Raw genomic sequence first — 72089 nt, 5'->3', positions numbered from 1 at the left:
GATTTTAGAGGAAAACTTTTTAACCTTCCACCACTAAGTAAGATGTTTACTGTGGGCTTGTCTACGTGGCCTTTATTACGTTGAGGTATTTTCCTTCTATACCAATTTGTTGAGAATTTTTATCATGAAAGGATGTTGAATTTTTTTTTTTTAAGATTTTATTTATTTATTTGACAGAGATAGAGACAGCCAGCGAGAGAGGGAACACAAGCAGGGGGAGTGGGAGAGGAAGAAGCAGGCTCATAGCAGAAGAGCCTGATGTGGGGCTTGATCCCATAACGCCGGGATCACGCCCTGAGCCGAAGGCAGACGCTTAACCGCTGTGCCACCCAGGCGCCCCAGGATGTTGACTTTTATCAAATGCTTTTTCTATGTCGGTTGAGATGATTGTGACTTTTATCTTTCAGTGTATTAATACGGAATATCACATTGATTGATTTGTAGATAGATGTTGAATCATCCTTGCATCCCAGAGATAAATCCCACTTGACCCTGATGTATGATCCTTTTAATGTGCTGTTGAATTCTGTTTGTTATTATTTTGTTGAGAATTTTTGCATTGGTATTCACCAGAGATATTGGCCTGTAGTTTTCTTTTCTTGCAGTGGCTTTGTCTGGCTTTGGTGTCAGCGCAATACTGGCCTTGCAAAGTAAGTTTGGGAACGCTTCCTTCTCTTCTATTTTTGGGAAGAGTTTGGGAAGGATTAGTGTTAATTTTTAAATGTTTGGTGGAATTCACCAATGAAACCACCTGGTCCTGGGTTTTCTTTTTTTTTTTTTTTTTGGATGGTTTTTTTTTTTTTTTAAAGATTTTTTATTTATTTATTCGACAGAGATAGAGACAGCCAGCGAGAGAGGGAACACAAGCAGGGGGAGTGGGAGAGGAAGAAGCAGGCTCATAGTGGAGGAGCCTGATGTGGGGCTCGATCCCATAACGCCAGGATCACGCCCTGAGCCGAAGGCAGACGCTTAACCGCTGTGCCACCCAGGCGCCCCATGGATGGTTTTTGATTATGAATTCAATCTCCTTGTTATTGGTCTGTTCAGATTTAGTGTTTCTTCATGATTCGGTCTTGGCGGGTTGTATATTTCTGGGAATTTATTCATTTCTTCAAGGTTATCCAATTTGTTGGTGTGCGATTTTTCATAGTAATCTCCTATGATCCTTTGTATTTCTGAGGTATCATTTTTTATGTTGCCTCTTTCATTTCTGATGTTACTTGAGTCCTCTCTCTTCTTAGTCTTTCAAGTTTTGCCAGTTTTGTTTATATTTTTAAATGACCAGCTCTTACTTTCTTTTCCATTGTTTTCCTCAATGTAGGCATTTGTCACTTATATATAAATTTCCCTCTTGGAGTCGCCTTTGCTGCATCCCATAAGTTTTGGTGTGTTGTATTTCCATTTTCATTTCTTTGAAGATATTTTCAATTTCTCTTTTTATTACTTCTTTGATCAGGAGTTTGTTGTTTAATTTTCATATATTCGTGAATTTTCCAGTTTTCCTCCCATTATTGATTTCTAGTTTCATACCATTGTGGTAAGAAAAGATACTTAGTGTAATTTCAGTCTTCTTAAATCTGTTAAGATTTGTTTGGACATAACATATGGTCTATCCTCAAGAATGTTCTGTGTGCACTCAAGAAGAATGTGTGTTGTGCTGTTGGTGGAAGAATATTCTGTATGTCTGTTACGTCCATTGGCCTAAAGTCTAGTTCAAACCCACCATTTCTTTAATAGTTTTCTGTCTGGATGATCTTTCCATTGTGAAAGTAGGGTCTTGAAGTCCCCTACTAATAATGTTGTCTATTTCTTCTTTTATATGTATTTGCTTAATATATTTAGATGCTCCAATGTTAGTTACGTATGTATTTGCAGTTGTTATATCTTCCTGATGAATTGCCTTTTTATCATTATATAATGATATAGTATATATATATATATGTGATATAGTATATATATATGACTCTCTTTATATATATATATATAATTCATATATACTATATATATTTAGTAATCTCTGTGCCCAACATGGGGCTTGAGCTTGTGACCCCAAGATCAAAAGTCACATGCTCTACTGACTGAGCCAGCCAGGCACCACTTCCTTGTCTCTTATTACAGCTTTTGAGTTAAAAATCTATTTGCCCAGGGGCGCCTGGGTGGCACAGCGGTTAAGCGTCTGCCTTCAGCTCAGGGCGTGATCCCGGTGTTATGGGATCGAGCCCCACATCAGGCTCCTCCGCTATGAGCCTGCTTCTTCCTCTCCCACTCCCCCTGCTTGTGTTCCCTCTCTCTCTGGCTGTCTCTATCTCTGTCGAATAAATAAATAAAATCTTTAAAAAAAAATCTATTTGCCTGGAAAAACTATAGCTATCCCTGTTCTCTTCGGTTTCCACTTGCATAGAATATTTTTTTCTAAACCCTTACTGTCGCCTATGTGTATCCTCAAAGCTGACATGAGTCTTTTGTAGGCATCATATAGTTGAGTCTTTGTTTTTTTAATTTATTCATTCACTTATGCTTTTTTGATGGGAGAATATAATATACTTATATTTAGAGTAACTATCGATAGGTAAGGACTTACTAATGCTTTCTTCTTAATTATTTTCTGGATGTTTCATAGTTCTTCCATTTGTTGTCTCACTATCTTCCTTTATAAAGGAATTGACGATTCTGTAAATTGATGATTTTCCATAGCGGTATACTTTGATTGCACTCTCTTTATCTTTTAAGTATCTACTATAGGTGTTTGCTTTGTCGTTACCATGAGGCTCATATAAAACATGTTATGACAGTCTATTTTATGCTGATAACTCAACTTTGATCACACACAAAAACTGTATTCTTTTACTCCACCCCCCATATTTTATGTTTTTGACATGACAATTGACTCCTTTTATATTGTGTATTCATTAACAAATTATCGTAGCTATAGTTATTTTTAATGCTTTTGTCTTTTAACTTTTCTCCTGGAGTTAAGTGGTTAACACACCATCATGTTACAGTATTAAATTACTCTGAATTTGACCTTATACCTACCTTTACCAGTGTGTGTGTGGTGTATTTTTATATGTTTTCATATTACTAATTTGCATCCTTTCACTTCTGCTTGAAGAATCCTTTCTTGTAGGGCAAGTCTAGTGGTAATGAACTCCCTCAGCTTGTTCTCTAGAAATGTCTTTTTCTCTCTTTCATTTCTGAAAGACAAATTTGCTGGATAAAGTATTCTTGGTTGGCAAGGTTTCTTTCTTTCAGCCCTATTATCTCACTTTCTTTTGGCCTCTAAGATTTCTGCTGAGAAATCCACTGATAACCTTGTGGGGAGGTTTTTTATAAGTGACAAGATTTTGTTTCTCTTACTGCTTTTAAGATGTTCTCTTTGTTTCGATTTTTGAAAGTTCTATTATAATGTGTCTCAGGATCTTTTTGAATTGAATTATTTGGAGACCCGTGAACATCTAGAACTGGGATAGCCAAGACTGCTCCTACATTTGGAATGTTTTCAGTCTAAATTTCTTTAGATAAGCTTGCTGCTCTCTTCTCTGTCTCTCTTCTTCTTCTGAGTCTTCAGTAATTCACAGATTGTGTCCCTTCATGGTATCCCATAGTTTACATAGGCTTTCTTCATTCTTTTTCATTTTTTTCCCCCTGACTGGATAATTTCAAAGGTCCTGTCTTCAACTTCACTGACTCTTTCTTCCACTTGCTCCATTGGGATATTGATCCTCACTATTGCATCTTTCGTTTCATTCATTGTATTCTTCAGCTCCAGAATTTGTTTGGTTGCTTTATAATTCCTATTTGTTTGTTAAACTTTTTATTTTGCATATTCTGGATTTCATTGAATTGTCTCTGTGTTTTCTTGCAGGTCATTGAGTGTCTTTAAAATAGCTATTTTGAATTCTTCAGTGGGTAAATCACAGATCTTATGTCTGGGTTGTGTACTGGAAAATTATTACGGTCCTTTGGTGGTGTCACATTACCTAGATTTGTCACGTTCCTTGAAGTCTTGCATTGCTGTCCTTGCATTTGAAATAGTAGTCACTCCTTCCAGTCTCCACTGACAGCCCTCACTACTATAATATTTCTTATGAAACTAAGAGACCCCTTATCCATCATCAAAGAATCCCACACAACATTGCTTCTGGTCAGAAAAAGCAATTTGCAGCATGAGAAGGGCAATGATGGAATTCACTGGTCTTACAATGTACCCTATTACCGAGAAGCATCTAGTCTGACAGAGCCATTGGAGAGCTTCCTAAAGATTCACTATGATGCAGTGAAAAGACAACATTCTATGAGTTGGGACATTATCATACAGAACATGCTTTGAGGCAGCACTCAATATATGATGCATTTCTCTAATTGCCATAATATATGGGTCTGGAAATAAAGAGGTAGATGTAAGATTAGCTCCTCTTATTATTAAACTTAATAACCCACTCCCAGGATTTTTGCTTCTATTTCTTATACATTTGGCTCTGGTTTAAAGGTTTCACTTCCCAAGGAAGGGATGCTTCCACCAGGAGACATAATAAAGAATACATTGGATAAGAAGTAGAAACTACTGTCTGGCCATTTCAGGATCTTCATGTCCCTGAACCAACAGCAACTAGTTGGGGAAATTGATTCTGATAACCATGCATGTGAAAAGTTGGTTTCTATTATAAAATGGCATCAGAGAATAATATATGGGAGTGAGAAGAATTTTCTGGGGCATCTCTGACTATTTCCCTCTCCATAAATAAAAGTTAACACAAAACTGCAACCCAGCAAAGACAAAACCATTAAGAACTCAGGCCCTTCAGTAATGAAACATCAGATTACTCTGTCAAACAAAAATTCCCAACTAGGTGGCTGAGGGCCCAGAAACCGTGGGGTTGGAAGTAGAAAAATGAAGTTACACATTATCGACTACAGCTTTGCAACCAGTAATAGAAATGAGGATTATAGCATATTTTTTTCTTGCTTGTTATGTATGAATTTGCATATTTTAAATATTTTTTCCATCATCCTTCTTTTCTGTATTACTTGGTATAAAGCATTTTCATGGTTGTTAACTTTACAATTTAGTCTTTTTGTGATAGAATATTCAGGTGGGGTTGTAAATTAGCTAGGAAAGCAATTAACAACACTTAGAGATGCACATGCAGCTGGTGGGATTTTATGTCTCTCTTTGGGATGTAAGTGGTGTCATAGTCTGCTCACACTGCTGTAACAAAATACCACAGACTGGGTGATTTAAACAGGAAATATTAATTTTCTCACAGTTCTGAAGGCCAGAAGTCCATGATCAAGGTGTCAGGAAATTCCGTTTATGGTTAATGCTCTCTTTCTGGTTTGTAGATGGCTGTCTTTCACTATGTCCTCACATGGCCTTTCCTTGGTACATGTACGGGGAGAGAGAATCTCTTTATCTTCTTAAAAGGTCGCCAGTCCTATGGATTAGGGCCCCACTCTTATGATTTTATTTAACCTTAATTACCTCCTAAAGATCCTATCACCAAATGTAGTTGCACTGGGAGATAGCATTTTAATATACAAATTTTGAGGAGACACAGTTCAATTCATAGCAAGTAAACATTTTCATTTGTACAAAGAGCATCTTATTGGGAAGAAGCATGAAATTGTTATAGAGAAGTTTAAATAAAACTGAAGCATGTTGCATAGTCAATATTTCTTATAAACTTACATGTAAAATTCTAAACAAAAAAATTAGTAAATCAAATTCAAGTTAAATGAAAATGATAATTCATCACAAACAATTGGGTTCATTCCAAGGATACAAGTTGTTTCAACATTTGAGAAGTAATGATTTCAATTTATTTCATTATTATAGTAAAGAAAAATACACATATGGTCTTGGGAAAAATAAAGAATAATGTATTTGATGAAATTCAACATCTAAGGTCAACGCTTTTTACAAACCGGTAATAAATGGGAACTTCCTTAATCTAATGAAGAATACCAAAAACTCTGTGGTAAACACCATACTTTGAGGCAAAACAAGATTTTCCTGTGAGATTAGGAACTTTATCTGGTTCTCTTATTACTCTTACTACTTAAATTCAACATAGTACCGTTGCCTAGCCAGCACAATAAGGCAATACATAGGCAAGCAAATAAATGAAATAAAGAAAAGTTATAATGATTACAATAAAAAATAGAAGTGTTACTTGCAGGTGACACAATTATGCAAGTTGAAAATCCAAAATAATACACAAACTATTAGCAACTTAAATTTAGCAAAATCATCAGGCACCCAAATGTATTCCTTCATACCTGCCACAATTAAAGATAAAGATATAATTTTAAATGATTTAATTCAAAATAGCATCAAATATATCAAACTTTTACTAATAAGTCAAATGAAAAATGTGCAAAACCATTTCATCAAATACTAAAGAAAAGTGAGTAAAACCTAGGAACCTATGTAAACGGGAGGGTGTAACATATTAAGGAGTTACAAACTTGAATTAATGGATTTAAGACTTACAGGTTTTTTTTAAATTTTATTTATTTATTTGACAGAGAGACAGGGAACACAGCAGGGGGGCTGGGGGGACGGAGAAGCAGGCTTCCCGCTGAGCAGGGAGCCTGATGTGGGGCTGGATCCCAGGACCCTAGGATCAGGACTGGAGCCAAAGGCAGACATTTAACAACTGAGCCACCCAGGCGCCCCAAAGCTTACAATTCTTATTAACAGATTAAAGTTAAGGAAGTCAAGTCTTCCCAAATTGATCTATAGATTCAATACAATCCCAATAAAAAATGTTACCAAGTTTCTTCTGTACAAGTTAATTCTAAATTTTATTTGGAAATGCAAAGGGCCAATAATATTGAAGAAGGTGTTAAAAAGGAAAAAAGACACAGGAGGAATTATTCTAGTGAATAACAAGATTTTTTATGAAGCTACAGGAATTAAGACAGCATGGTTTTTCTGCAAGGGTAGCCAAATATACCAGAGAAATAGAGCAGAGAATCTATAATCCATTGTACACATATATGGATGACTAATTTATGAGAAGATCACAGAGCTCAGCACTGTGAGGACAATGACCTGTTCAGTGAAAGGTGGTGGGACAATTGGATATCCAAATATACAAAATGAATCTTGACCCCTAAACATACCATACACATAAAAAATCAATTCCGGGTGAGTTGTAGATCTAAAAGTGAAAGGAAAATATAATATAAATTTATAATATGACATAGGGAAAGCCTTCTTCAACAAGACAATAAAACTCATACAGGAAAATTTGGGTAAATGGGGCTGCATTTAAATCAAGAACTTTTACTTATTGGAGTGTACTTCTGATGAGCACTGACTGTTGTACGGAACTGTTGAATCGCTAAATTCTACACCTGAAATTAACATTACACTGTATATTAACTAACTGGAATTTGAAGAAAAACTTGAAAAAAAGAAATGTTATTCATCGAAATATACCACTGTGAATTTTAAAACAGCCAGAAGGTAGGAATATATGTGTGTAACAATGGGCTTGATTTTAGAATATATACATCTTTTTTAAACTCCCACAAGTCAAAAAAAAAAAAAAAAAAAAGACAACCCAAAAGGAAAATGAGGAAGGGCATTTGTACGGGAACTCTATGACTAACCAAATGGCCAATATATACATGAAAATGTTGAATACCATTATTAAGATGGAAAATGCAAATTAAAACTACAATGTGCTGGGGCGCCTGGGCGGCACAGCGGTTAAGCGTCTGCCTTCGGCTCAGGGTGTGATCCCCGTGTTATGGGATCGAGCCCCACATCAGGCTCTTCCACTATGAGCCTGCTTCTTCCTCTCCCGCTCCCCCTGCTTGTGTTCCCTCTCTCTCTGGCTGTCTCTATCTCTGTCGAATAAATAAATAAAATCTTTAAAAAAAAAAACAAACTACAATGTGCTATATTTTATACTGTACATCAGAAGGGCTGATTTTTAAAACTTAGGAGAAAAAAACCAAAGTGTTAGCAAGAAGGTGAATTAGTAGGAACTCTCATTAACTACTAGAAGTAGTGTAAAAATGGTATAACCCTGGAAATCTGTTAGCAGTTTTTATTAAATTTTGAAGTTCACATTCACTGTGCCCTGCTAATTTACCATCAGGTATATACATACAGAAATATATACGTAGAAATGTAGAAATACATACAGAATATAAAAAAGAACATACATAGCAATATTATTTATAATAGTGTCAAATTGAAAACCTTATTGACATTAACAGAATGGATAAACTAATTTTGGTATATTCATATAATGATAAACTCAAACAGCAATAAAAATGAAAAAACTGTTATATTCAATAACATGGTTATCAGAAATGTTGCTTTGGGTAGAAAAAGCTATATACAAAAGAGTAGATGATATTTAACTATAGGGAACAAACGGAGGGTCCCTGGAAGGGGAGGTAGGTGGGGGATGGGGTGACTGGGTGATGGGCATTAAGGAGGGCACGTGATGGAATGAGCAGTGGGTGTTTATGCAACTGATGAATCACTAAATTGCACCTCTGAAACTAATAATACACTATGTGTTAGTTAAATTGAATTTAAATTTAAAAATTTAAAAAGAGTACATGATAGATAATAGATAGATTTAGATTGATTTAGATAGATTTCAAAAACATGCAAAAGTTATCTGTGATGTTAAAAGTCAGGATAGAGGTGATCTTTGGCTATACTCATGAGTTTACTCTGTCTCTATATCTCTGTGTCTCTCTCTCTTTATATATGTATATAAATTACATTGGCTTTTTGATATATATCTAAGGAAATAAAATACACACACACACATACACACACACACTACTGGGTCTGTTTCTGAACAGTTTTCAGAATTTGTTCTGGGCTTCTGAAATTGGTTCTCTTAATCTGATTGGATTTCAAGTCACTAATGACTATCTCTAGTAGTAAAGAGATCATTGATTGTCCAAGGCATGATGTTGCATTAGAGATATACAAGATATCCACATTGGATACTTCTGATCAAATACTTACAAGTGGTAAAGTTCTGGATGACCATGTATTTGATACCTTACAACATTTTTGTCAAACTAACAATTAATAATGAGATTGGCTGGTTGTTCCAGTTGCACTGGTCAAAATGGGGAAAGGAACTGATGTGGTCAGGGATTTGAATTCCCAGCTCAAGGGCCACCTATATGACCAGAAAGTCTCTGCCCTGAAAGAGTCCCTTATCTCCTGTCACTGCAGAGCTCAGGTTGCTGAAAATCAAATCCAGCATCTCATCCTTTGAGTAGCTGAATTATAACACAAATTGAATTCCCAAAGTTGCACGGTGTCTACTGCTAAAGTGAGGACATTGATAGGGAAGAAATGAAATCCTGAAAATTGGAAGGGGGACATATGGGATGATCTTGATGACGTTTGGGATATCAAAACCCCTAAATTCTGATGAGCCTTCTTAGAAAGGACTCTAACTGTTTGGTTGGTTGGTTTACTGAAACATGAACTGAAATGTGGTCTACTCTAAATGAAGTGGAAATGCCAGAACAATCTTGGTATATGGTAGTGGGAGAAATCCAAAGGCTTAGAAAGATTGGAATGTTAAAATAGTTCTATCACTTAAAACGTACTCATACTGGGAGGGTCCAGAAGATATATCTCGCCCCCCAACTGTAAGAAATAAATTTGTGAAGGGAGTCCCAGCATCCCTGAAGAGCTCTGTGATCACTATTCTCTCGAGGTCAGAATTATAGTGGCTTCTAGGTATATATCTGAAGAAAATGAAATAATCTCAAAGAGATATTTGGGTCCCATGTTCATTGCAGTGTTACTTACAATAGCCAACCTAAGTGTGCTTTAATGGATGAATAGATAAAGAAAATGTGTGTGTGTGTGTGTATACACACATACATATACATATAAATGTATACACACATATATTACATATATATTATATATAATGGAATGTTTATATTATATGTGATGTTTATATATAATACATATACTACATATAATGGAATATTTTTCAGCCATCAAAGAGAAGAAAATTCTGCCATTTGTGACAACATGGATGGACCTTGAGGGCATTAGGCTAAGTCGAGTAAGTCAGACAGAGAGACAAATACTGTATGATCTCATTCATATGGGGAAGAAAACAGATTGGCCTCCAGGGACTGGCGGTGGCAGAGGAGGGTGGCAAGGGTAGATGAAAAGAGTGAAGGTGGTCAAAGGATACAAACTTCCAGTTATAAGGTGAAAAAATTCTGGGATGTAATGTAACGTAACTATGGTTAACAATACTGTATTCTAAATGTTGAAAGATTTTAAATGTTGTCGCTGCCAAAACAAATTATTGTAACTGTGGGGTGATAGATGTGTTAACCAACCTTATTGTGGTGATCATTTCACATGTATACAGACACATATATCAAATCATTACATTACATTGTATATCTCAGACTTACACAACGTTAGATGTCAGTTACGTCTCAAAAAAACCAGGGGGAGAAAGAAGTTACAATGGGAACTGCTGCCGTGGAATTATGAAACCTTCATGCAGTGGAGATAATTGGATCCCAGGGTGGCAGGAGCCAAGTGGTGCCCTCAGCTGCCACAGGCAAGATGGACACGGATACCATGATGCACATCAGAGTCCGAGCAGAACCAGAATAATCTTATTCATTCCCAGAGACCTATGGCATCAGCTGGCCGGTTGTCGTATTCCTAGAAGTGAAATAGATGGGGAGTCTACTAAATTCTGATTTGATCTGTATCAGTGGAAGAGTTGTAGGTCAAGTAAACAAAAGTCTAACCTGAATCATAAAAACAGTCATGGCTTCCCAATAAATTCCAGACTTGAGCCAGTTTACAGATCCAGAACCCCTTGAATGAAGGAGTGTTGGCATCCCTATGAGGAAGACTCCCCTACACTGTTAATTTTACACTGTTAATCTTTCTCCCAGCCTTCCTCCCAAGGACATATCCTTTCACCAGGATCACTGCGTTGGCGGGGACAACAAAAAAGAAAAAAAAAGTAAAAGCTAATTTCTGTCATTCCCCATTTCATCAATGCCCATTTCTTTCTTTCTTTCTTTCTTTCTTTCTTTCTTTCTTTCTTTCTTTCTTTCTTTCTTTCCTTTTTCTTTTTCTTTCTTTCTTTCTTTCTTTCTTTCTTTCTTTCTTTCTTTCTTATTTTTTTGGTTTTTGTTTATTTATTTGAGAGAGAGAGCACGTGAAGGGGAGGAGGCAAAGGGAGAAGCAGACTCTCCACTGGGCAGGAAGCCCAGCCCAGGGGCTCCATCCCAGGACCCTGAGATCATGACCCCAACTAAATGCAGAGGCTTAATGGGCTGAGCCACCCGGGTGCCCCAATGCCCATTTCTATGATAAATATTTTTAACTGTTCTTTTTAGTTCATCTGATGATTTATCACTGTTATTTTTACTAGTATATTTATACTGCTATTTCTTGATTTACTGACTTTTAAACAGTGTCCTTTAGCTCCCATACTGAAACGTAAAGGAATGACTTACTTTTCATTTGCTCTGAGTCTCTCCTTCTTCTACTAAATTTTAGTACTGCTATTACTTTGTTGTTGTTTTTCTTCTTGTGGTTAGTTTTGTAACTATATAGAACCTATACATATACATATATATAGAGAGAGAGAGAGAGAGAACCTATTTTGATCCTCAGGGTTAAATAGTAATCCTGAACTTAATTGGGTTCATACCAGTGTTGCCTAGCCACTTGAAAAAGGACACCTCTAATTTGAGGAACATAAAACCAATATTCCTGGAAGCATTTCTTTGAAAAAATGTTTTGCAAAATGAGTACCATTTTGACAATGAAGTCTTAAGTGTATTTGCATGACTGTTTTATGCATAAAACTCATAGTCAAGAAGGAATGAAAAAATGGGTAATTCTAGTATCAAATAAATGATACAGCAGTTTACCTTTTTTACAGCTACTGGTTTCATACCCTGAGAAAATTTTAAGGCAACCTCAATAAATGAAGAAAACTCCTGAAGGTGAATTTGACACTGTTGCGTAAATATGAATTAGCATTTATTAGAGAAAGTGGTAATGACACCCAAATGACTGATGGAAAATCTTTGTGTGAAATACAGACTTGAAGCGGCCCATGCACCCCAATGTTTATAACAGCATTTTCAACAATAGCCAAACGATGGAGAGAGCATAAATGTCCATCAACTGATGAATGGATAAAGAGTAGGTATACACACAAACATACACATACACACACACACACACGTGTGTGTGTGTGTGTGTGTTTGTGTGAATATTACTCAGCCATAAAAAAGAATGAAATCTTGCCATTTGCAATGACATGGATGGAATTAGAGGGTATTATGCTAAGTGAAATAAGTCAGTCAAAGACAAATACCATATGATCTCACTCATATGTGGACGTTAAGAAAGAAAACAGGTGAACATATGGGAAGGGGAGAGAGGGAAACAAACCATAAGAGACTCTTAACAATAGAGAACAAACTGAGGGTTGATGGAGGGAGGTGGGTGGGGGGTGGGCTATGTGGATGGTGGGTATCAAGGGGGGCACTTGTGATAAGCACTGGGTGTTGTATGTAAGTGATGAATCACTGAAATTCTACTCCAAAAACCAATATGGCACTATATGTTCACTAACTAAAATTTAAATAAATAACATCCCATTCAATATAATGAAAATATGCCACATAAGTTCCTCCCCCCAAAAAAAGAAAGAAAATCTTTGTGTGAATGCTTCTGATCCTCAGACCTATGAACAGATTGCTGCAAAACTGGTGACTTCTCTCCGCCCAGGAAAAGAATGCCTCTGGCAGGTGCAGGTTGCCAGACAAAACTGACTTTTTCCCACTTTCTCCTTCTTCACAGATGTTAATACCCAAAACACGAAAGGAAAGGAAAGGAAAGGGAAAGGGAAAGGGAAAGGAAGAAAAGGAAGAAAAGAAAGAAAGAAACTGAATCCTGCTGAGAAGTCTGCTTCCCAAGAGACTCCATGCTAACCATTTTCAAACTTTACTCAAGCAATGGTTCTGAGGAACAAAAGCACTTAGAAAGAACCACACAATCTGTTTCTGTGGCTTCCTTTTTTTACATTTTTAATTTAAATTCAAATTAGTTAACATATAGTGTGTTATTAGTTTCAGGGGTAGAATATAACACCCAGTGATCTTCCCACCAAGTGCCCTCCTTAATACCCATCACCCAGTTACTCCGTCCCTCCACACACCTCCCGTCCTGCAACCCTCAGTTTGTTTCCTGTAGTTAAGAGTCTCTTATGGTTTGCCTCCCTGTTTCTGCGGCTTCCTAAAGGGGGAAAGGAGCTACAGCAGTGCTTCTCTGAATAAGATGCCAAGAGCAAGAGAAAATATTACCACCTGGCCTTCAGGTCTCCTCCAGTCTCTTTCTCACTCTATTTTATGAAATGCACCCATTCCTAGTATCTTAGTTTCCAATTTACTAGATTATTGGCCTTTTTTATTTTCCTTGTACATTCTAGTTCAAAAAATTCAGAAGTACAAATGCTTCCTAATAGTCAGTAGAACAGTGCAGAGATGAGAAAAGCCTGATAAGCTCCAGCTGACCATTTTCCCCACCTACCTCCCCTTGGGCACCCAATATTGATAGCCTGGGGTGTCTTCTTCCACACCTTTCTCTCTATAAGGGAAAGGCATTTTTAATAGAATGAGAATATTACTGGGCATCTTCTCTTTCTTATTTCAAAATCTGTGGTGGATATCAATCCAGGTCAACGAATATGGAGCTAAGTCATTTTAAAACTAACTGCATGTGTCAGTCACCAGCTGCTGCCTACTTGACACTATTCTCTCCTTCCCTGCAAACAGAACCTTGATTTTATTCAAGTATTAAGAGAGCAGCAATGTGCTTAGGTAAGGTCAGACTCCCAAGCCTCAAGGGACTGATTCAGAATTGGTCTGTAATGCAGGCTCTCTATCGGTCCTAGTAACTCATTCCCTTGTTTGCTTGTTGGTTTCTATACAGTTTTTATTGCGAGTATAATGTCAATACATAAAAGTATCCACACGTCAGTAATCACCTTTACCAAGCAACATACCCACATAAACGTTACCCAGATCAAGATACAGAACATTACCTGCAGCTCAGAAGCCTACTCATGGCCCATCTCATGCATTACCCTTCCCCAAAGCAATCAGCATTTGGTGTTTATAACTATAGATTAGATTTGCCACTTTTTGAATGTTATACAAACTGAACAGAAAGTATATATTCTTCTGTGCCTTGGTTTTGTTGTTCAACATTCAATCTGAGATTCACCCATGTACTTATTATATACCATTGTGTTCTCTCTTTCTCATCATCCTCTGTCTTGAGATCTTGAAGCTGTTTAGGGAACAGTTTACTACTGACTTCCCATATCATCCTCCCACATTTGGGAGCAAAGCCATATCCAAATTTCTGAGGCCCCAACTATGAAGCAGAAAGCTGACTCTATAGCCCCTCGCCCTTCCTGTATTGTTCACCGCCTCAGGCATAGGGCCATCTTCTCCCTTGGCCAAACCCCGATGCCCTGAGCCCTTGTTTATCTCTTCTGCCTTGTTTTACTTTCTCAATCCATATATTGAAATATCTTAGTGTGGTTATTTTTCTTTAGGTTTCTGAATGTCCTTCTATCTATTTTCCCCTGTCCTCCCCCTGCCAGGGAATACCTTTCAACTCCCTTCTACTCAAAGTCTACTCGAATACCTCTTTTTAGAAACAGACCTGTGGCAGACACAAGTTAGTATATGTTACCCTAGAATCCATTCTTCTTCCTCTTTTTCCAGTATGGCATACATTTGCCCATCCCCACACTACGTTTCTTTGTATTCTGTGCTGCTTGGGGGCTATGTGACTTTATTTTCATCAATGAAGTGTGAATGAACTATGTACACAAATTACACATCATCTCCCTAAAAGGAAATGACCTTCCCTCTACTATTATTTTCTTTTCAGTTTTTTGTTCTGACTATGTATATGGTACTATGGGCCAACTTTTACCATATAGATGAAGATAATATAGTACATTCTAGAACAGTTCTGTCCAATAGAAATATGTGAGCCATAAGCATAATTTTTTTAAAAAATTTCAAGGATTTTTTTTTTTTTTTTTAGAGAGAGAGAGAGAATGTGTGCACAAGCAGAGGGAGGGGGAGAGGAGAGGGAGAGAATCTCGAGCAGACTTGCTGTTGAGTGTGGAGCCCGACATGGGGCTGGACATAACAACCATGAGATCATGACCTGAGCCGAGACCAAGACTCAGATATTCAACTGACTGAGCCGCCCAGGCACCCCACAATTTAAAATTTTCTAAACAAAAAAGGAAAAAGGATGGATGAAATTACATTTAATAACATTTTCTTTAACTCAATACATCTGAAATGTTATTTCAACACCGTAGCAATGAAGTTATTAATGAGATACTTTGAGTTGTTGGGGTTTTTTTTCCATACAAAGTCTTTGAAAACTGGTATGGATTTTATACTTGCAGCATGTCTTAGTTTGGACTGGCCATGTTTCAAGGGCTCAATAGGAATGCCTGGGTAGTGGCTACCATATTGGACAGAGCAATTCTAGAGCATGGCAGAGCAACAAGGCAGAAGGAAGTTGGATCCCTGGTATAGACTCTCCCAGCCTCCATGGACTAACTGGCTATACCTATTATGTGAAAAGTAAATTTCTACCTTGTTGGAGCCAATATTTTTTTTCTCGTTTCTTTATTAAAGAAGCTTAGCCTGTGTCTTTACTAAGCCACTCATGCTTAAACACATAGTAATTCTAATGCAGCACCTCTCTGAAAACTTATGTTCAAGGCTGCAGGCTTTACACAATATCTAAAATTGAAAGAGTCCAAACAGAAGCAGCTCTGGCAATATCACCCTGAGGAAGTATCTGGAGGGCCAGATATTCTGTCGTAAACTATGCACCACTCTCATCTAGTTTTCATTTTTCAACCATCTATTGACCCCACACCTCCATCAGCTTCTCTTGAACATTTTTCTTTGGAAAATGTTTTGTAAGAACTGCTTAAGAAAGAATTAAAAGTAATCCATGTAAGATGGGGTAAGCTCCAAAGAACAAAAAGAGAAGGACAAATAAAGTTGAGGGATGGAAGCAGTCAGGCATATCAAAATAGGGTAAAATTAACTGGGAAAAGAGAAAATCATTGAAGCAGTTCATTGAACTTTCCAAGATATTTTACTTTTTTGCTGTATTCCAGATACTGGACTAGACCAACCCTGACTGGGGCACCAGAAGGACTTCCAGTGGAAGGACACAGGAACTGAGTCATGAAGCATGTGTAGAAGTAAGTCAGCTGACAGGAAGTAGAACTCTAGCAGAAGGAGAAGCATGCGCAAAGGCCCTAGAGGAGTCCCAGAAGGACACATTTTGGAGACCACAGGCATTTGTTATGACAAAAATACAGATTGTAACCGAGTGGCTGGAGATGAGGTCAGCAGGTTAAGTGAGAAGGATGGCTTTAAAAAGACTTTGGGGTCCATAGTGAGGGCTGTTGAGGCTTTAGAACCTCTAAGGATTTTCAGGGTGGCGTCACAGACCTGGCTGGTGGTGATGACAAGATCAGATCTGCCTGATAATGAATGCGACATTACAGATGTGGAACTGATAAGATATTGTCTGAAATGGTGGATTTAAGGATAGGGCTCAGGTTTCCGATACTGGTGATAAAATGGCCGCTGGTCCCCCGCGTTGAGAAGGACATAGAGGATTTCAAAAGCAGGATGACTGGTTCAGTTTTGGAAAAATGAAGCGTGTTAGAAAGTTGATAAGTGAATCCAACCGGGGAAGAGGAGCCTGAGACACTATCCTAGGGGATGTCAACATTTAAGGGATAGACTGAGAGGGAGATCAGAGAGACAGAGAGCTCATAAAAGCCAAGGGAAAGAACATTTCAGGGCATACGCTACTAGGCCTGAGGGCTGAAACATGTCCTCTGGCTCTAGCAGTAAGGCAGGTGATGATTTCAGGAGGGCGTCCGCTGGGGCGGCAGGGCTAGCAGCTGCCAGGGAGAAGCGAATGAAAGAGGGAATTGGAATAGGAAAGCGGATATGGTCATTACAGTCCATTCTTTCAAAGAGCCTCACTCTTAAGAAAGGAAATCACAATCGGGAGACAAGGAGGAGTTTTTTTTTTTTTTTTTAATAGATTATATAAATGTTTAATGCTGAGGAAATTCTCTAGTCAAATGGAAGAACATTATATCCTAGAGAAATGATGATCAACGGAGTGTCATCTAAAGCGAGAGGCTTCTCCTGAGACGGGAAAAGGAAAACAGTGCTATGGCCCCGGGTCTGTGGCCCAGGCAGAAAGCAGAGATGGGAGCGAGTTTTCTGTTTTCTTGACATTCAGGGAGGACCTCTGCCGAGTGAGTGCGGGTGGACGATGCTGGCTCTGCAAGGGGGTGTGGGGAGCTCTAATCTTTTCAGTTGTGCCATTTGCTCCTGGGTTTTTCAGCTGCCCGGGCTTCGTGAGGCAGAGATCAGGATAGGTGGGTAGGAGGAAAGTTAGGGCTTTGCCAGGTAGAAAAGGAGGAAAAGGTGAGCAACGGAAGTGAGGGTTTGGGGGGAAAACTAATTGAATGAAGTTTCTTTGGAGTTTACCGGAGGGGGATCTTACAAGCTTAGTTTTATTCACCTTCCTGCCTTCTACAAAGGGAGGGACTGAAGAACTAACCCAAAGTCACAACTCGCTGCTGGCGGAGTGGTGGCTAAAATTCAAAACGTCTGATCCTGTGTCTTTTGAGGGGTTTCGGTCCCAGCGGTGTTTTGCTCCATACTTGCCCTTGGGCACGAACTTTCTTGGTGGGTTATTAGGAAGCAGTCATCAAGCATGTGAGAGAAGGCAAGTTTGCTTTGCCTCTGATGTTGCTTTTGAGCATTGCTGAGTAACTAGTTGCTCCCTGCAGTCCTGGGCTGCTTGAATTTACCCATTAGCATTTGAAAACCTTTTCTATTTCTGCAGTTTTCCAGCAGACAGGAGGGAAGCACAGGGTAAGTACAATAGGAAAGGAAATTTTATAAGAGACAAAGCCAGCGATTGTAGTGTGTTCCATGATGGAGAACTTTTAAAATCTTTTCCTATTTCTCTCCAGTCTCCATGCGGTCTTTCCTCATGTCTGTTCCTTTCATCCCACTTTGAATATTTCCCCTTTGATTTTACTGTCTTCTTTGTTACAAGAAAAAAACTGTCATCATTGGGATTGCGATCTTTGTGAAATAGCAAGGGACTGACTCCTTGTGATATGTCACAGATCTTTCAATCGCCACCTTCTGGATAGATGACACACTGAAAATGTATTATCATACCTCTGATCCAATCATTTTCTGAATTGAATGTAGTCTCAGTCTCTGTCTCCCAGGGGTTATCAGGCTACTTCTAAAAACGAAAAGGGCCTGCTACCCATTAGAATTAATCTGAAATGTGGAGGATATATATTTCAAGGACTTTATTTAAACTTAAACACAATTATATAAATGATCTCAGATCAGTATTAAAATCATTTCCGTTCCCACAAATGAAGGATATCATTGAACTTTACAGATCCCCAGATAATATGAATTAGGAATACTATAAAATACAGACGTTTAGAAGAAGACCATGAGTATAAGACTTGGCCTGTCAGCAGTGTTTAAGCGCTTACGTTGGATTAACATTTTATTTTGTTGGATATCACCACCTAACTCAGGATGGGCATTAACCAAGTTCAGCAAATAAAAATACAGAATGCTCAGTTCAATTTGAATTTCAGATGAACAACAGATAATTTTTAGTATAATTATGCACACTTGCATACAAATGTATGCCTTGTTATCTGAAATTCAAATTTCATAGGCCTGTATTTTATCTGGCAACCCTACTCAGGATCCGCATAACGCTAGCATGATGTGAAAACTACCTTCATCGCCAGCTGGGTGGGTCCTCCGTGTACACGTCTCCCCATTCCCTGCCCTTGTATCCTTGGGCTTACACGCAATTATGGTTGGGCCTGTGTCTGTCTGCTACCCAGGCTGAAGACGGGGGAGGAGGTCCGCGGTGTCCACAGAATAAGTGCCTGGGGAGTGTGGCCGGGCAGCTGGGGGGCAGGAGGCAGAGACCTAAGAGCCAATTCATCTTCTACAGAACGTCCTCTACAAAACCGTTAAGATTTCACACCTGCATCCTTTTAGTTTTTAATTTTTTTGGAAGGCATAATCTTAGAATTGTTTTAATTCAAGTATAGTTGACGTATAATAGTAGTCTCAGGTGTACCTAGGGATTCAACAATTCCGTGCATTTTGAAGTGCTCACCAAGATAAGTGTATGTAAATGCGTCCTTTTAACACTGCCCAGATGGGACTCTCTCCTTTCAAGTCAGCGAATGAGGCTTTAATCCAAATGTATTCCCAACTAATATTAATGCCTGTGTATTAATGAAAGTTCCTCAGCCTGCTGCCAAGCCCTCCCATATCTTTATTTTACATTCCTGGACTGGAAGCCAACAACTTTAATTGTGAGGTTTTTCTTTGTTGTTCTTGTGAGTGGTAGTTGGTGGGAAGGGTTGGTCAGGATATTGGAAACAAGTTATCCAGTGGTTGAACGGAGGACCTAAGGTTTTCCTTAAACTTTAATGTTTTGGGTAGTACTGTGGGGGGCCTGGAGTGGGGAGTGGGGTGGTAGCTGTCTACTTGAGCCCTCCTTTACCCTCTGCCCCATCTTAAATAACACCCAAGGACCATTTGATTATTCATAGACCAGTGACCATTATGGAGCAATCCACCTAGAATTGCAGACCCTGTAAGTCTAGGAAAACATTTTATGAACCTCCCACCCCTCCCCCAGCCTTCTACCCCTTTTGTGATATGCACTGCCTGCGATAAGGTTATGATTGTACCAAGTCTCTACCAGGAAGATACTGATTCCCAAAATATTCGTAGAAGTGCGTGTATATGTATATTCATTCACACACCCATACATACATATCATACCTTGTTCAGAATAAATATAAGGTATATTCAATGCAGAGAAGTTAGCAAATACCAAAAAGGTATTCAAAAGGAAACAAATCACCCACAATCCAGAGATAACAACGACTAATATTTTGAAATGTGTTCTTTCAGTTTTTCTCACGCACATTTTTTTTTACATAGTTGAGATCATATTTTCTTATTTACTACCGAGTTCTTGTTTCCCAGCATCAGACCTTGTTTTGGAGGAGGATGGGTATGCCTTATGACTCTGTGTGACATATTGAGAAAACAGGTATTGACATTTTGTCATCTCTCAGACTTTCCCAAATGATCTTTACACGAAAGAAAACTGCTCTCAGTAGTGATGACCTGTGCCTCAGACTTGTAGCCTCAAACTCTTGTTAAGGAAGTCATTGTCATTTTTGGTTTGGTTTGGTTTGGTTTTATAAAGATTTTATTTATTCAGTTGAGAGAGAGCACAAGCGGGGGGAGGAGCAGAAGGAGAGGGAGAAACAGACTCTCCGCTGAGCAGGGAGCCTGATGTGGGGCTCCATCCCTGGCCTCAGGGATCATGACCTGAGCCGAAGGCAGACGCTTAACTGACTGAGCCACCCAGGCGCTCCCAGTCATTGTTATTTTTGGAAGAACATTTTTTATGGGAGTTCATAAAGCCCTGTTTGGTATTTTTTTAGGTTTTGTAACTTGTACTTGTAAATACTGCATAAAAGCAGCATTCTCGTAGAAGCGTCTCTACCAGTCTCCAGTCACTCGTGTATTTAACTCACCATGTGAATGTCTGAGGGGAAATTAAAGCCCAGTTGAAGGAGCCAAATGCTGATTTCATCATGACACTCTGCTCAAGAGGCAGTGAGTGCTGGCTGATGTATTTGCCCTAGAACCAGCCCAGTCCCACCTCTGCTTTGAACAAGGTGGGTAATCTTAGGCACATCTTTGCCTCTATGACCTCAGTGTCCTTATCTATAAAATAGAGGCATAGACTAGATGAGCTAAGCCTTCTTTCACCTTTGACATTCATGATTAAAATCAGAGTCCAAAACAAGAGCAAGATTCTTATGCCATTTTCCCAAGGGTGCCCAGGAGTCTGGGGCCAGCTGCCCAGCAGGCAGAAGTAACACTGTTGCCACTGATGTGAATGAAGGGGCCCTTTCCCCCTTCCTAACACCTGCCATCATGAAATAGCTCCACTGTAACAGGCGTTCCCAGTTTCCGGTCTATTTTGAATTACGTGGATTCCAGGTCTACCTGAAGCCTATCTTTCTCCACATCAACTGGAGACAGATTACAATTCAAGAATGCCTGTTGTAACTTTTGGTTGCTTCTCTACCGAGAAACTAACCAGACTCCAGGAAGCCAGACACACAATGAGGATTCAGTAAGTGTTTATTTAATAAATGAAGGAATGGTAACTAACTAGGTATATGTAGGGTCAAGCATCCTTTCAGAGTGAACCTGTGGTACTGGATTGAAATAATCTCTGTATTTTTCATAATTTTCTAAATGTAAGGTTTAAACTATTTGCATGTATAGAGTACTAAGTACTTTACTTCAGTGGGAGATTCCATATGCTTCAATCCAAATTCGTCTTTCTGATGCAGATGTTGGGCCAGATGAATATTGTATTTAGAGGATGTAAATTTATCTCAGCCTCATTTCCCCCTTTTTATTCCCTTGACCATCATCGTAGTGCGCTATAAATACAAGATGAGTAAGTAACCTTAATGCACACAGAGGATGGAATACGATCGTGTCGAAGGAAAGTTATTCACATGTGTAGATTACCTTCTCTTGCCGGGTACTGTGCATATTCTGATGTGATTATCATTAAAAACCTCGCAGCAATTCCATGAGGAGGTGAATTTTAATTCCTCTGTTTTGGAGAGATTTTTCATGGCTTAGGTCACACAAATGGTAACAGAATTGAGCTTCAAACACAGGGTGGATACAATTTTAAAGCTCATACTATTTTCATTGTCTGAAATAAAATCAATGTTAGATAAAAGGGCATCTTTATCAAATGGAATTGGTTAAAGGAGTGGAAGAAACCCAAGGGACCAGAGACATCAAATAAAAGATGAAAGTTCATGGCTTTTTAACAGAACCAAACAAAAGGTTACATGTGCTTGTCCATCCCAGCACTGAGATCCTTTTGTGAATTGTCAACTACCTTCTAGCCTTATTGTTTCATTTGGTTTCTTCAGGGGAGTATGGAGTGGGTAGGAGTGATAGGGGAGTCAGAAGATTCTAGCATCAGCAGGGCCACCTGTTACACGTTGCATCCTAGATGAGTCATTTAGCTTCCAAGTCTTGGTTTCTCCATTTCTAAAATATGAACTCCCCCAACCTGACAGTGTTTTATACATGGAGGGGACCCACGTGAAATATCCCTAAGAATGTAAATTTCACACCACTGTACAAAAAATCATAATGACTACCTCAACTAAAGTCTCCTGGGACTAATATTTGTTTTTCTAACACTAGCAAGTATGAGAGAAGGAAGGAATTGGGATGCATAAAGGATTCTAGAGATAATTTGGATTCTAGTTCAATCTGGCAGCTATGGTGACTATAACGATTTTGGATATACTTGATTATTGTCCTTTCTACTCTGTGGGGAAATAAATCATTTTATGAGTCTAGATTGCATTTAACACCTTGACAATAAAAATGAGGAATTTCACATGAAGCATTGATTTACTTGTGACTAGAGCCATAGCAATTCTGACCAAGTTACCGAATTTGACAGCAGAAGAAATATACGTGTCCGACAGTGGGTTGCTCCAAGTGAAAACAACCATGCTGCTTCCAGAAACATTTGGCAAGCAATTTGTGTGGGGAGAAAAGAATAGCAAAGGCAAAAATGAACAAATGACGACCCAGCCATCAATGGATGCCCTGTGGAGTCACCAGAGCTAAAACAGAGATTTCCTGTTGTGATTTCAGAGTCATAACTCCTTCTTGCGACTGCATGCAAATTAAGGAAGTGTTGGCTTGATGTGACCACATCAAGGAATTTATGAGTCAGCATAAATAAATAAAAATGCTGAGTAGAAGACTAAATAATTGCTTCCCTTTACGGTCTAACTGCCTACTCTTAAAGTTGTATCAAAATCATAAATAATGAAATCCGCACAGCATGAATGCATGCCGATTAGCTGCATTGGAAGTTTGAAATAGAATCCGAATTCTGCATGAAGACTTTCTGAAGTTGAGTTTTCAATATATTCTGTTCCACAGACCTTATGCTATATCGAAGATATCATAATCTCCCTCTTGTCAGCAAACAAAAACTGAAGAATTATTTCTGGTTTAAATCTCAGGTACTGAAATATTTTCAGCTTCCAGAGATGACCAGGATATCGTAAGGTACATTTGGAAATTTTTGTCTTGGGAGTAAGGGGCTTGTTTGGGGTCAGAAGAGAATGTATCTAGTCATTAATTTCAGATGTTTTGCGATTTGCTTCCTCTCATATATAGATAAAGTGCTTTCTCTTTGAAAAATATGAAACAAATTTTGACAGATTTTTTTAAAAAGAATGTTAAAAATCACCCTGCTATTGTACACGAAGTGAATCTGACAAAGAATCGTGTCTTGTATTAGCTGCTATTACTGTACTTATTACAGTCAAAATCATGATGACTATCTCTTCTAAACCTCGTACTTAATGGTGTATTTATTACTATATTCGGGACAACTTTATTCACAGAGGTAATCTGCTACATGGTTTGTTTGTTTGTTTGTTTCCAACAAGTGATCCCTTTGCCTCTGCTATTATCAGGAAATTTTACCCCTACCATCCTGAATTCCCCACCTCCCACCATGGCTAAATTATCTCCCGGAGAGCAGGATTCTGTCTGTCTTGTCCATGGCTATAGCCATGCAGAGCGTAGCAGGTGCTCAGTATGTATTCGAGAGGGTGTGGCATGACTGGATTGTTCAGTGTGCTCTGAAGGCAAAAGTGGAAGGGACCAGCAGAAGGAGAAATTCAGCAACGTAACAACTGTCACAAGAAAGCCTTGTCATCTCAGCCCAGCTTGGGAGACTCTCCTGCACACTGATCACATCTGTAACCTGAGACTCTGTCTCCTAACCTCCTAAAGAGCTTGCGGATGTAATCTGAACCCGCCCTTTTAAGTAGAGGCCAAGGAGAGACTGCAAGAGGCAGGTCACTCCAGGTGGGTAGGTGGAAGTTTTAATAAGCAAAGGAAACGTGTGGGGGGAGGGGGCTTGTCTTGGGCATGAATGGGTCCCTGTACCCATCTGCCACATGTTTAAAGTTTATAAAGAGGCCTTAACTGGGTTTGGTCACATTGTGCAGGTGTTTTCAACACCACACCCCTAGCTCGAGGCTGTGTCCTTGGAGCGGACTCTGGGAGCAGGAAAGGCAAGTGGAACCCACATTCTAAGGACAGGGTACGGGGCCGGGAGCTTTGGAGCACTGGCGTCCAGCTCATGGTTCAACAGGCAGTCACGTCTTTCAAGGTCCTCTCCCCGCATCCTACGAATGCTTGAGACAATCATGGCAGTTCAAAGTTCCCCGTTCCTGCAAGAGCAAAGGAAACGAAAAGGCGAGGAAATCAACATTTGAGTTAGGGCAGTTGGTGCAGCAGTTGAGAAATGCTGGAGCTGGGTGATCTGAGTTCAAATCCTTGGCCTGCCATTTGCTAGGTGTGTGATGTTGGGCAAACTGTTTAATTTTGATGTGTTCTTGTTTCATTGCTTATAAATGGGGCTTCCTACCTCACAGCATGTGGTGAGGGTAAATGAGTTAATACTTGGGAACTGACGTAGTCACTTCCATAGTTGGAAGCAGTCAGCAAGCAGGCCTGGAGAGTTAGGTGAGCAGAGACTGCCCAACTACTAACTGGCTATGGGTGCTGGTTGTAACATCTCGAGGTTTCTGTTGTCTCACCTGTAGAACGAGGGTGGAGGCTACGAGGAAGGGCTTCGGGATTTCAAATGCTGTAACGATGTATCCAGCCCTCCGTCTCTTCCCTTCTGAAATAGAAGGGTACAGGACATTTCAATGATCAAATTGAATAATGATTGCATGAGAAACATACAAATACAAAGCAAATGGAATGTCAGTTTTTAGTGTCAATATAGGCTCTACTCAGTACTGTATTCATTCACTCTGAAAACATTTTACTATTAATTTCCAAATTCGGTAAGTCCCAGTTGCTCTGAAGTTTAAGACTGAATGGTCATAAAAGAAAATAAGGCAACTACAAAATCATTTTAATGAAATGGTTTGTTCGCTGACCAGCAATTTCCTCTCCATCTTCTCTCTTTTCTTTGCCCATTTCTCCTCTCCAACTTTTCCTCCTGTTCTCATTCAAGGAATCCTGGATTCCTCAAACTAGAAGCATCTTTCTCATTCTTGATGTGTCCATAATTGGATACTTGGATACATTCCTACCTTTTTTTTTTAATTGGATTTTTAATTCTTTTCCTTTTATTCTAAAATATGCTTGGCCTGCTGATATATCTGCCTCACATGAGTCACTTTAGCCAAGGATGGGGATATTTAGTATATTGGTAAAATCAGGCATAAATCTAGATGTGAGTTCCATACAGAGCGCGTGGCCTGTGGGAGAAGTGTAACGTTAATCGGCTCCAGCCGAGAGATCGATCATGTGGGCTTCCCTGCTACTTATCACTTCAGTGAAATTATAGACCAAAAATGACAAGACTGGTATCTGTTTTAAAAATATATATACATATTTGCTTAAAAATAGTGGCCTCTGGGGCGCCTGGGTGGCACAGCGGTTAAAGCGTCTGCCTTCGGCTCAGGGCGTGATCCCGGCGTTCCGGGTTCGAGCCCCACGTCAGGCTCCTCCTCTATGAACCTGCTTCTTCCTCTCCCACTCCCCCTGCTTGTGTTCCCTCTCTCGCTGGCTGTCTCTATCTCTGTCAAATAAATAAATAAAAAATCTTAAAAAAAAATAGTGGCCTCTATAAAATATATGACCATAGCATTTTAGGACTGGAAAGGATCTTAGAGTGTATTTAGTCCAAATTTAGTAGTTTTAAAATAGTTGGATGATATGATGGCAAGGTCACTTCACCTCGGTGGTATTCGTTCCAAAATCCCACAACCACAGTGAAATCATGAGAAAAACACCAGAAAACCTAAATTGGGGGAACATTCTACAGGTTGCCTACTGGTGCTCCTTGCCAAACTTATGAGAAAGAAGGAAAGACTGAGACGCTGTCACAGACCAGAGGAGACCGGGAGGCACGTCGACTAGATACTTCATGGGCCTCTGGACTGGATCTTGGAGCAGAAGGAGGAGTTTAATGGAAAAAATGGTGAAATTCAAATAAACCTGAACTTTAATTAATAGTAATTCACCAATGCCAGTTTTTTTAGTTTGGAAAACTGTACTATGGTACAATAAAATGTTAACAATGGAGAAACTAGGTGGAGGGGTATACCAGAGTGGTCTGTACTGTTTTTGCAACTTTTCCGTAAGTCTAAAATTATTTCAAAATAAAAATGTATTAAAATACAGGTAGAAACTTCTAAAGTAGTTATGCTTTTTTGGTGGAACACTACTCTAGTGCTGGCTTACCATATATGGACTGGTTCAGAGGTTAGACAAACATATTGGTAAATCTATAACTCCTTTGAATGGGAAGTATGAGCATACCTAACTGCTCTATTTTTTTTAAAGAATTTATTACTTGCACATTTCCCTATGAATATTTGTTTAAATTATTCTAAGTAATATGTTGCAAATAGTGGTAGAATGAAATTATGTAAATAACTTTTTCAAATGAAATATAGACTGTTCCAAAAAGATCTGCTTAGAAAGATAAGCTGTTTCACTCTGAAACTGAAGACAGAATGAGAAGCCGATGAGGTAATTTGTCTGATCATTTCCTTTTCCAGTTACTCAAATGGTTTAAATATTAGCTCTGAAAAGATCTATGGGTCTTTATGAATTTCTTAGGACTTTGGTTGAATTGTTTCTTTTTTAACTGAAGATTGAGATCATAACTTTTATTAATATCAGATAAGAGCAGCATGCAAAAATATATTAGCTTGTTCGCTAACCATAAAGATAGTCATGCAATATTTAGGGTCATTTTTTATTTTTATTATTCCTCAGTTCGAATATATATAGTAGCAGCTAATAAATTAACTGACTTAAATTCACACTTGGCCTATTCATCCCAAAGAAAAAACTGGAATTTAGATCTAATAGGGTAGCTAGTTTTGCAGACAAATCTGCTTGATTTCCAAACAAATTATGAGGAGAAGAGGAACATTCCACTTATTCAGTTCGACCTCGTCTGTAGTCTCATTTGTAAAGCAGGGATGGTAGGATGGTAAGGAATGACCATCCTCTACACAGAGCTTTGGGCTGACCATGGAAAGATGGGGGAGTGTTATAAAGACACCATCTTGGATGGACTGAAGAATCTCCTGAGAGGTAATGTTTTTCTCCATTTAATGTCAATCCTATCCTGCAGAATATACGTCCGTCACCTTATTTCTGCCAGAATTTAAGCACTGGAGTCTGGAGAAGGAAGTCCATAGCTGACATGTACCAGGAACTGTGTTAATATCTTAAAAGAACCATCTTATGTAAATCCCTCATCACCCCGAATGTCCCTGAATGGTCCCCTCATCCTTTTTTGGTGTAAAGAAGTGTTTTTTTATTTTTTTTAAAAGATTTTAAATTTATTTGCGAGAGAGAGAGAGAGAGAGAGAGAGAGTCAAGCACGAGCTGGGGGGAGGAGCAGAGAGAGAGGGAGAAGCATACTCTCTGCTCAGCAGGGAGCCTGACACGGGGCTCTATCCCAAGACCCTGGGATCATGACCTGAGCCGAAGGCAGGTGACTAAAGGACTGAGCCACCCAGGCGCCCCTAAAGAAGTGGTGTTTAACCGTGGCTGAACCTTATCATCCCCTGGGGAGCCGTTGTAACTCTGGATCACTCAGGCCACACCCAAAGCAATTAATCAGAAACTCTGAGGGCGGGTCTCCACGCCCAGTATCTTTAAAGCCCCCCGGGTGATTACCATAAGCAGCCAAGGTTGACAAGGACTGTCCTCAGGGGTCTACTGGAATCCTGGCGGCAACCAGAGGCCATTGTGCGCATTAATTCTCTCAAGTGAGACTCCTCCTGTTTATACACGTGCCTGGAGTAGAGCAGGTGTCCTCCTTCCCTTTCCAAACCTTTCCCCCTTTCTTCTCTGTAAAAGCCTGTAGCTATGATTGTCAGGTCATCTGACCATCCAACCTACCCCCCCCCCTTGCTGCTGTCCCCTTCCACCTACCACCCCCTCCACACCACTGCCACTACCCCTTATTCTCTGAAGATTTTAGTTTTGGAGACTCTAAAGCCACGCTAGAATTTGTCTAGAAATATACCAAGTCGTTGTTAAATGAGAGTGTGTTGGGCATTTCATGTTCAACAAACATAACTCAAGCGTCTCAGCAGAAAACTGAAATAAAAGCTGTCGCGTTGTCATCTGTCCCTCCCAGACTGATGCAGAGTGGGGCCTGGGACATGTTTCTTCTCACGCCCCTTTCTCTGTTTCCGTCTCTGCTGTTTCTTCAACACAAAGGGCATACTTCCACCTCAGCTCCGTTGTGCTCCCTGGTCTTTTCTCCCTGGAAGGCTCTTTGCTCTGATCTTCACCTGCCCGGCCTCCCCACCTCCTTCAGGCCTTTGCGTTGATGCTGTATTCTCAGTGAGGTTTTCTTGATGACTTCATCAAAAATTGCTCACCCATATCTCCAGCCTTCCTCTGTCCCTCCCCTGCTGTACTCTTCTTTACAGCACTTATCCTTAGATGACATATTATACATTTCAATTATTTATTTGTTTCTTGTCTGCCTCCTGGGCAGGAATATTTGTGTTTTGTTTATGCTGTATCCACAGCGCCTACAATGCCTGGCACAAAGTGGGTACTCATAACTACTGAATTAATCCATTAACCCTAGGAGGTAGGTTCTATTTTTGTTCTGATCGCACAGATAAGGAAACTGACCCTGGAACCACAAAGTAACCTGCCTAGAAACATTGGCTGGTCCGTGGTAGCCGCAGGATCCAAGTTCAGTAGCAGAGACTGAGCAATCTCCCACCAATTACACTGCTTTTCTTTCATGTGTTAAGTGCAAGATTCGCCTGTTAACTTTGTAAATGAAGGCTGAGTTTCGAAGTAGGTAAGAAAATAAAGACTATTATATTGTAACGGTTGGTCAAACAGCTTGGTCTGTTTCGATGACCATTTGACCAACTATTACAATTTGATTTAGACGATGAGAATCTGAAAGAGATTTGAACAATTCAGCCTGAAGACTTCAGAGGTACACAAGGTACTGAAAGGGGAACATGCCAGATGTGCTTAAGGAACAGCAAAAACATAGTAGGGTAGGGCAGAAACGATACAGAGAAGCGATATATCTTCTGCACAAATCCAAGAGAACAGAGGACGGCTAGAGAAATTTTTATTTCAATTTTTACTGAGTTATTTATCATACTGAGAGTGAAGTCTTTATGATTCAGAAATAATATTGCTTTCTGATTGTACAAAAGAGGAAACTATAATTTTAGCTCACTAAAACTAAGAATAAATGCTTTGTAGGGTTTTTCTTTCTTTCTTTCTTTTTTTTTGAAAGAGCTTTAATAACATTTGGCATCATGATGGTAATTTTGGTAAATTAAAATATTAAATTCTAACCCAAACTGATGAGTTGATTCTATGTGTGATATATACACTAAACAGTTTACAAAACATCAGAAATAATGTAACAGAGAGTTTACAGACTTTACATAAAATAATGTCAATATGATAAATCACCAGTTTCCATATAGTAGCAGGAAAATGATCCTAAGTAGTTTGGGTCAGAGAAACAGGAATTGCACATGAGTAGAATTTGGTAGATATTTGTATTTAGTACTAATTATAGGAGATTTAACTCGAAATCCATTTGCAAATTAGAAAACTGTCATCCTTTTGAAGTGGAATGGTACAGGCTGGTGTGTCTTGTGTCCAGACACTGTCATGGAGTAGGAGAGGGATAATTGACAAGCATCAGCCCGTATGATAGAGGCAGATCTGTTCCATACATTGAAAGTGTTCACATTTTTATAAAAGCCCAGAGGAAGCCACTTTTGGCTTCAGTAACATGGTAGCTCAAAGAGAATGGAATATTTTGAATATTAATATAAGAATATGTGTTTCACTCTCGAGGATGAAATAGTCTTTAAGGACAAAAGTCAAATCTTCAAGTGCATCCTCCAGAAATAAAGAAAACTCTGGAGGGTAGATCAATGCTCTGGGGTAAATCAAGTTGCTGAGCTGTGAAACTGATACAAGATAGAAGAAGCAAGAAAGGAAACTAAAATTATTCTGAGGTTTTAGGAATGTAGGATTATAAGAAGATAGCAATATTCTTTGGTAATCGGGGAAAGCTACGGAAAGGAAGAGGAGTCTTGCTGGTGGTTTACTAAACCGAAAAGGATACAATACAAGCTCACAGAGATGTTGTAGCCAAACAAAAAATCACAGAATTTGAAAAAGGGCCAGTATTGGTGTCGAAGCATATAAAAAAGACTCAGGAAATAAATGACAAAAAGCAGCTCCTTGATAGCCAGATGTGACAGGACCGTCCTGGGTTGAATCCTGAACCAGTTAAAAAAAAAAAAAAAAAAAAAGCTATGCAATATAATGGGCATTATTGGGACAATTGGTGAAATTTGAATATGGACTGTAGATTATAGTATTGTAACAATTTATCATTGTACTGTGGTTATATAAGAGATCGTCCTTATTTTTAGGAACACACACTGAAATATTTAGGGAAAGGGGGCATGATATTCATAACTTACCCTTTAAAAATGGTTCAGGAAAAAAATGTGTGTTGTGTGTGTTGTGTACGTGTGTAGATAATGAAGAAGAGAGAGAAAGACAGCAAATGACTAAGCCAATAGGGCAAAATGTTAATAAATAGTAAATCTGGATAAAGGTAAAGTGCATATAGGAATTCTTTATTACTGTATTCTCTCAAAATAAGAAGTTACCAAAAAAAGAAAACTCAAAAAAAAATCTCATATCAAAAATAAAATAATATGGTTACATCACACTTGGATTATTAAATAACACTAGTTAAAAAAGGAAATAGTAAAGAAATCTAAGAAATATGTAGAACTGAACATAAGTAAAATTACATGGAAAACCACATTGAAAAGGAAAACCAGTCCTTGGGAGGAAACATAGCTATTTAAGGTAAGTGTATCGGAAACAAGCAAGCTTCTCACCAAACCAGCAGTGAGTTTACCATTTTTTTCCTTCTGGTCCTCTTACCACTTGGTTCTAGATGCAGATTCATTCATGCATGTGCCCCAAATTTCTGACCAAAGAATAGGAAAAGGGGACTCCAGGAAGGCAGAAAGTACCAAAAAGAACATAAAGAGGAAGGAGTCCAGAAAGCAACCCCATAAAATTGTTTACAAATCATAGGCTCACCTTGGAGCTGCACATGGCATGGATCTGATCCTAATCAGCAGATAAAAAACTTTGAGAACTGAACTATCTGATCATAGCCCACATCCTAGACTGGCCAATGCCTGGAAAACACTTGAGACAGGTCCAGATGGCACTCCAAATATACCCAACCACAGCCTGCAGAAAATGTGTTATAACTGGTGACCAGAACCTAACCTGATTGATTGTTTGTTAAAATTATCAACATTTTCCATAGGATTTAACAAAGTCCAGAGTCTTATAACATTTCAAATGCCCAATACACAATCCATAATTATCCAGTATACAAAGACCCTGGAAATCTCAACTCATTTGTGAAAAGACAATCAAAAGAAGACAACATTGTGTTCACAATTAATGTTGGGATTAAGCAACCAAAACTTAGAGACAGATTTTATTAAAATTCTCCGACAAGTAACTATAAATACTCTTAAAACAAATTAAAAAAATAGAAAGTCTCAGCAAAAAAAGTAAGAGATATAAAGAAAAACAAAATGGAAAATTTAGAACTGAAAAAATACGCCTCACATGAAAACACTTACCAGATGGACTAAGTAGCAGAATGGAGATGACAAAAGAACAAGTCAGTGAACTTGAAAATAAATCAATAGAAATTATTCAATCTGAATAACAGAGGAAAAAGATTTTTAAAAACAAAGTCTCATGATCCTATGAGAACTGAAAAAGAACACCAACATTCATGTCACTGGAATCTCAGAAGAGGAGAAAGAATGTGAAGCTGGAAAAAATGTGAAGATTAATGGCTGAAAACTACCTCCCAATTTTTTAGGTTTCTTTTTAATTCCGGTTAGTTAACATAGTGTTATATTAGTTGCAGGTGTACAATATAGTGTTTCAACACTTTCATACATCACCCAGTGCTCACCACAACAAGTGCACTCCTTAGTCCCCATCACCCATCCCCCCACCTCCCATCTGGTAACCATCAGTTTGTTCTCTATAATTAAAAGTCTGTTTGCCTCTCTCTCTTTTTTTTCACTCTGCTTATTTGTTTTGTTTCTTAATTTTGTTTCTTAAATTCCACATATGAGTAGAATCATGTGGTATTTGTCTTTCTCTGACTAACTTCTTTCACTTAGCATAATACCCTCTAGTTCCAGCCATGTTGTTGCAAATGGCAAGATTTTATTCTTTTTCTATGACTGAATGATATTCCATTATGTATGTACACCGCATCTTCTTTATCCATTCATCAGTTGATGGACAATTGGGCTGTTTCCATATGTTGGCTATTGTAAATAATACTGCTATGAACATAGGGGTGCATGTATCCCTTTCAATTAGTGTTTTTGTATTCTTTCGGTATATATGCAGTAGTGTGATTCTTGGATTGTAGGGTAGTTCTATTTTTAACTTTTGGAGGAACCTCCATTCTATTTTCCAGAACGGCTGCACCAGTTTGCATTCCCACCAAGAGGGCAAAAGTGTTCCTTTTCCTCCACATCCTTGACAACACTTGTTGTGTCTTGTGTTTTTGATTTTAGCCATTCTGACGGGTATGAGGCGATATCTCACTGTAGTTTTAATTTGCATTTCTCTGATAATAAGTGGTAATGAACATGTTTTCATGTGTCTGTTGACCATCTGGATGTCTTCTTTGGAGAAATGTCTGTTTATGTCTTCAGCCCATTTTTTAACTGGATTATCCATTTTTTGGATTTTGAGTTTTTAAGTTCTTTATACATTTTGGATACCAACCGTTTATCAGATATGTCATATGCAAATGTCTTCTCCCATTCTGTAGCTTGCCTTTTAGTTTTGTTGATTGTTTCCTTTGCTGTGCAGAAGCTTTTTGTTTTGATGTAGTCCCGGTAGTTTATTTTTACTTTAGTTTCCCTCGCCCCAGGAGACATATCTAGAAAAAAGTTGCTACTGCCGATGTCAAAGAGGTTACTGCCCCTTTGTGTTCTCTTCTAGGATTTTTATGGTTTCTGGTTTCACATTTAGATCTTTTATCCATTTTGAATTTATTTTTGTGTATGATGTAAGAAAGTGGTCTAGTTTCTTTCTTTTGCATGTTGCTGTCCAGTTTTCCGAACACAATTTGTTGAAGAGACTTCTCTATTCCCATTGGATATTCTTTCCTGCTTTATAGAAGATTAATTGACTAAATAGTTGTGGGTTTACTTCTGGGTTTTCTATTCAGTTCCACTGATCTGTGGATCTATTTTTGTATCAGTACCACATTGTTCTGATAACTACAGCTTTGTAATATAACTTGAAGTGTGGAACTGTGATGCCTCTAGCTTTGCTTTTCTTTTTCAAGATTGCCTTGACTATTCAGGGTCTTTGTGTTTCTGTACAAATTTTAGGATTGTTTGTTCTAGCTCTGTGAAAAATGTTGGTATTTTGATATGGATTGCATTAAATGTGTAGATTGCTTTGGGTCATTTAGACATTTTAACAATATTTGTTCTTCTAATTCATGGGCATGGCATGTCTTTCCATTTCTTCGTGTCACCTTCAATTTCTTTCATCAGTGTTTTATGGTGTTCAGAGTACAGATCTTTCACCTCTTTATGTTTTTTCTTTGGTATCTTATTATTTTTAGTGCAACTGTAAATGGGATTGTTTTCTTAATTCTCTTTCTCCTGCTTCATTCATTTGGTGTATAGAAATCAACAGATTTTTTATATTAATTTTGTATCCTGCAACTTCGCTGAATTCATTTATCAGTTCTAGCAGAAAACTACCCAAATTTGGAGAAAGATGAACCCACAGATCCAAGAAGCTCAACGAATGCCAAGTAGGATAAACTTAGTGAACTCCATACCCAGATATATCATAATCAAAACACTAAGAACTAAAACAAAGAAAAAAATCTTGAAAGGAGCCAGAGAAAACTAATTACCTATGCAGAGAAACTGTTTTGAAATAATATTTATAGAGAGTTGCCAAGATAGTACAGAGTGTTCCCATAAAGAGTTCACCCAGCTCCTTCTGATGTTAACCCAAGAAGATCATGAAGGAATCCTCTGGATGACCAGATTCCAGAGAAAGGAGGAGCAACAGGCCATCTTGGCATGGGGATCCAGGGTCTGGTGCTCAGGGCAGACCACACACCCCATGAGGTTCAATCCCACACAGGAAGGATCCCTGCATTTAGCCAACTCCATCCTTATGCAGGAATTCCTCCACAAGTATAAGACACACTTGTCCTGATGCTCCTTGCCCTGGTAGATGTTCAGGGCTTTCTCTTGATTTCGCTCCCCCATATCAAAGAGTTGCTGCTGACCCAGACTCTTCCTTCAGAGGTCAGATGTGACAGAAAAGTCCTAGGGGGCAGTTTCTGAGAAGAGAATACCCTGTTCTTTACTTCTTCTAGAAAGAGAGAACAAACCTCTCCTGACATTCACTCCACCAAGGGACTTCCCTGGTCTAGTACATTGAAAATTGGCAATAAGAAATGTCTACAGCAAGTGCTAGATTCAATCTTCTGTCCACAAAACCAGAAAATGGAAGTGAATCACATTCTAAGCCAACCCCACCTTTCAAAAAGCAGACTTCTGAAGATATAGAACTAAAACAAGGTGCTTTCCCCCCTTTCTACTAAAGTACCTTTGGTTTTTTTGCCTCCTGTTTTTTTTTTTTTTTTTTTTGCTATTAATTAAGAGACTAGTCAATGGCTTAAATGGAAGTTTGATATGATTATACTTCTTAGAATAATGTTCTATAATCATAGATTATTTGAATGTGATTCTTATAAATTAATTGCTTCCATTTTATTCTATTTGTAGGTAATGTAATTACAGTATTTTTATTCTTAGCAAGACCACTAAAATAATCCGGAAACACAGCAATAATATTTTTTTCCTTTCTTCTAAAATAAGTGAGCTTTTCCTTTTTTGTTCTACTGCTATTATTCAAGTGACTAGAGAATAGTTCCAATGAAACTTCATGGGAATATAATTCTTAGGATGTTTTACAAATGTGTATTCTATAAATGTGAATCTTATTAGCAATTTGTTCTCTTTTTATTTGGTTTTCAGATAGTGCATAGTATTTTCATTGTTAATTAGAAATTTTTTCCTACTGACCCAGAAACAGTACTCATACAGCAGCTCAAATGGAAGTTTGACTAGAATTATACTACTCATGATAGTGTTTAATAAATGTATTTTATTTAAAGTAAATTTCATGAGTAAATTGTTAACTTTTCTTCTATTTCTATATAGTAAGGACAGTATTTCACCTGATGGTGTCTAAAACATTCCCCCAACCTGAACTGTGACAAGAGTTTTACTTGAGTGGTCTCACCATTGGAGGTATTTGAAATTCAAAGTCCCTATCTGCGTTCCAACGGCTGAATTTATTCTCGTTGTGAGACTAATAGAATTACCTACGTAAATGTTAGTTTAAAAGAAAAACCCTCTGATGGCTGTCACTGTGCTTAGCATCAGAGCCAAAGCCCTCACCGCAGCTCCAAGGCCCTGAAGGTGCTGGGCCCTGCTGTTCCTGCCTCCCCTCGCCCTGCTCACGGGGCTCCAGTCACTCTGTCCTGCTGCAGAGCCTCAAGCCCACCAAGTTCCTTCCACCTTTTCGTTCATACTGTTCTCCCTGTGCCTGAAATGCTATCTCGCCTCTTTTCCTATCTCTCCCTCATCCTTCATATCTTAAATGTATGTCTTTGGAGACACTTGCATCGATTTCTCAATCAAAATTAGTTCCTCTTTTCCATCACATCTTATATTTCTTAACTTTGTATTAAAATGTATTACAATGTGCACTAGTATAATGATTCCTGTGATTATTTGTTGCCTGTGTGTGTTCACACCTCTGTGTTTTTAGGGATTGGATGTATTTCTTGTTCATTTAACGTATCCAATGTTTTCAGAGCAGTGAGGGGAGGTGGCTTATTGGCCTTTGGTGGGACATTTTTCCTTATGCGGCCTATCAGGTCTTGCTGTGATAACAAACCACAAAACACAACTTCCCGGGGATTTATAAAAGCAAGCATTTATTTCTCACTTGCAGACCTGTGGATGAGCTGTTGCTCGTCTAAGCTAGCCTGGGCTCAGGTTTTGGGTCAGCTTCATTCTCTCAGACCTGCTTGTCATCGAAGAGTCAGCAGCAATGTGGGTATGGTCCTCTCAGTGTGGACCACACAAGCACGGGAGGGAGAGCAGCACACAGGCTGCTTCTCCAAGACTCTACTCCAAGCCTCTACTCCAAACTTGCCCATCCTCTTGTCTGCCCACATTCCATGGGTCAAAACCAGTCAGAGAGCCTAGTCAGTGTGATAAAGAAATCAACCCCACCCATCTATGAGAACCCCAAGTGACTTATTTCCAAATGTGGCTGGGAGCTGCTCCATAACCACCCTGAGCCCTGGTGCTCCAGATTCCATACCACAGACCCCATACATCAGGCCTCACAGTCCTCGGAAGCAGGTTCTACTCAGGAGGCATCTGTAGACATCCCAGGTGAGAAATTAGGTGCTCCCAGCAGAGTAACTGGACAGAGAAATCCAGAGTGACAGCATTCCTAGTAGGAAAGAGAGAAGATTTCCTTCAAGAGCCTCAGGTCTGTGCATACCAGGAAGGCTCTGACCCCCAGCCCCCCAGTTAATCCCACAATGTGGCCATATAACTCTCCTTGGTATCAAGTTCTAGGTTGTCACTTATCTGTCATCAGTATTTACCGAGGACCTAATGGGTACTGCCCAGTGCTGAGTTAAGGCTGGTGACCAGGCAAAGTCTGGGTCAGGCCCTTCCTGTATGGTTTCCCATCTCCTCCCTCCTCCTTCCCACGGAGAGCTGCCCCTTTAATTTAGACTCATCCCCATGATCCTTAAAAAACACATGAGGAAAGAAGGTTAGTTGACGCAAAAGCCAAGATGTCAGGAATGGGTCATTTGGGAAATGCAATCTAGTGTTTGAGAACTCTTCTGAACTATTTTAACTTCATCAGATTAGTCAAATCTTGGCAAGAGTTTACCCAGCCATATGTAAAAAGACTCTCTTCACATAGCAGGTAGATAATAAATATAGGTAGAATGAGTGTATAAACCTATGCAATTATGCGGTATGGAAGAAGGGGGAACAGCACCAGACAATGAACCATAAACTAAGTGCTAGCCCTGTCCACACACAGATAAATGCAGTGACAGCTTTACTGCTTGATAGCATAACCCTCTGATATAGTACTATTATTATCCCCTTTAAATACAAAACAGGATTGAAATGTAATCTTAAAAGCTGTGTAAACAAGAATCAACAAGCCCAGCCACGGCCTTAGAGGGAATGAGGCTACATAGGTATCAAGTATGAGCATGAACTTTGGCCATTCCAGTCCTGCCCCTGCCACTTAAACCCACCATCTATGGAGAGTGGGCAGGTCATTTAACATCACAGAGCTAATATTTGAGCTAAGCACTTACCCTAGCATTATTTCATTTAATCTGCACAACTGCTCTATTAGGTGCTTCCAGTTTCTCCATTTTAGAGTATAAGAAGCTGAGGTTTAGAGAAGCAAAACAATGTATCTATTATTTCAACTGACGTCTGACCCTAGAACTGGTCTATTCTGTTTCATTCAGTAGACCTACTAAACGGCATGCTTTTGTGAACATCAAAAAGGATGTGTATACAAGTACCATTCAAAACACTGAAACTAATGTCAAAATTAATATTATACAATCAACCATACAGAATTTTTTTAGAATACAGCCCATAATATCATTTCTTAAATCTTTACTATGTACTCATCACACAAGCCCAAGAGAAAAGTCCTACTCTAATTTTTACATTAAATTACGCGTGTTTTCGTGAAACGCTGTTAAAGCAGCATAAGGAACTTTAAGGAGATGCAGTAGTGCCCTCCATCCATGTTTAGTTGGTCCCCCTGCCTGCCACAAGCCCAGCCACGCCATCACAGGGAACGCGACATGCTTTGAACACCCACGGAACCATTACTTTTGCTGAACAGGAATGTAGGAACAGTGCCGTTATCAGAGTTCTTCGAGGGAGAGCTACAAATGAAATCATGTCCAATCTCACTACTGCCACAGATGAGCTAGGGTAGGGCCTCCAGTCTCCGTGACTTTCCCTTGAGAGTGTCCAAGTAAATGCACGGGCGCAGGTTTGGCTAGATCCAGAGCTTTAGGGGGTGTTCCCTTTCTTCTGGGTGAGTGGGGTCACCCCACATTCCAAATGAAACAAGTCACTTTTTTCATTTGCTCTGCAAACGTTTATTGACGGCCTACCATTCTCCCAATATACATAATACAGCAGCACCACCAGCCAAGACCCAACGCCCGCTACGTGTGTCCCAGGGGCTGCCCGTGTGCGCGAAGGGCGAGGGTGCCTGGAACCCCCTCCCCGTAGCCGTGGGCGAGCCCCGCTGCCGCAGCGCCCGGCTTGCGCGCGCCCGAGGGCGGCACTGCCCCACGAACATGCACACGCATGAGAGCGCCGCGCTCCCGCGCCCCGGCGCTGCGCCGGCGGCGGGCGCGGGCGGGAGCCCAGGAGTCTGAGCGGAAGGCGGGAGCATCAGACAGGGCGGGTGCCCGCGAGCGGCGCTCGTGCTTACGCTCCTCTACTCACGAAGCCCCGCCCCCGCCCCGCCCACCTCTTCTCCCGCGCGCGGGCTCCGCGCGCCCCAAGCCGCGCGCGTGCGCGCGCGTGCGCAGGCCAGAGCCCTCCGGGGGCGGCCCCGTAGACTCCATAGAAAGCGTCGCAAGGTCCCGGATTAACCCTTTCCTCGCTCGCCCATTTAGAGGCCCGGTCAGGTTCCGTGCCTGCGCAAGCCGGCGGCGCGCCTTCCCCCCAGCCCGCACCGCGCATGCACGGGAAGGGGGGGTGCCGGTGGGGGTGTTCACGGCCGGCTAGACATTCTGTGCTCGTGCAGGAGGAGGGCTGCTACCATCAGGGACGTGCACGATTCCCTCCCACCCCGCCCCCTCCCCAAACTCCAAAAAAAAAAAAAAATTCCAAAATACACTGCCACCCACCGTGCCCCCGCGCCCCGCGTCCAACCCGTCCCCGGCCTGCTTGCAGTGAGCGCGGGGAGCCCACGGCGAGTGTCTGTGGCTGTGCCAGGCTGCAGGTAAGCGCGGGCCGGGGGTGCGGAAGGGGCCCGGGCCATCCGCGAGGCGGGCGCGGGGGCGCGGGGGCGGCCGGCCGCCGGCGCGGCGGGGCGGCCCGGAAGAAGCGCGTTCTCGCCGAGCTCTGGGGCACCAGCCAGTTCCAGGATGGGCGGGCAACCGGCCGCGGTGCGGTGCGAACGGGGCCGGGCATGGGCCGGGGCCGGGCGTGGGGACGGGGTGCCCTGGGGGCCGCGCAGGCCGGCGAGCGGGCTCCGGCAGCGGCCGGGCAGCGGCGGCGGCCCCGCGCGCGCGCTCACCGAGCCTCGGCGGCGGAGTTCATGGCCGCCCCCGCTCGCACCGCCGCAGTGCACCGCGGTGGGAATGGTGGGGAGCGCGCCCGGCTCCGAGCCCGGGCGCCACGCGCCGCCCAGCCCGCCCGAGGAGGGGCCGGGACCCCGCGCTCGACACTCCCGGGTGCGCCCGCGGAGCTCGGAAGCCCGCGCGCCGCCCCGCCCCGGCCGCGGGAGGCAGGGGGCCGCTTTGAACCGGCCGGGGAGTGCGCGGGGCGCGAGCTCCGGGCTCGCGGGGCGCGGCGCGGGGCTGCGGAGCCCGGTCGCATGCCCGCTCCCGCTCGCCGCCGTCGCCGCCGCGGGCCATCCCGCTTGGGTTCGGAGCCGCGGCCCCCAGCCTGCGCTGGACTCCGTTTATGAAAGGGAAGGTGGCCCTTTCACCTCCCGGCTCCGAGGCTGGGAGCTTTTGTTTAGGAAGGGATGCAAACGGCCTCATCCGTCCCCCCACCTCCCGGGCCGAAAGAAATGAGAGCGAGGCGTGAGAGGCTTTCAAGTTCTCTTGGGTCTTGCGCTTCGTTCCCTGCTTCCTCCCCATCCCGAAGTTGCGAGCTTTCAACCGGGAAGTCGTGCCGCCGCCATTGTCGCGGCTGCTCCGGGGTAGGGGAGGCGGCTGCCGCTGCTTATGTAAGTTTGACTTTGCCGGAGCCCCCGCTCCCTGCTCTGTAACAGCGGCCCAGCGCGCCCGCGGTTTGGAGAACCACAATAAAGGGGCAGCTTTGTCATGGAGGTGTAGTTGGGGCTACATCTTTTCCTCCGCCTACACAGATACTGGCAAGGGCTATAGCTTCCAGTTTAACTCACTTGAACTTAATAACTGGAACATCTCAGTAGAAAGAAATGGTCCTCGGCGATCTTGAGAGTGGGGGCCAAGTATCACACTGGTCCAAAAAATAAAACAACACAGCCAAAAACCACAGAGTGGTATGTTGTCATGGGTACTGCAGAGCCACTCCTCTCCCTAGTCCCATGCACTTTTATCCCACAAGCCCTAGGGAGAGTTACAATAGGGGGCAGTGATTAGGTAGGAAGGTTTTGCGTGGCTCCCGTCCCTTGGAGATGACTGCAGGCCGAGGCGCATCTAGGGGACAGGTAGAGAGTCCTTAGAAGTAGTGTTGTCCAGCTCTCCCACTGTGCAGATGAGAAACCCCTGCTACCGTAGGCGTCTTATTGGTGTGTGTCTTTCCGTAGAGGGAACTTCTGAGAATTTTCACACTGTTGGTCTCGGAGTTCAGGTCTTGCACCACAGTTTTTGTGTAAGAATATTGCAGCTCAGTCTCCTGGTCCCACCACACCAAAGTTTGTGTGGTCACTGTTCAGTGGAGGAAACATGTTTTTTCAGGATATTGGTCTGCAGGATGGAGTCCCTCTGGTGAGAGTTGAAAGTCCCCACAAAGCGAGAATTTTTTGAGCCTCCCTGTGGGGATGGAGGTGAAAACACCTGGATTTCTCAGATAAAACCATAAAGACTAGTGTAGCCTATGTGATATGTGCTATGCACACAGAAGCACAAAAAGAAGAAGGTGGCTACTGTTCCTTCTCCAGTGTTAACTGTTGGGGATGTACACTTGTATAACTTGATTTAAAAATGTACACGCTATATGTTTATATGAGCCTAGAGAGAAATGTGGAGGGCTGCATACCCAGCGGGAGATGGTGGGGGTAGGGGAGACTTACTGGCTTTTCCTGTATCTCTGTAGCTATCAATATTTGTGCAAATATGGGCATGGCCTTTGTCAGTGAGAACGTCCTTAGTGGTTCTCCAACCCATCCCTCCAGTCCTGGTGTACAGCCCCTGCGTGCCCCAGGTGCCACAGCCTTTATCTGTTCTCATTCATATCTGTTCAGAGCTGGACCTGATGCTGCCAGTCACCCTCCTCTCTGTTCCCAACCTGAAAATGGGTACATGTGCCAGTGGCAGGACAAGAAAGGAAAGTTTTATTTTTTAAAATCAATTCTTGAAAACATTCTTGTTTAGACTTTGGGACAGAGGAAGATTCTACCTTATTCTTGTTTGTCCTTTTCTCTTGTAGGACTGGCGTGCCCCTGATCAGAGTTATTCTGATCTGAAGAATTTGGTGTTTAAAGCATTAAGATAATAGCCTGAGTTGTTCATGGTAACTATAACTTTGGGTATTAAATCTTGTAAATATATATATATATATGCCTTAGCACTTCTGTTTCTCTGGTGGCAATGCTTTGTAAAATAAAAGGAAAACAATGTTTCAAAAAGAAAATACACAGAATAAATTATTTTGAGAAGGTAATTCTTAAACACAGTCTTTTGTGCCAGAAGTCTTTCGTGCCAGTTCAGAATTTCTTTTGCTTATAAAATACTCACAGCACTTGTCAAGTACATCCGGTCTTGATGACACTTTCATCTGGATGGCAGATAGATTAGCATCCAGATGGAATGAAGACACTTATCGCTGTCTTCCTAAATGCCATCCTAGGGTCATAATAAACCTTAACCTGCATTCAGAAGTGGCCCAAAGCTGGTGAGGAAAAAAGCAGAAGACAACTCTAAGTGGAATATTTTGGCAGTGATCTCCTTTTTTGGTTCTGCAACAGTGATTTGTCTCTTCTGTCAAGGAAGTAGAACACTGAGCACTATTATTAGTTATTTCACTGAAACTCCTCTTCTGTACGTGGAATTAAAGTAGACACGACAGGAGCAGCGCCTCCTTGCCTTGGACCTCTTTCTTAAGCCTTGAAGTTATTTGTTGTTATTACCTCTAGTTGTCAGGAAACACAGGTTTTAGAGGTAGGTTGCCTGGATTTGAGTCCCGGCTCTCCAGTAAATGACTAGACTATTGGGCAGGTTCCTAAACTCGTCTAAAAAGGGGGGCTAGGAATGCCTATTTTAAGGTTGTTTGATCAGGACATTTGTGAAGACACGCAGAGTACATGGAACAGTGCCTGGCATGTATTATGTGCCCAGTAAAAGTCGCTGTTATTGCGATAAGCCAGTACTTTTAAAACTGGAGATAAGTAGATACAACAACATGGAAGTCCCTAAGCTGGGATCAGTGTTCTATACTCCTCTTCTAAAACCACCTGTAACATAGATTTTCTGAAATTGTTAGGTACTAAAAATTGATCAGGAAATGAAAGTCCGGCTGTGTTTTGTGTATTGGAAAAGTACTGTTCATAATTATCAAACTCTCTTTTTGAAAATTTTCTTGTAGGAGTTTTTCATCAGTATGTCTGAAACCATTAAATATAATGACGATGATCATAAAACTCTGTTTCTGAAAACACTAAATGAACAACGCCTGGAAGGAGAATTCTGTGATATTGCCATTGTGGTTGAAGATGTGAAATTCAGAGCACACAGGTGTGTTCTTGCCGCCTGCAGCACTTACTTTAAAAAGCTTTTCAAGAAGCTTGAGGTTGATAGCTCTTCAGTAATAGAAATAGATTTTCTTCGTTCTGATATATTTGAAGAGGTCCTGAACTACATGTACACAGCAAAGATTTCTGTGAAAAAAGAAGATGTTAACTTAATGATGTCATCAGGTCAGATTCTCGGTATCCGATTTTTAGATAAACTCTGTTCTCAGAAGCGTGATGTATCTAGTCCCGACGAAAATAACGGCCAATCGAAAAGTAAGTATTGCCTCAAGATAAATCGCCCCATTGGAGATGCTGCTGACACTCAGGATGATGATGTGGAAGAAATTGGAGACCAGGATGACAGTCCCTCTGATGACACAGTAGAAGGTACCCCCCCGAGTCAGGAGGACGGCAAGTCGCCCACGACGACGCTCAGGGTTCAGGAAGCAATCCTGAAGGAGCTGGGGAGCGAGGAAGTTCGGAAAGTAAATTGTTACGGCCAGGAAGTAGAATCCATGGAGACCCCAGAATCGAAAGATTTGGGGTCCCAGACCCCTCAAGCCTTAACATTCAATGATGGAATGAGCGAAGTGAAGGACGAACAGACACCAGGCTGGACAACAGCGGCCAGCGACATGAAGTTCGAGTACTTGCTTTATGGCCACCATCGGGAGCAGATTGCCTGCCAGGCGTGCGGGAAGACATTCTCCGACGAAGGCAGGTTGAGGAAGCACGAAAAACTCCACACGGCAGACAGGCCGTTTGTTTGTGAAATGTGTACGAAAGGTTTTACCACACAGGCCCACCTGAAAGAACACCTAAAAATCCACACAGGGTATAAGCCGTACAGTTGTGAGGTGTGTGGGAAATCCTTTATCCGCGCCCCGGACTTGAAGAAGCACGAGCGAGTGCACAGTAATGAGAGACCGTTTGCGTGCCACATGTGTGACAAAGCCTTCAAACACAAGTCCCACCTCAAAGATCATGAACGAAGACACAGAGGGGAAAAGCCTTTTGTCTGTGGCTCTTGCACCAAGGCGTTTGCCAAGGCGTCTGACCTGAAAAGGCACGAGAACAATATGCACAGTGAGAGGAAGCAGGTTACCCCCAGTGCCATCCAGAGCGAGACAGAACAGTTGCAGGCCGCAGCCATGGCCGCCGAAGCCGAGCAGCAGTTGGAAACGATCGCCTGCAGCTAGAGGTGCTGGGCCACGACCACTTTGCCTGAGCCCCAGAGACTGAGACTGCATTGTTCGAACACATGGACGCCAGTCACTGTATTTTTGTGGAAACTTACGGAGCATTGTACTCACTGGACTTAAGGCAGTGCTTGGTTAGGTATTTTGAAAACTTTGCAAGGAAGTAGTGTTCCTTGGTTCTGACCAAACGGTCTCACTGTCCTGTCTGGTGTCTAGTAGTAATGTTGCCAGTAAGCCCTCACCCCCCCCCCTCTTTTTTATGATTTTAATTTGAGAACTCCTGTGTCCAGTCAGAAGTGAGAGACTTCTATTCCATTTTTTTAATTCCTCTCTACACTTGCTGACTGGCAAGTGTACTGCACAGAGTGATAATTGAGTAATTTGATTTCCTAATCATCACGATTATATGGGACTTATGGTCAAAACAGCATTTTTAATAACTTAATAAAAGTACTTCATGTAGATGCAGAAAATACTGGTGGGTGGTTGACCAAGAGCACTGCGCACATGTGAAAACAAGTTCCAGCATTGCAGAACGGTATTAGATTTATATTTGCTTTGTTAATTTTCTATCACTGTTTTTCACTGTTTTTGTGGACAAATAATGGTTGCTTTGCTAAAGTGTTTCTTCATTTTGATTGCCCACACCTACCCCAAAAGATGTAGTCACAAGTCCTGAACAAAGGCTGAGCAAACCCACAGGGATGCCGGTGGTCTGAGGGCTGAGTTCTTTTTGTTCCTCTTTTTTTGGGGCATTGCCACTCTGCAGCAGATGGGGTTTGTGGGGTAGACCAGTTGTTAGAGGGACAGCAGAGGGGAGATAGGATCCTGGCTCTCAGGGACGAGGTTTTCACGTTTGCAACGATTCCAAGATTTTCTAGATCAAAATAATTCTTAATTGATTTTGAAGTTGGATTTTTATTTAGGATCAAACTTAGGACAAGAACAGGTGTGCTTCTTCAGATACATTCGTGTCACTTAAGAGAGTGTCATCAAGCTTTTGAGCTCTCTGCAGCACGTGATTTATCCATAGAGGAGATGTAATATCGTTACTTAAATTAATAAATTGAAAATCTTTCTAAGTGTGTAAATAGTGTAGAAGTGTGGGTCTTATGTATCTCAAGTAAAAGTAGACAGCTGCACTTTTTTTTTTTTTTTGCACATTGGATTAAAATAACTTCCATGAGCAGCAAACATCAGTCTGTTTTTAACCAATATTAAAGATGGTAAGACCAAATGTTTATTTTTTTGAAGTATATTTCATCATTGGTGGTTACAGTTTTAAGTAGAATTCGATTGCCATTTCATAGCCATAAACAGAATTATAAACACTGTTCCAATTTTGGCGTATGACAAGTTTTTAACCATTTCTTTAGGAATATATTGAAATATCAAAATAGTTTGAATTACTTTCTGTAACAAAGTATTAGTCGATTATTTTAGAATGTACAATTTTAGAAAAATGTCATTTTTAAAAAAATTTTATTTTTGATTTCTAGAATTTTTTTTCAAGTTACATTAAAATAATTTCATTTCATAGCTCGTTGCATTAACACCTGTAATTACTATTGTGGGAGAAATTTTATTTTTTAAACTGATGTATATGTTATGCCCAAGATTGTAGGATGAAGATGCTACCTTTTAAAGAGTCTTATTTATTGGTAAAATGTTTAGTTTAAAATTAATTTAATTTCCTTTCTTAAAAGTTGTTTATTCTGTCCTAAAAGTAGTCCTGTCACTGTGTTTATATGCTATTAGTGGAAGGGGAACTGATTGGCGTTCCTTGGCTGTTTCAACCAAAGCAAAGGAAAAATGATTTCACATCTTGTTGATAGCTACTTCAACAAACCATTTTTTGGGACTTCAGTTTTGTATATAAAAGAAAATATACTTCTATCATTCCTGTTTTCATTTTTTCATAGTAACCTCTCACATACCCAGGTTTCTACCAAAGCACATTTTCTATGCTCTCTCCATCATGGTTCTACGGTGTTGCAAGTTAGACCTGTGGTACGGACCCTCATGGAAACCACATAGTCACGGTGGCACCCCCAAAAAAGAAAGCTTCATTGTCAGCACTTGATTTGTATTGTGTAAATATCAATCATCTGTCCTGTTTTGCATGAGAAACGTATTTGTGGTTTACCGTGTCTAACACCAGGACTGGGTTTGTGTGTGTGTTAGTGTGCATGTTTTCTTTGGTTTTTTGGTGGCAGCAAAGTCATGACGTGGTAGTTTTCCTGGCTTCTGATCTTTCAGACAGCGTCTCTCCACCCAGCTAGTGCGAATGGTCCCCTGGATGGTGAAGCCACCATGTGAGACCTCCAGTCATAGGAAGTTAATTCTGAAATATGCTTACACCGAATCTGTAGTGTAATAGGAGAGGAAATTAGAAATCTCAGCATTACTACCTTTTCATTATTTAAAAATCACCTACTTTTTTCCTCTTTGTACAAAGAGAACGTCTACAGACTTGATTTTAACTTTTTTCTAAGTTGCAGTGTATTGGCAATGATTGAAGAAGAGAATTTTAGGAAGCCTTAATTTTCGGTAATTGCCTGTTCATTAACTTGATCATGAATTTGGAACTGTTGGCAGTCTCAGAAGTCACCATCAGGTGATCTGGATGCTAACAAATTCCTACTCTTTTGTTGAAAAAAAAAATTGAGGTGAAGGAGAATGGTGCAAATGTATGCCGTCTCCAATTTACTGGATTGTGTTGTGGAAGGTTATAACTCGGTCACTGGGAACCTGGAATTCATTTTCCTGAGTAATGCTGTTAGTGGTGATTAGTTCCCAGAGCAGATGAAAGCCTTCCCTGTAAGTGTGATAGAATGGTATACTAACAGTTCTAGTCTCACGGTCTAAGTCCTGGGAATGAAGGAGTTGAGGCTTCCAGGGCAGCAATTGGAGAATTCTCGCTTTCCTTTCTGTCATTTACCTTTAACATCTGCTTCGTTTTCTGCACTGCCCCAAACCCTCTACCTCCTCCCCATCCCTAGGAATGGGAGACAAGACATTAGGCTGGAGACGAGGTGACCACTGACAACCGTCAACAGAGGTGAGGGACTAAATTCATTCTGCTTCTTTCTTGTACTTAAATCAAGGAGCACCTTAGTGATAGGCAGCTCCCTACCTGCCTGATGATACACTGCCATTTATTTTGAGACAACCCTAACTGCTCATTATTTCTAGAATTTTGTCTCTGTTTTAGCATACCCCCTTGTAACTGAGAACTTCCTCTTGGAACTATTCAAAATAAGTTTAACTTAATCTATTAGACAACACTTGAAATGTGTTAAGGTAGTGTATCATTTTTTGAACATATGTTGAACATTGTGTGTGAGGTCTGGGCTGGATCCTGGAGATACAAAGGTAGAAGAGATTTGGCTGCACCCAGCAAGAGTGTGCTTCCTTTCCGGGTCTTATGTGTTCTTTTTCAAAATGAGGACGCCATTTGCCTGTCACCTCTTATCCATGATTCCTTAAGGGTCACCATACTAATTTTTTCTCAAGGATGGTAGACATAATTTATCTGGGCTGACAGCTTTCAGCAGTTGTGTGTTTTCATAAACTCTTCAAGAGATATTCACCATTACCAATATTTATGCAAAAATTTTCAGCGTAATAAGGAAATGTGGTTTAGCGGAAAGACTTCTGGAAGCAAACTTGAATTGGATGGATTCTGGCTCTGCTTAGCAATTACCATGTACATTTAGGGACGTTCTTAATTGCTCTGAGCTTTAGTTTAGTTTTGCCATTTCTAAAATCATGATGGGGATTTCTACTTCATGGGCTGCTGTGAAGATCAAATGCGATAACCAGTATGGAATATTTAGCCCAGCACCTACCACTTTTTAGGTACACCATAAATGTTCCCTTCTTCCCAAAACACATTCTCACTAAAGAAGTAGAAGCGAAAGTTCTCTTTTGACATCTGTCAGGTCTGTACTCCTTAGCCCCAAGCTGTAGACCTGAACCTCATGGAGTCTTCTTGATTGGAAGTGTCTACAGAAGCTACGTGTATTTTAGCATTTCTGTAATCTTCAACACATTCATGGTTTGGTTCTCACAAACTCATACATTCATCTCAGAGTTGTCTTGGGTTTTGTTATCTCCCATCTTTTGCACGGATCCTTGGCATGTAGTCAAGTGTAAACACTGCCCTCTAGATGGCTCCCTCCTTTCTGGGGGGATTATCCGATGGCAGGGTCTCAGTTGCAATTTTGAGAGCTGGCTCTTGAGTTTCATAATGAAATCTCTTAATTTTTTAAAATTTACTTTTTATTTATTTATTTATTTATTTATTTATTTATTTATTTAAGAGCAAGGGGGGAGGGGCTGAGGGGGGAATCCCAAGCAGACTCTAGCGCTGAGCACAGAACCTGACACAAGGCTCCCTCTCGCAATCCTGAGATCACAGCTTGAGCTGAAACCAAGAGTCAGATGCTTACCCAATTGAGTGAACCAGGCACCCCTTTTTAATTTTATTTTTAAGTAAACTCACCAACCAAGTAAGGCTTGAACATATGACTGCGATCAAGAGTCATATGCTCTATTGACTGAACCAGCCAGGCACTTGGAAATCACTTAATTTTTTGGATATATTTATATTTGCTTTTCTAAATTTGGGTGTATTTCAGAACGAACTCAACCTTTCCCTTCCTAGTTTTATATGAATTCTAAAATGATCTATAGCTTTCTCCCCGAAGAGGTAACACTATTCCCCAAGAATTTCGGTTTTCCTTTTAGTTCCAGAATACCAGTTTACTAAATCACTTTGCTCTTCTTTTGAGGATATTTCCATTAATCTTACATAAAATTCTTCCTCCAGAGTAAGATTAAAGTGTATCAGTCAACAAATGTTTATCGAATGCCCTTTGTGTGCCCGGCATCGGACCAGGTGTTGGGCATGCAACAAGACTGAAGCCAGTCCCACCTCATGGAACTTCCTATTCAGAGTGGAGTTAAATGATTGCCTTTCTAAGTGTTACAAAATTTTACAAAGATTTACAAATAATTATCAAAAATAAGCAAAATGCTTTTTAAAAAAATCTGCTGTGGTATGTCTTTTAATCCAGTTCACAGAACATACTTCAGAAAGTAAGGGGTTTAGATAAATGGTCATGAAATGTGTGATACCAAAATGAACATTCTCAAATGACTTTTTTGAATATATGCTGGAAACGTATTTGCTAAATATTACCATTTCCATGGAATGATTCTCATTGTCTCTCATGGGTAATTTTGGAAAAAAGAATGGTAATATGAGATTAAGGTATATTTCTTAAAAATAATAGATCCTGGCATCACAAAAGGTTACTGATGCAAAGAAAATTATACGTGTGAAAGAACAATAACCTGGGCTTCCAGCAATTTTTAACAAGTATATTAATAACTCAGAAGGTTCTAACGGAGGGTGCTTGGTGAGCAGTCCAGCTCAGCACCAGCTCTGAAAAGACAGCCGAGAGTCCGCAGGTATTCTCTTAGAGCCCACCGACAAGAAGGATGACAATGTGCAGAGGGTAGGAGAGCAAATAAGCTAACGGAAACCTGAATAGAAAAGGTATTTCTTCTGTTGGTTTCAGGTCGCCGTGAGACAGCCCATCATTCTGATGGGAGATTTGCGAAAGCATCTTAGGCTATTAAAATTATTTGGAATGTAATCATTTTCTGTTTTCAATCAGAGAGCAGAAGCCTTAAAAAGATGATTTCTGTAGGTGATTCTGATGGGTCTGCTTGTTTGTTTTCACATCTCACGTTGAACCTCCGTCATTGGATAGTCAAGAGGATCAGGAATTTAATAAAATCTAGCATATGTTGAGTATCTACCAGATCTCAGGCACTATATATACAATCTCTTTGTATGCTTAATGACCTCTCTGAGGAATGCATTATTAACCGACAAAGACACCAAGATTCGAAGAAGTTAAAAATCCTGCCAATGTCAAGTTGTCAGAGTCAGAACAGATCAGGTCCATCTGCCTCCAGATCCTGGGCCCTCAGCCACTTTGTCAATATGCCCTTAAACCAGGAAAGGAGCAACAGTGGCCACGCACGCACCCTTACAAACTTTGGCTAGTGTTAGGGAGGCGGCTGGAAGGGAGAGAGGGACATTTTTGCAAACAGCTGCCCCTAGGTTTCTATAATAAATGAGTCCCAGTATTTTGACCTCTCCAAGACATTTCCCATGCAAAGAACCAAATACACCAACATTGTTTTATCTTGCTGCAGATGTAGAGGCTGCCCCTGAGTAATCTAGAACCCTGCAGATAGAAGGTCGCAGATGCTTGCAGCACAGCATGAAGCTACCCATCAGCCTTCTTCACATGTTCCATTATCTGGTGAGCTGGAAAAACCCCATCAGGCCAAAGGCCATCCAGTTTGGTGCCAAAATTAACTGTAAAATGTTTATCTATGTTAGGAGCTCTCCCCTGCCCCTCCTCCCACCCCTTCTCCAAGAAGTTCTAGAAAACTTGAATTCACATTCTAAATCTGTCTTTCAAGCTATGTCACCATCTTGGGCTAGTTGCATAATCTTTCTTAATTTCTTCAGCTAAAGTACAAATGGTGAGTTCCTGCAGTTTACAGCACTCTTGCTTATTTCAAAAGATAAATTTGTTCTGTTCTTTTCCATAAGTAATAGATAAGAAATTGAGCTTAAAGATGAGTTTGAAGATCAGATATAATTGATTTAAAATATTACTGACCTCAAGCAGGGTGACAAAGATGGTTAGAAGGTTAATTGTTGGGAACCTTAATTACACTTCATTCTTATGCTGTTTCCATAATTCAATGTAAATCATGGGTATGTGTGTGAGTGCCATTTCTCCTACAATTTTGAAGGCGTCAGCTGTTCTGTTTCTGAAATCTTCCCACACTCTTTAGCCAATAAGAAACAGGAAATATTAGCCAGACTGGAAGGTTACTGGACCAGTTGACCTGATTAGTGCCAACAAGATCATATTTAACAGTCTGGATACCCTGGAATAAAATGTGGGCTTGAGAAAAGAAGAATGAAAAATGGCAGGGATGAGTTAATTTTAGGTGCTATATAATTAATCATTATTTTTGCAAAGTCACTTGCGTGAATTATGAGATCATAAGAGTTTTCTTATTTTTTTTAAGTGATATGTTAATGCAGAGAACACAGTTTAACTTTGGTGATAGGGTGGAACTAGACTATGCTAATTAATACAGCTGACGTCTACAGACTGCCTTATAGTTTACAGTAATTAGTTCACAATATTAAAAGGTAAATATCATTCTCATTTACAGGCAAAAATAAAATAGAATTAAATCTAAGTTCTTTGATTCTGCAAACTGCAGATAGATTAATCTCCAAACTATAAGCAGCCTGGAGTAGAATAATTAAATAAATATATATATATATATATATAGTCTATTTAGTTTATACAAAGCTTTGGCTTTTTCTAAAACTTCCTAATATAAAAGAGGAAGATTTGAAAGATTGGACTTAAAACTCCTGAGTTCCTAATGTTTGTTGTTTCTTTCTTTCTTTCTTTTTTTTAAGATTTTATTTATTTATTTGTCATAGAGAAAGAGTGAGAGGGCACAAGAAGGGGGAGCGGCAGGCAGAGGGAGAAACAGGTTCTCCACCGAGCAGGGAGCCCGATGCAGGACTCAATCTGGGACCCTGGGATCATGACCTGAGCCAAAGGCAGATGCTTAACCGACTGAGCCACCCAGGCGTCCCTGTTGATTCTTCTTTTTACTATGCATAACTATCTATTAGTTATCTTCCAGTATTCCTTCTGCTCTTGTTCTATAGTACCTGAATTTTTAGCTGGGGCACTGCATTTCTGACTAAAATCTCTGAAGCTAGTTTTGTGGGGATATTTTCCCTACTGAAAAACTTTGAAACTCTTTGTCTGAGTGACACAATCCAGCATAGTAACTTAGAGTGTGGGCTCTGTGTGCAGACTGCCTGAATGGGCATCTTCGCTCCATCATGAACTCTGTGGCCTTGGACAAGTTACTGAACCTTCCTAGGTTTCCTCATCTGTAACATGAGATATAATAAAGGGAGAATTAGGTGAATCATCTCTGGAAAGTTCTTACGCATGGGAAACACAATTATCATTGTTTTAAGTCCATCAGCAAAAAGAGGGGACTCCTGAATTTCAGTTTCTTCTTTGCTTTGAATTGCCTGTACAAACTTTGGGCAACTGATTTGATCTTCCTGAATCACCTCCCTATTTTAAAAAGGAGGCGAGTATTAGATGGTCTTTAAGGTTATTTTGGGATTCAAGTCTATTGCAATTATTTAATTAGTTGGGATAAAACCCCAGGCATTTTGAATGTAATTGCTTGGTTTGCCTACCTAATAACTCCACCTGGGCACCATAGGAGCTCACAACATCCGGGTTCCTCAATACCTGTAGGAAATAGTAGGAAAGGGGTGTTCGGAACTGGTGACCATCTCTCAAGTTTGTGCCACTTTTCAAAACGAAGAGAATGTGAATGATTCCATACACACTGTTGTGACTCCTAGCAAAGTCACTCAAACCACACTTGACATAATGCAACTAAACTTGGGCCTTACTTAAGGCCATTCTCAGACTTTGAGATGCATCTAAAAGAGATGCAAATTTTGCTGTAAAAAGTATTCCTGTATCTCATGCTGTCCTCTTTTCTTGATTTACTCTCTTGCTCTGGTGGAGAAGCACATCCGCAATCTGAGGAGTGAGCAGAAGGTGAACTTTTGGAGATTCATTTTACCTTCACTCTTATTGATGGTTGGCCTGGGGCTAGAATTCTAGATCGGAAAATAACCTGTCAGGAAGTGAATAATTTCACGTTCCTGCACCGTTAGAGCTTTTCGAGCAAACTTTTAATGGCAGCTGGGTCGAGAAACTAGCCTTGGAGGCTAAAGGATAATTGAATAGCCAGTTACCTCCAGAAAGACTTGGAGCTTGATCCCCCAATGTGTTCCCATTTGAAAGGGGTGAACAGGCAGAGCCCTGGAGCCTGTCATTTATATCCCAAAGGATTATTAACAACTAGGGATCAAAAACTTCTGAGCTCCTCTGAGAAGAAGGGTCAATTTTGGGCCCTGTAAACACTCCTAGATTCACAACTTCAGGCAGACCCTCTCTGTGCAGGGTGACATTGGGCTCCCGACATGTGATCCGTAGGCCATGGGCGTGGGGCACTGATGCAGTTATTGCTGTAAGTAATAACAACTCTGATCTCTGCTCCAGAAATCTCCCATCTGCTTTCAGGGTAAAAATGGGAATAAACATAGATATTAAGAAGTTAGAATCTATCTTCAAAGTTTTGAACATATCTTGAGAAGTCTGAAGCCATATTGATTTTTTTTTAATGTGTAGCATATATATTTTTCTCTCTTTAAAGCTTGAAGAATCTTCTCTTCATCCTCATGTTCTGAAATATGATGTTTCCTGGCGTAGGGCTTTGTACTGGAAACTGGTAAGTCCATTTATCTGGAAATTGTGTTCTTCAAGTTCCGGAAAGTTTTTTTTGAATTATTTCATTTATAACTTCTTCATCTTTGTTTTCTCTTTCTTCGGTTTTCCTAGACCAATCTTCTAAAATCCTTGTTGTCCTTACTTTCCTTCTCTGTCCTCGATCTCATTTCTGAGAGATTTCCTTGACCTTACATTTTCAACATTTATACTAAGGTTTAAGAGAGAGTTTTTATTTGAAATCATTTTATATTTACAGAAATGTTGTGAAAAGAGGGAGTTTCCATACACCCCAGTAAACTTTCCTTAATATTTACATCTTACATAACTACAATATGCTTATCAGAACTAAAGAAACTAATATTGAAACAATTCCACTAACCAAACTACAGACTTTAATTTTGGATTTCACCAGTTTTGTTGCTTGTTTATTTTCCAGTAATTTTATTTTGCTGTTAATGGATCAAAACTAGGATCTCACATTGCAATTATTTGCTCTATCTCTTTAAACTCCTCTAATCTGTGATGGTTTCTCATCCTTTCCATGTTTTTCATGACCTTGAGGCTTCTTGGAGAGTATTGGTGCATTATTTTTGTAGATTGTGTCTCAATTTGAGTTTGTCTGATAATTTCTTATGACGACATTGAGGCTGTGCATCTTGTGGTGAGAATTCCACAGAAGTGATGTGCCTTTCTCTCTGGATCGTATCAGGGGTTCCTGATGTGCTGTGTGTTATTACTGGTGATGTGTAACTTTTTCACTCCAGTAATCTAGTTTTTGCAAGGTTTCTCAACAATAAACTTAACTATTTTTCTCTTTCTTAAAGATTTTATTTATTTATTTGACAGAGAGAGAGAGGGAGAGAGCACAAGTAGGGGGAGTGGCAGGTAGAGGGAGAGGGAGAAGCGGGCTCCCTGCGGGCTCCATCCCAGGACCCTGGGATCATGACCTGAGCCGAAGGCAGATGCTTTAACCGACCGAGCCACCCAGGTACCCTGAAAGATTTTTTTAAAGTAGAACATTTAACATCTCCTCCATCACATTCTGGGGGGCATGTAGGGCACTGCCCAAATGTCACCTTGTCAGGGAAGCCTTCCTGGACCACTTTATATGGACAACAACCCTGCCGACCTCCACCTGGGCATTCACTACCCACTGTACTCAGCATGCTATGACATACCATATGCTACCTTGGTCAATTTACTACTGGGATATGAACTCCAGATTAACTAGAATCCAGTCTGCTTTGTCCCTTCCAGTAGTTCCTAGATAATCCTAGAACTGTATACATTTCTCTTAACAGTTTTGTGTATGCCTTCCAGGCTTTTTTCTCTATAAACAAATATATTTAAATACACATAGGATCATGCCATACATCCTGTTTTTATCATGCTTCTTTCACGAAACATTTTTCAGTAACAGCACTAGTCTCATGCAGTAGGATTTTTGTTTCTGCATAGTAGTCCATTATTTGGATATCACCACAATTTATTCAAGTCTTAACTTTTACTCTTTTTGTAGGTTAATTTAAAAAACCTTTTTTAAAGCTGGGCATAGAGCCCAACATGGGGCTTGAACTCAGGACTTTGAGATCAAGACCCAAGCTGAGATCAAGGGTCTGACACTTAACCAACTGAGCCACCCAAGCGCCCTGTATGTTAATTTTTTTATGTGCGTAGCACACACCCTTCTAACAAAATATTTATGCATATCTCTGTGCACAATATATATCCTTGGGATGGATCTGAAGAAGTAGACTTTTTGGGTTGAAATATATGGAAAATTATAAAGCTTTGTGACCAGCTGCCAAATGACATTTCAGGACGTTGATGTCATTTATACTTCTACCAGCTGTGTTCTACAATTCTTTTTTCTTAACGCTTACATTAGTAAGTGTAGGAGGTATGGAATAATACCAGTTTTTCAATATGAAACTTAATACACCAGAAAGAATTGGAGCCTTTTCTTTAAAGGTAAAAATCATCCACTTTCAGTCTATTGCTTAATCTGTCACTCTAAAACTTTGCAAAAGTCACTTAAACATGGTGAAATAAACTTTTCAGTGGTTTCCTGGAGATTAGCTTTATCTTCTATAGGCTTTCTCATACTGACACTCATACTGGGCTTTGCTTGTTTTTACAAGAAATTTATACTAATATAAAAATAATATCCAATACTTTTTGGAAGGCCACACCATAGCAAGAAATAACTACCAGTAACATGTAGGTCCCCTATTTTTAATTTGTGTTTAGGAATGCACAGGCAGCAGGAAATCGTACTACTTGTATTGTCATAGAATGATAAGAACAGGATGAAATTAGATTTAATATGCAAGAATTATACTCTTGCATATGGCATTGGCAAATAAAAGATTGATCACTTAGAAACATTGGTAAAGTAATGTGTACCTTAGACATCTAAGTGTAAACCACTTAAATGTACATTTATTAACCTGCATTTTAATACAGGGTCAAGACCTTTCTCATGGGTCCAATAACTAGATTGTCATAATCAATGTCTTAAATAATTTATACCCATAATGCCACAGTTTCTTTAAAATAGAGAACTTAAAACTACTGTGAAACAATTATTGCCTAGATTTTTGGGGCCAATATTTTATGTTTGTCTCATCTGTATTAATATAACAATTTAGCCATTCAATTTTTAAAATATCTGAAGAACTTTTTAGAGAAGCAACCTTTTTCTCTTGTCATAATTATCTATCAGTCTGTAAAATATTTGATTAAAATACATATTAAAATTAAGAAGTACAACTAGCATAAACATCTCCAGGGTGGGAATGGGGGAACAGAGCAAACTCTTGATGGGCATGCAATTCAACTGACAGAGGCAGAAACCTGTGACTGTTCTGGAAGGTAGCCCACAGCCGTGAGCCCGCACTGGGCAATAAGCATCACACCAGGAATATAGTGCCATTTATAGTTAGTACCACATTCATGTTGTGAAAGAGTCATTTATTTTCAGTAAAGCACCTCATAATTTAGTTTTAATTCATGTTGTTCATTTGAATTTCATTGTTTTTGAAATTTGGTTTGTACTTAACTTGTAATTTTAATAGTTGTATAAGAATTATGATCGTAAGGGTTTATAGTTGGTTTAATTTTTATATGCTTAAGTAACATACTAACACAATTGACACCAACAACAGGGATAGGTGATAACTTTTGGTTTTAATTTGAAAAAGGGATTTGTGCAATGATCAAATATGAGAAACACCTGCCATATAAGCTAGGAAGGTATTGGTAAAAATTGATATAAAAATGGCATGTATCCATCTGTAAAATAAACATATCTTACATTTGTTCTACTCTCACCCTTTATGCACCCCACCCCACCCTTGCTCAAATAAACTCCCAGTTATTAAACAGACAAGCAAGGCTCCAACGTTAAGTACTGGGGCACAGGATTTGGGGAGAGTGGATACAAAGTTGTGTAAAACTTGACCCCTGCTTTCAAGAAGTCAGTCTGGAAAGAAGAAAATACACATAACATAATTACTCTTTCAGCCAGTAGTTACTAGTTAACAAGCAAAAAGATAAGTGTCATGAAAAAGCAGACATGGCTACTTTGCAAAGTCCAGCCCATGGTCTGAGCCTGTTGCAGCTTCTTTTTTGCACAATGAGTTTCACCATTAAAAACTGTGATTTGAGGGGTGCCTGGGTGGCTCAGTCATTTGGGCGTCTGACTCTGGATTTCCGTTCAGGTCATTATCAAGCCCTACATGGGGCCCTGTGCTCAGCAGGGAGTCTGCTTGAGAGTCTCGCTCCCTGTGCTCCTCCCTCCCCTCTCTCTCTCAAATAAATAAATACTCTTTAAAAACAAACAACCCGAACCCCCAAAAAACTGATTTGTACCTCCAAGAACACTTTATTCTGAACTCACCTCTCTATGGTCTAAAACCGCTATAATAACGACAGATTGTTCAATTCTCAGTTGTTAGCACATTTAATGTTTGCCTTTATTATACCTTATTGTTTGCAATTACAGATGACCCTTGAACAACGCGGGGGTCAATAACCCTGACCCAGTCAAAAATCCACATAGAACTTTTGACTTCCCCAAAATTTGACTAGGAATAGACTTCCGTTGACCTGAAGCCTTCCCTGTAACATAAAGTAGGTTATTGTTATCCTCTCCTCACCCCTCCTCACCACTGTCAGGGAAAAATATGCAAAGTCTCCACATGATCTAACCAAACCTGGTTGTTTCTGAGTAGGAACAGAACCTAGTACGAGACATTGATTTGGGAAATAGCAGAGTCATCAAATAAACTAAACAATAGGGTTTGGTCTTGAGGACCAATTCAAAGGGTTGAGGAACCAGATGGCCCCTTGGCCCTTCAGGGGCTTTTGCTCTAAGACCTCCTCCAGCCAAGGGTCAGAGGAGGGCCACCCAGGCTCGAGGGGGAGCCTTTTGCAGGATTCAGCTTTAGGAGTTTGGGGAGATAGAAGTTGAGACTAAGTTTTGATAAGACCTAAATGGAAGTAGAAAATGTGTCAGAATCTGGGAATTAGGGCACCTGGGAGCTCAGTCAGTTAAGTGTCTGCCTTCAGCTCTGGCCATGATCCCAGAAGCCTGCTTTTCCCTCTGCCTCTGTCCCTCCCCCCTGCTTGTGCTCTCTCTTGCTCTCTTTCAAATACATAAATATCTTAGAAAAAATCTGAGAATTAGTCCTTCGTGATGGTCAGATTAGTTTAATGATTTAGTAAGGGGAAGTGACAGGTCCACAGCTTTTAGCATACTGGAAAATTCTTTCCCATCTAAGAGGCGGAGACAAGTGATTATATTTTCTTCTCCTCACCTTTCTATATTTTATAAAGCTTCCATTATAAATGTGTGCCATTTTATAATAAAAAGTTAATAATTATATGTGAAATATTAAAACATTGTGCATTAAAATTAAACCCAAACATAAAATAAGCAAATGTCATGTATTATATTTAAACATCAAAGCTAAATTATGTTTTTTCTGGAAGGAACTTTAGAAATAAGCCAGTCCACAATCTTGTTCAAAAAAGTGGAAATCCCAAACCTAGAGAACTTTGTATTTCTTATGTAATGACTGACAGATCTAGAGATAAACCTTTCTCATTTTCACTCTTGTGTTCTTTCTTTCGTATCTCCAACATTATATTTCTCTTACATAGAATTTTATACAAATGATTCCATTAGGAATTAAATTATGTTCAAAACACCTATCAATTCCTCCTAAAAGAAAGTCCTGCAAAAGTTAAATAGATACATATCTTTGAAAGAGGATTAATCTGCTGTTCCAATATTAGGAAGGAGTCTGTTACTGCTATAGTCCTAAACATTGGGGGGGGGGGGCATGCCTCACAATAAAATCAAAATATTTGTCAGTTTGGAAATTAAAGAAAGACAATGTATCAGGTACCAAAAATCCTTTCATTGCTGAATAATAGAAATGGACTTTCAACACTTTCCTTAGTTCTTAAAAATCCTTTTGACTGCAGGGTTTTTCTTAGATCAAATGTCTGATATCACATGGAAAGCAAACCCAATAAGGAGATGCTCAAAATTAAGTTTTATGCATAATCATCTTGGAGGTGTTATTGTTATGTGTAGTTTAAAATCTTGTTTGTTGTTGTTGTTTGGCTTTCAGAAATAGATTAAAACAAAAAGTTACTATCACCCACAATATATCTTATTTACTTTTGCTAAAGGCATGGTATTTTTGTTCCAAAATTTCCTCTTAAACCTATGATGCTTCTTTGCCCTGGCTCATCTTTTATCTTTTGTCCTTTGGACTATTGAAAGTTTTTGGTTTTTGTTTTACATGATCTCTCTGGTTTTAATTTCCCTCTTTCCTGCATAATGCACTTTCTACTGTTCCCAGGTTTTTCTTTCTTCTTAAAGGTTTGCTACAGTTATCTTTCACAAACAAACCTGATTCCATCCTACCCTTCCTCACAACACTGTTTTCTTTCTGCAAAAATAATTTGTCTTTTATCTCTTAGATTTTAAGGGTTTCTCTTTATTCTTGATATTCCAGTGTGGACTCTATTTTTCTTACCTCTAGAGTGTACATTTGGCAGGAAAACTCATATTTATTTAATAAAGGAAAATTACATCCAGAATCTCCTAAATATTTCTTCTTCATCAGTCTTTACATTCTGTTTTTGTGCAACTTCTCTCTCTCTCTCTCTCTCTCTCACACACACACACACACACACACACACACTAGCTGTTCAATCCTTCACATTTCACAAATGCTCTTTCAAGTTTTGTTCTTATTGTGCTTAACCTCTTTATCTCTCTAAGCAGCATTCTTTTTTTTTTTTTTTAAAGATTTTATTTATTTATTCGACAGAGATAGAGACAGCCAGCGAGAGAGGGAACACAAGCAGGGGGAGTGGGAGAGGAAGAAGCAGGCTCATAGCGGAGGAGCCTGATGTGGGGCTTGATCCCATAACGCCAGGATCATGCCCTGAGCCAAAGGCAGATGCCTAACCGCTGTGCCACCCAGGCGCCCCTCTAAGCAGCATTCTGAGTGAACTACAATGTATTCTCGTCCAATTCAGTAATTCATTCATTTCCAGGCTAGCATTTATATCATCATTTCATTGCTGCAGTTTTCATGTATATTAGTTTTCTATTGCTGTGTAACAAATTACCACAGCCTTAGTAGCTTAAGTCAACATACATTAATTATCTCAGTTTCAGAGGGTTAAGAGTCCGGGCACAGCCTAACTGGGTTCTCTGCTCACTATCTCACAGGGCTGCAATGAAGTCATCAGCCAGGGCTGCGGTCTCAGCTAAAGCTCTAGGCTCTATTCCAAGCTCAGTGGTTGTAAGAAAAAGTCAGGTCTTATGTCTGTAGGACTGAGGCCCTCAGCAACTAGAGGCTGCTTGCAATTCCCTGCCACATGATGGGTTACTCTTTCGAGACCAACAGGAGAGCATCTTGCTGCTTTTGGTTTCTTACCTATGGATCCTCTTTTTAACGGATCACCTGATTAGGTCAGGCCCACCAAGGATAATCCCTTTGATTGACTCAAAGTTAACTGATGTGAGATCTAATTGTATATGCGAAATTCCTTCACTGCTACCGTAGAATGTAACCTAATCATAAGAGTGATATCCCAACATATTCACAGATCCTACCCACACTCATAGGGTGAGATTTATACAGGGCATGTGCACCAGGGGGCAGAAAACTTGAGGGTCATCTTATAATTCTGGCTAACACGCTTGTTTTTTTTTTTTTTTCTCAGAAATTGTAAATGAACTATTTCTATATGTTTTTAAATTTCTGCTTATTCCCTAATAATTGTTATACAGTTTTTTTGAAATACAATTGATATACAGTATACTACATAGAATTAAAATGTATAATGTAATTAATTCTGACATATTATTTCATGACAGCATCACTACATAAAAGATAATGCACATTTCTATAACTCAAAAATTTTATTGTAACTACAACTCCTATGAATGAATGTTTGTATGTAAGCCTCTGTGGGACATATGGTTTCACTTCTCTTGTACAATCACCTAGGAGTGGACTGGCTCTGTTGGTTGGTGGGTGTATGTTTACCTTTTAAGAAACCACAAAATTGTTTTTTAAAGTGACTGCACTATTTAAAATTTTCATCAGCATTGTATAACAGCGCTAATGCTTCATATCCTTGCCAACACTTGGTCTTTTTCATTTTAGCCATTCCAATGGGTGTAGTGGTATCATTTTGTGGTTTTAATTTGCAATTTCCTAATGACTAAAGATTTTGAGCATCTTTTCATGTGCTTTGGGGCTGTGTATCTTCTTTCCTTGGTAAAGAGTATATTCAAATCTATTGCTCATTTTTTTTGATTGAGTTGTCTTATTATTTAGTTTTAAGTGTTCTTTATATATGCCAGACACAAGTTCTTTGTTCCTCCATTTCTCTTCTCTCGTTCTAGGACTCCAATCTTACATATATGTTAAGCTGCTTGATGTTTTACAGATCCACTTACTTTTTTAGTCTTTTTTTCCCTTTGATTTCATTTTGTGTAGTTTCTATTTACTGTGTTTTCAAGTTCACTGACCTTTTTTCTGTAGTGTCTAATTTGCTGGTAACCTCATCCAGGGCAATTTTCATCTCAAATATTATCATTTTCACCTCTAGAAATTTGACTTGGGTGTTTTATATCTCCCTTTTGTTTTCTTGTATGCTTACGCTTTTCTCCATCCTCTGAAACATAAAGTTTTAACAGCTGTTTTAAACACTCTTGTCTACTAATCCCATCAACTGTGTCATTTCTTGGTCTGGTTTTTTTTTTAATGTTTTTCTCTTTGTTATGAATCATATTTTCTTGCTTCTTTGTATGACTGATAATTTTTTATTTTATTAAGTATTTATGTTAATTCCAGCATAGTTAACATACAGTGTTATATTAGTTTCAGGTGTGCAATGTAGTGATTCAACAATTCTATTCATTGCTCAGTGTTCATCATGATAAGTATACTCTTAATCCCCATCACTTCTTTCACCCATCCCTCACCCACCTTCTCTCTGGTAACCACCAGTTTGTTCTCTATAGTTAAGAGTCTGTTTCTTGGTTTGCCCCTCTCTTTGTCTTTTTTTCCCTTTGCTTATTTGTTTTATTTCTTGAATTCCACATATGAGTGAAATCATATGGTATTTGTCTTTCTTTGACTGATTTATTTTGTTTAACATTATACTCTCTAGCTCATCCCTCTTGTTGCAAATGGCAATGTTTCATTCTTTTTTATGGCTGAACAATATTCTCTTGTATATATACACCCATCTTCTTTATCCATCCATCAGTCAGTGGGCCCTTGGGCTGCTTCCATGTCTTGGCTATTGTAAATCCTGCTGCAATGATCATAGGGGTGCATATATCCTTTCAAATGAGTGTTTTTGTATCCTTTGCGTAAATACCCAGTAGTGCAATTACTGGATTGTAGGATAGTTCTATTTTTAATTTTTTGAGGAACCTCCATACTGTTTTCCAATGTGGCCGCACCAGTTTGCATTCCCACCAAAAGTGCGTGAGGGTTTATTTTTCTCCACATCCTTGACGACGCTTGTTTCTTGTGCTGGTATCTTTTTTAAAATCACATTCGAGACATTGTGAATTTTACCTTATTGGATGCTAGACTTTTGAATTTCTTAAACTGTTTTGGCCTTCATTCTGGGATGCAGTTAATTTACTTGAATAGTTTGACATTTTTAAGGCTGATTTGAAACTTTGTTAGGCAGGTTCAACAAAGGGCTCATGTGGCCCCTTTGGGAGACAGTCTCTCTGTGGATTTTCCTAGATGTCCCAAGTGGTAGGTCTTTCTACCCTGGCCAGTGGGAATACACTACCCCTAGCCCTCTGTGAGATTCAGGGGTTGTTCTGCTTCCTTCCTTCTGCTGGTCTCTTTCCTAACCTCCACACACCTGGATTAGGACTCAGCTAAAGACCTGAGGGGATCCCTCTACAGGTGTCCAGAGCTTGCTCTTCTCTGTTACTGTGTCCTAGGAACACCAGCTGCTTTGGCCTCCACCAATTCTGAACTTGGGGCACATCCAGGCTTTGATTGTGTTCTCCCTTCCTGCTCTGTAACGGGAAATTCTCTCCAGGCAGCAAGCTACGGCAATCATGGGGTTCATGAACACTTTATGCTGTGGGTTATAACCCAGTACTACACTATTTTATTGTTCAAATATTCCAGCTTTTACTATTTTGAGTTTTTTTGGGATGGCTCCCAGGTCCTTTGGACAAGCTCATCTTTTAGTCATTTTGAATACTTCCTTACTTTCTGGCACTACAAGATGCTCCAGGGTCATCTTGTATATTCTCTGCCCCATCCCTGGAATCAGCCATTTCTCTCTGCTTCCTTTTACTGGAGAATGGTGTAAGAAATCAACATCTGGGGGCGCCTGGGTGGCACAGCGGTTAAGCGTCTTCCTTCGGCTCAGGGCGTGATCCTGGCGTTCCGGGATCGAGTCCCACATCGGGCTCCTCTGCTGGGAGCCTGCCTCTTCCTCTCCCACTCCCCCTGCTTGTGTTCCCTCTCTCGCTGGCTGTCTCTATCTCTGTCGAATAAATAAATAAAATCTTTAAAAAAAAAAAAAAAAGAAATCAACATCTGAGCATTGGGTGTCCATTAGCTTTTTAAAAACAAATTTAATGAACTATTGGAGCCTAGATAAAACTCACGATAATTTCCTGTTGATCTACATACTTTAACATGCACTGGTGGTCTGAAGTATGAGATTTTTAATGGCATTATGGAAATATGAAAATTTAAAAATGACAAGATTGTACAATTGAGGATAGGTACACTTAATTATAATTTAATTCAACCATAGGGTAGCTTCCCAAGCATTTGTTTACCAGTTTTAATCAGGTGTGTACTGGGATATGAACAGGGTTGATTTTTGAATTTAAAATAATAGACTTTTAGGGGCGCCTGGGTAGCGCAGTCGTTAAGCGTCTGCCTTTGGCTCAGGGCGTGATCCCGGTGTTCCGGGATCGAGTCCCACATCGGGCTCCTTGGCTGGGAGCCTGCTTCTTCTTCTCCCACTCCCCCTGCTTGTGTTCCCTCTCTCGCTGACTGTCTCTCTGTCAAACAAATAAATAAAATCTTAAAAAATAAAATAAAATAATAGACTTTTAAAGTAAATGGTAATTGAGCCTTAACTGATGGTATGTAATTTAAAATAATATAATTTCCATGTTTTGTTACATTTAACGAGAGTACAGAATAGTGTTATTAAGTAAAGAATGATTAATTTGAAGCAAAAAAATGAGCTCCTATACTCAAATGATGTGCTTCAAAACTGTTTCACATTTTTCACTTTTCATACCTTGTTACTGATCTATATCCCTTGATGCTATTAACAGTCACAAGTGGCTTCAGACTATTCAGAGTTAATAATGATTGATTCCAGAATCAGGATTAATCCCAACCCCACACTAGTGGACCACTGTGACTGTCACAATTCCAAAGAAGATGTAAATAGAGAGCAGATCAGGAAAAGCAAAACAGAGTGCTTGAGCAATGGCTCAGTTATCCAAGACCATTACAGTGGCTCTCCAAAAGAGGGATGTGTTTAAATATGTTTACCCCCTCCCAGTTTTTTTTGACTCAACTTTACCAAATCTCAAATATTGTTTCCAGCTCTACAAAGTTTCTTGATTTCCAGGAAGAACATACCTAGTGACTTCAGCCCATCTCCTTTTTCAAAATGCTTAGTAACCATTATAATTGGTATCTTCCCTTTGGACCTTAACTACAGCCTAATGAGTACTTTATAATTCATTTTCTTTTATTACACTAAGTTCCTTGGTTATTATTTGTTTTCCTAACAAGTGAAGTTACTTGAGGCCTATAATTTATACTTTTCCCCTTTTTACTAAACCCAGCTTTTAGGATTCTTAGGTTTTGATGGATCATTGGATATTTGTTGAATAAGGCTGATACTCAAATATTGGGCTATTTATGACTTAAAAGATACGTGGCGCACACATTTTGGCAAATATACACATTGAATTCAGTATTTGAGTTAGGGAAATCTGCAATCAAGGTGTCAGAGGGCTATGTTCCATCTGAGGTTCTAGGAAAGAATCTTCCTATGCCTTTGTCCTAATTTCTGGTCATTGCTAGCAATCCTTGGCCTTCTTGGCTTCCAGCTACATCACTAAATCTCTGCCTTTGTTGTCATATGGCTTTCTTCCCTCTGTGTTTCTGTGTCCTCTCCTCTTATAAGGATACCAGTCATATTGAATTTAGGACCCATTCTAATCAGTGTGACTTCATTGCAACCAATTACATCTGCAAAGATCCTTGCTATGGAAGATCACATTCCGAGTTTCTGGGTGAACATGAATTTTGGGGGAACATTATTCAACCAAGTAAAGACCCTTCTCCATTACTCCTTTTTTTTTTCTCATTGTTTCTTAGAACTTTAATCAGTTACAAGATAAGCAGTGAGCTGATTATGTTCTTACTTGCTTTTGATGGCCTTTTACAAATCATTTCTTGTTATGTTTTTCTCAGCATTCATGAATTATAAGATCATCAATAACTCATGAAGATACATTATTTATTTTAAACATGCTCATTAGTCAAGCTTCATATATTTTCTTGGGCTTTTTGCTTGTCTTCTTTAATTATCCTGCTCTTTTAGAGCTTGTATGAACTTCAAAGGTCAGTCAATGCATTTTTCATAACTTGTAATGAATTTCTTTGGTTTCATTTCTTAATAGGCCTTTCAAAAATGGAAAATATCTCTATCAACTGATTCTTTTCCCATTTTTAAGACAATTGGAAAATCTACATGGCTGTATTTTTTTGATGCAGATATTTGTGACTTCAAACAACAAAGTCCAGTGAGAGAAATGTGAGACATAGACTGTATTATATCATAAAAATGGCGATGCCACTCCTGTGTCAAAGGAACAGTGAATGTGACTGGAAATGCTTCTTACTTCTATCCCCATTGTTGTAGGCTCAACATAGACTTTCAAATCTCTTTAGGTAAATCAAATGAGCTGTTTGGGGAAATTAAACAAAAGCTGGCCAGTGTGGACAATGCACTGGAAGGGAGTAAGAACAGACTTAGTTAGGAGGTGGTGGCATCGTGCCATATTGCGGAGTGATGGTAAGCATCAGAGGACCAGCTGTGCCTGGGCACAGGAAGTGTGTCTCCCAATCCCATCCACAAGGAAAAGGATGTCCAAAGACTAGTGATCTCTGACTTCTCACTTCATCTCCTTCTCCTCCCTTGGGGAGGAAACAACTCAGGGGATGTCGAAAAATGGAAAAGCAGAATCTCCAATATTCCTGGCCGGGGAAAGATGAAGAAACACTTCCTACATCCCGCTTATCTGTAAGACCTGTCATTTCTATCTTGAAAACATACCTCAAATCTATCCCCCTCTTTCCACCTCTGCCACTTTCACCTTAGGCCGAAACCCTTTCCTATCACATTGGGATTATTGCAGTTCAGGCCTGCGCTGCTTGAAATCCAGAAGGAAGGATGTATGAAGGCCCATGGGGTCTCCAAGTCTATCAGAAGCCTTCATTACAGGGTGTTTTCCTAGGAGTTAGTCAATGACGCTGTCTTGTTTCCACCTCCCAGCCTGCCCTATTGGGTATGCTTCAACAGGTTGGTCCCTTGGAAGGGAGTTGGCTCACACCTTGAACCCCAACCAAGCAGACATTTGCATCTGATCAGCATGACTAAACGTTGCTCCCTCTTCCTCTGTCATATGCAAAACTTAGCATTAAGTCAGAGCCCAGATGTCCTGTCCCAGACTGGCAAACACCTTCCCATCCCACTCCATCATTGCAATGTTTTTCTCCATCCATAATGTATCAACTTGATAACGTATGTATAGTTATTTATTCCTGCACCCTGTGGCTTAAAACAAAAAGAAATGTATGATTGCAGTTTCTGTGGGTCAGGAATACAGCAGCAGCTCAGCTCGCTGCTCCTGGCTCAGGGTGTTCATGAGGTTGCAGTCAAGATGTTGGCTGGGCCTGTGGTTATCTGAGGGCTTGACGGGGCTTGCGATGTGCTGCCAAGATGGCCTCCTCATGGCACGTTTATGTTGGCCGTCCAAGGTCTCATAGCTCACCACATGGACCGCTCTCTATATGGCGTCTGACTTTGCCCAGAGCTAAGGATCCAACAGATATCAATATGAAAGCCAGAATGCCTTTCAAACCATCACTCAGACACATTCTACTCATTAGAAGCAGATCATTAATTCTGGCTCACAAATCAGGGAAGGAGAACTAAACTTCACCTTTCGAAGAGAGGAGAGTCCAAGAATTTGGGGGCATATTTTTAAATCCACCCCCACCAATGTATCTTCTCTTTCTGAATTCTGCTCCTTCCTTGCCAGTGCAACTCCTTTGCCCATTCCAAACCTCACCTCCTCACTCACCCACCCCAAACACACACACACACTTTCTGATCTATTTCTGTATCAGTTAGAATTGGTTTGGGCTGTAGTAACAGGACAGTACAAAATAGCAGCAGCTTAAGCAACAGTAGATGTTTATTTCTATCATGCTATAAAAAAAACACTTGGGCAGGCAGTCCTAGGCTGGTAAGGTGGTGCCTTCATCCTTACAGCCCTGGGCTCTACCATCCCTAGGTGACGGTCCTCATCCGGTCCTCATCCGCATGGTCTGAGATATCTGTTAGGGTTCTAGTTATCACAGCTGAAATCCAGGCTGTGGGATGGAGGAAAGGAGAAAGGAAAAGTGTGCTAGCAGCCATTTAAGAATCTTCCTGGGAACTACAATACTGCCTCCATCTCAATGGTCAGCACTTAGCTACTTGTAAACACAGGGTACAAAACATGGGGACATATGATTTATAAGGTAATGTGAATGTAGTCTTTATAAGTTGCCCTATGCTCAGCTAAAAAATCAGGAGTTCTCTTGCTAAGGAAGAAAGAATGACTATTGACTATGGCGAATATTCCTTTGACTATGCAACTGTCTATGAGTGCTTTTTTTCCCCACGTCATCGGACTGCTTCCGTGTTCTCATTGTGTGGCAGTTGATGTCCCCCAGAACTAATGATTCGAGACAAATCAAGAATATACGCACAGAACAAAGTCACTCCTTCCCCAAGGGAGACGACTCCAAATCTCTCTGAGTCCCTGCCTCCTACTCCAAGCCCAGGGTCTCTGCATCACATGCGATCTCTTCCTTTAGGTTACGTGTTGCTTCTTATGGTATGAAAGCATATAAATTAAAAGATGTACATGGATATGGAAACAAGATATCCAATAAAAATTCCCAGTTAGGGAAGGGGAGGAGGAGAAACTGGCCTCCATTACCGGTCATATTCATTATCCAATACCTCTGAGCAGAAGGTGAGCGCTCTCTCTGGTCATGAAGAAGTGAATTCTTGGCTTAGCTCATTTGGTCGACCCTGATTAAACTCTCTTGTCCATTGTCCTTTTAGGTCTCTATCTCTGCTTTCTGGGACATCATCTTCCGTGGCTGCATCTGAAGTCAGCACTGGGGCAGGGGCCCTTTTTGGTGGGCGATTGCAGTTTCGGAAGCCTTCTTCCTGCTGGTGTGGGTTTTCAGACCCACGGATTTTCTCTTTTCTTTTCTTTTCTTTTCTTTTCTTTTCTTTTCTTTTCTTTTCTTTTCTTTTCTTTTCTTTTCTTTCTTTCTTTCTTTCTTTCTTTCTTTCTTTCTTTCTTTCTTTCTTTCTTTCTTTCAGTTTGAATGGTTACAGGCCAGGGTTGAAATTCCTTCCTTCCTCCCTCCCTCCCTCCCTTCCTTCCTTCCTTCCTTCCTTCCTTCCTTCCTTCCTTCCCTTTCTTTTTTAAAGATTTTATTTATTTGTCATAGAGAGAGGAAAGCGCACAAGCAGGGGGAGGGGCAGAGGGACACAAGCACTCCATCCCAGAACCCTGGAGTCATGACCTGAGCCAAAGGCAGATGCTTAACCAAATGAGCCACCCAGGCATCCCCAGGGTTGAAATTTCTTTTGTGAAAGAGTTTCCTTAAAATTTGATAACCTTCTGATCTATTTGCTTTAGTTACTTCCAAGTGTATTGAGCCAGGGATAATGTCTTAGATAATTTTTAAGCCTGAAGACAGGAATTTTATGTCCTGGCATCTAGGCTCTGCCTATTCGCCTTTTCCCCTCCCCCAGCACCCCAGCTCTCCAAAAGATGTTGCCAATCCTGAGACATTTTGAAACATTAGACAGAACCTGATCTTTGCCAGTGGTCTAGGTCCTACTGACTGGCAATTGCTTAATGGAAAATGCCTGAGAAAGGCTTGGTATTGGTGTACTTTAATTGGATTAATGGCAAAATATTCTGCTATGCAAAATATATACATATATTGTATTATAAATTTTAGTGAAATAAAGGATGTGTAACATACAAATAATGATAAAATACGCAATGCTTTTTATTACAAATTCCTTATAGCCAGTCGATTCTGACAGAATGCTTTCTTTGTTTTTGCTGTAACTCTCTCCTCTGTAGCCAACCCATGGTTGTAATTGATGACCAAGTGTAGTTCCAACATGAATGCTTGTTGATATATTCATTGCTAATGAGTAAAAGGAATGGGAAACAATGTAGAGGTAAGTTGGATCTTCAATTGTTTGTCAGTGGGGTGGCATCTTGTCAGTTGTGGAACCGGGTAAGTTTCCACATTTTGGGAGAATATTTCTGTAATTTTTTTTTTTTTTGTATTCACTATGTAATAGCTGTAGACACATTTTAAGATTTAATCTGCATTATTATTTTCTCTATCACTTTCTTAAGCGAGGCAATCAACAAAACAATAACTCAACCACCGATTTGCAGTGTTTGTCATATCAGTTTCCATGGTATAAACACTCTTAACAACAGTTGATTTCAAGTTCCTAGTGGCAACTGAAACATGATCTATTTCTAGCAGACACAATAAATGCAAATAATCTTATGAACATAGACAATAGTAAAATGTAGTAAAGTAACTAAGAAGTCATAAATTTTTAGTAGTTATTATCATTGTTTTAATATAATTTAATTATAATAATTTAATTTTAAATAATGGCTATATTTAACAACTGGCTTGCCAAATTCCTGAAAATGTAACAATAGATTCTTGTGAGCTGGTAAGAGGGGGCTCTAGCACAACCCTGACTCTGCCCCCCACCTTAACCTTACGCTTGACCATGAGATTTGCTTTCACCAATGACAGATACTTAATGTATCTCAATTTTAAGTCATTTGACCAAGTCATAAGGTGTGCACCTAGATAAAATGGAGAAACATGATACAGTAGTATAATCAGATGGATTTGCAGGTGTTTGACACCATTCCTAAGCCTAGTAATCTGGCCTCTGCCTGTTCTCCCATAGTGTTCCTAATCACCCCCAGCTTTGTTGAACTACCTACAATTTCCTAAATGTACACATTCTCATACCTCTGGGTTTTGGAAACACTAGTCCTTTGCCTAGACCAGTATTCTTCTCCTCTTTCCNTCATTCTTACTCATTCTTCCCCTATCGGCTTTGGCATCTGTCTTAGGAAGTCATCTCTGGCTCCCTGTCTTAGCTCGGGGAAGCTCTACCAAACGTCATAGACTGGTGGGTGACTTAGAGAAGAAACATTTATTTCTCACAGCTGTCAAGGCTGGGAAGTCAAGATCAAGGTGCCGGCAGAACCTGGGTCTGGTGAGGGCCTGCTTCCTGGTTTACAGATGGTTTTCTTTGTGTTGTATCCTCACAGAGTAGAGAGAGGAGGCAAGATCGGATGCCTCTTTTTACAAGGGCTCTAACCTCATGTATGAGGGCTCTACCCTCATGGCCTAATTACCTCCTGATACCAGGGCACTGAGAGTTAGGAGTTCAACTCATAAATGTTGGAGGGACACAGACATTTAGTCCATAACGCCCTCCAGAGCTGAGGTCAGGGGCCACCTTTGTGCTGCTACAGGCATACTCTTCCCACCTCCCCGCTGCAGTCCTGCATTACAACCGTCTGTTTCTTTGTCTTCCCTATTGAAAGCTCCTCGCGAGTCAGGACTGTTTTGTTCATAGTTATGTCTTCGGTACCTAGCACATTATATGATGTATAATTGTCTGATGACTAATACTGTGAGCACTGCATGTTACAGGGATGCTGACTGCCTCTTTTCAGAACTTACTGATGATATGGAAAACATAAAACAAATGTATCCATTTTGTATACGATATAAAGTATGGAGGATGATAGAATCAAAATTCAAAGATTCAAAAAGACGTCAACAGGCTGTAAGAACAGGGTGGAACTAACGAGGCAAAATTCTAGGGAGAAATTATAGATAATACATTTAGGTTCACCTTGTGCAGTGGTTCTCACTCAAAATGTGGCACAGTTTGATGTCAGGGAAATGTAATTAAAAATAAAATCTCTTGTTAACCTCGAAAAGCTGTCCATAAAGGTAGGGAGAAAGAAAACAGTTTTATTATTGAATAAACTTTAAATCAGAATGTGATGTGGATCCCACGAAAGCCAGTAAAAAGACTGCAAAGACAGAAAAAAAAAATCCCACCCAATTTTCAGGCACGCAGATAAAACCATCACATCCGTGTTCTCAAGATAAACGGTAACTAATTCTCAAGTTAGAGGACTAATTGCCTTCATACAAAGGAAACACAAATGTCTCCTACGTTATGACAGAAGGTAGGTGTATAATTTGGAGCC

At 40.1% G+C, this 72089-nt stretch overlaps 1 protein-coding gene and 2 long non-coding RNA genes across 8 annotated transcripts; 2 read left to right on the top strand and 1 right to left on the bottom strand.

Moving 5' to 3' along the window:
* Nucleotides 1-24172: 24172 nt before the first annotated feature.
* LOC103662558 lies at nucleotides 24173-41028 on the bottom strand. Of its 5 annotated transcripts, none has more exons than XR_568471.2 (4): nucleotides 40705-41028; nucleotides 36877-37011; nucleotides 24915-25000; nucleotides 24173-24545 (listed from the first exon to the last, which is right to left on the bottom strand). It is a non-coding gene; the product is annotated as an uncharacterized LOC103662558 (long non-coding RNA). The 5 variants fall into 5 exon arrangements; XR_568474.2 differs by having other exon boundaries at nucleotides 36903-37011; nucleotides 40705-41027; XR_005835427.1 differs by lacking the exon at nucleotides 36877-37011 and having other exon boundaries at nucleotides 40705-41014.
* Nucleotides 39126-46334, top strand: ZBTB14 (zinc finger and BTB domain containing 14). Of its 2 annotated transcripts, none has more exons than XM_040632695.1 (3): nucleotides 39126-39573; nucleotides 41934-42017; nucleotides 43089-46334. In XM_040632695.1, the coding sequence occupies exons 2-3, from the start codon at nucleotides 42015-42017 to the stop codon at nucleotides 44433-44435; spliced, it is 1350 nt and encodes a 449-aa protein (XP_040488629.1). In that variant the 5' UTR covers nucleotides 39126-39573; nucleotides 41934-42014; the 3' UTR covers nucleotides 44436-46334. The 2 variants fall into 2 exon arrangements, with proteins under 2 accessions (XP_040488629.1, XP_040488630.1); XM_040632696.1 differs by having other exon boundaries at nucleotides 39486-39573; nucleotides 41749-42017.
* A 4351-nt stretch (nucleotides 46335-50685) lies between these two features.
* LOC103662586 lies at nucleotides 50686-69991 on the top strand. The gene is made up of 3 exons (XR_568478.2): nucleotides 50686-50779; nucleotides 53814-53888; nucleotides 69897-69991. It is a non-coding gene; the product is annotated as an uncharacterized LOC103662586 (long non-coding RNA).
* The last annotated feature ends 2098 nt before the right edge of the window (nucleotides 69992-72089 follow it).

This window comes from Ursus maritimus, unplaced genomic scaffold (genome assembly GCF_017311325.1).
Source record: "Ursus maritimus isolate PB19 unplaced genomic scaffold, ASM1731132v1 scaffold_18, whole genome shotgun sequence".
Lineage (NCBI taxonomy): Eukaryota > Metazoa > Chordata > Mammalia > Carnivora > Ursidae > Ursus > Ursus maritimus.
This window is presented reverse-complemented; position numbering and strand designations above follow the sequence as displayed.